Genomic DNA, 69,162 nt, shown 5'->3' on the forward strand with positions numbered 1-69,162 from the left:
CGCGCCGTGCCCGCGCGGCTCCGCGCCCGCCACTGCCGAGCCGCGCCGCCGGCGCGCAGCGACGGCTCTCGGGGAAAGGGGGACGGAGCCGGGGCAGCCTTCTGCATGAGAAACAGCCGCCCGCGGATGCTGCGAGTGCCTCATGCCCGCTCGAGCACGTCAGGTCTCTCCACCATCGTAGTGGCACCATTTTGGGGGCTGCAGAAGGAAGGCGGGAATTGCTGGGATTCACCGGGAACCTGCTGGGCTCCATCTCAGTCGTGGGGTGGGAGAGCTGGACACCTGGGTCTTTTGGCAGGAGTTAGAGAAAGGAGTGATGCCCTTCCCATGGCGGGATCCACAGTTCATCACAGACAACAAGTTTCTTTACAGAACAGGATGATGCAGAACCTGGCAAACCCCTTCCTCCGGCACCCTGTCGTGCCCCACTCCAGCACGCCACGGAGAAGTTGCCAGGCAAACGAGTGGTGGAAACGACCGCGCTTGGTAGCAGCAGATCCACATTAGGCCAAGCTTTGACTCTGGCTTCATCCACTAGCACAGTTTCGAAGTGCCAATACCCACTGCAGCGGAAGCGCAGAGCCCTGCACCGCAGGCAGTGCCACCGGCTCAGGAGGGATGGCTGGTGGTACCAGGATCTGCTTCTGAACATCAGGCGAGGGGGCGAGGAAATTAATTATTTGTCCATCTAAAGCAATTGCAAGTTGGCAAAAAAGTCTCTCCTTTTTGATGGTTATGAAAGTTGATTTGGAAGCAATTTCTTTTTCCTAGTTTTGGTTTCCTTCATGATCAGGTTCCAATTTTAATCCCTGCAGGCTGCAGGAGGCTCTGCTGTGCTCTTCTGCACTTGGCCTGCCATGGCAATTAGGGGGCCTGGAAAACGTTTTAGCAAGAACTATTACGTGTACCAGCGTAACTCACATTCGAAACACGTAGCTGGGATGCAGTCCATCTTTGGATTTGCCTGAAATCTGGGAAAGAGGAAAAGGCAGAGTGGAGAGAATATTTTTTTAAGTGCTTTACCTGAAATAAAGCACCTTCCTTTAGCAATAAGCAACTTGCTGTAAAATTTTTGCTTGGCTCATGGTGGTTGCAATGGGGAGGGGGCAATGCTGGCCTTGGGGCTGAGACAATAGATTCACATCTGGTAGATGGGAGCTTGGAGCATGAGGCTGCTTTGTTCTGCCTGCCTGACCATAACAGTCCTGGCTCTCCGTGCTTAATTTCCCCTGGGGAAAATTGGGATGCTGCTCACCCATTCAGTGTGCCCGAGCCATCCAGAGCTGACCGTGTGTGCTCACAGCTCACAGCACCGCCCTTGCTTGGGCTGGCTGCGCTGTTCCACAGAGCCATGGGTCCTCACCAGAATTTCAGGTTGAGCAGGGTTGGGATCTCCATGGGGTCAGCTCTCAGCTTCAGGAGGCAGGTGAGGCTTTACTAACCTTCCTCATCTTCTGCTCCCAGCCCCTGTGAATCTGGGAGCAGTTGAACAGCAGTGGATCATTTGTTTTGGTTTCCCTCCACCAGTGTTTGGCTACAGTACCTCGCACAGAAGCAGTGGGTGTGGGAGAGTCGTGGGGCTTGTGGGCTGCAGTGTCCCACTGGTCCCACCAGTATGTGGCCTTGCCACAGCATCTCCTGCTAGCTGCCATTAGGGATTTTGTATGGGTCAAATCTCCCATCTCCTCATCATCCAGGGATGCACCCAGCCCATGGGGTAGCCAAGGAGATGTAGCCAGAGGTGAAGGCTCAAGACAGAGCTGAGCTTGGCCTCTTGCTGGAGCTACCAGGTGTCTCGCAGTCCTTTGGGACACTCCATCATCTGCTCCTTCCTCTCTACCTGCCCATCCCTTGCTTGCCTGCAGCCTAGCATCCTTCTCCCACTTCTTTCCTCGCACTCCTCCCTGTCACTGTGCTGCCAGCCACCAGGGCAGGGATGTTCCCACCAGCCAATCTGGGCTGCTCATCTGGCAGTGGCATGCCAGACCCAGGGCTGGAAACACTGATTTTAACAGGGGCTTGGAAAGAGACTGTTGAAATCCTCTTCCTTCAGCAGGATTTGCAAGCTCATGGCTCTCTGCCTAGATAATAGCTTTTATGAGGAAGCTTTGGGATTTTCAAACTCATTCCTTTTCCCTTCTTTTTTTTTTCTATTTTACCCCTCAAAAGGGATGCTGGGCAGGGAAGGAAACAGCTCTAAGCTGAGGCAAGAGAAGGCTTTCTCAGCTTTTTGCCCTGCATGGCTGTGAGGAGGGAGCTGAGCAGGAATACCAGTGGGAAAGGCAGAATGGAAGGAGGACCCTGGTTTTGTTGCAGCCATGCTGGCCATACTCCTGCTCCCACCAGGGCCAAGTGCTCCAGGGCCGTTAGAAGAGTGAGCACCTGTCCCGTCCCAGCATCTTGCCACTGACTGTGGCAACCAGGACATAAATCTGGGCCATTTAGGCAGAGTAGCCCCAGTTTTGCAAAAGTTTTCCTGCTGACAGCTTTGTGTAAGCTGAATTTCCGCAGCAGGAGAAGGGCATGAACTCACGCAATGGGGAGAGTGAGATTCTCGGGCATCCCGGGGTTTTATGCCTCTGGTGCTCTGTGAGAAAGATTTTGCTGCCAGTGACTGCGGGAGTTCAGCATCCTTCTCAAGTGAGCTGCTGGCCGCATGTCTAGAGAAGTGAGAGTTCATCTTTAAACATTCGGCATCATACCTGCGATGAGGAAGGTTCCTTTGAGTTCCTAAGTGCCAGCAAAACCAAAGCTCCTAAACCCTAATCTCCTTCTAAGCTGGAGCCACCAGGCCAGGGCCAAGGACGGCGAAAAGCCCAATGAGCCATGTGGCTCTTCGCTGCCACTGCAGTGGGACGGAGGTGTGCCCACCCTGGTCAGCCTGCAGCCCACCCATGGGGCAGACTCCCCCTGAATTCAACAACTTCTGCGCCATCCTCTGAGACCGCACTGCGTTTACACCCGTCCTGCCCAAACCTGGGCGCTGCCGAGACAGAGGGGCCGAGCTCGGCCAGGAGGTGTTCGGGCTGGGCAAGTGAGCTGCAGGCGGGGCTCGGAGCCAGGCGGCCCAACCGGAGGGGCAGTGCCAAAGGACAGCCCGGCGGCCAGGGACGCACCGGGAGCACAAGAACGCGCATATTTTGTTGGTTTTTTTCCCCCGGGAGGCGTCCTCGCGGAAACCGGGAGGGTACTCCCGACAAAAGCCCCTCGCTGTCCAGGTCTCTCTCCCCGGCGGGTACCCGCGGGCTGCGGAGGGGTCGGCCTTCGGGGCCGCGCAGTCCCCGCGGAGCCCCCGCGCGTGGAGGGAAGACGCCGCGCGCGCTCCCTCCGCGCCGCTCCGCGCCCGCGGGGCTGACGTCACCCTGCCCCTGCGCCGCCCGCGCTGATTGGCTGCGGGTGACGTCAGCGCTGTCTTCCCCCCCCCCCCGCCCCCCCTCGTTCCCGAGGCATGACCTCATCGCCGGCGCATTCCCGGCGGCGCGCGGAGCAGCGCGGAGCAGCGCGGAGCGGCCCCCCCGCGCCATGCCGGCAGCGGACAGCCCGCCGAGCGGTGCGGCCGCCCGCGCCCGCCGCGCCGGGTCAGTGCAGCCCCGACAGCTCTGTACGCGCCGGGGATGTGCGTCCCACGCGGGGGGGGAGGGACGGGGGGGGGCTGGGGGTTGGGGGAGGCCGGCGAGGCGCAGCCCCCCGCATGTGCGCAGCGGAGCCGGCATCGCGCCCGGCGCCCGCGGACAGCGCGAAAACATATACCTAGATATGTGCGTCTATATGTGTATATATAGGGCTTGGGGGGGGGGGCTTAAGGGGGGGGATTGGAGTTATTTTGGTGCAAGGAAAATAATGGGGGGAGGGCTGGAGAGGGAGCAGCCCTGCAGCGGGCTGCACCGCGGGGATGGGGGGCGCCGGCGCTGCGCGGCCGCGCACGTCGGGGCCACTGCGCTTGTTTTCGCGGGTGGGGGGGGGATTGTGTTGCAAATCCCACCCTGCCTTGGCGCTGCGGATGTGCCTGCCGCTGCAGGTGAGATGGGCTTTAGGGGGCTGAGGGAACGGGCCAGGGGCCGCGATGGAGGGGTTTTCTCTTGGGGGGGAATGTTTGAGGAAGCGGTGTTAAGCGCGCTGTGGTTTTTTCTGATGATGCAGAGGTTGGAGTGTCGCCCGGTGTCCTTGGCGTTTAAACGGAGCCGGCATGTGTTCAGCAGCCGGGGGGTGGGTGGGTTCGGGCAACAGTCCTCTGCTGCGGCTCCAAAGGCGCTGCCAGCCATTAATGAGTTAAGCTGCCCCTTTAAAAATAGTCCCCCTCACCTCCTCTAATGTGCGAGGACCGATTGATCCCCCAACCCCGTATATTACACAGTGATAAACGTCGCTTTGAATGCCGAGCGTTGGTTGTTTTTAAAGATTCCTTGTTATTTCCCATATTGATAAATATGTTCCTTCTCCTTCCTGCTCCCCCCCTCCCTTTTCTCCTCCCCCAGAATTAAATTCCTGAGCAACAGCAAAAGCTGATGTCAGTGCTTCAGCTTGCATTGGGGGAGCTCCGTGCACAGGTCAGTAATTTGCGGTTTCGTGAGAAGGAAGGAAGGACGCGCTGCATTGCTGCTCTGTGAAGGATATTTGGGTTTTTCTGGGCACAGATGCGTTTCTGCTTTGATACTGCGGTAGTTGTCAACAGCTCCCTGGGGGGAGCTGGGTGCTGCGTAAGCATGGGTGAACGAGCTCGTCCCTGTCCCAAGCAGCCAGCGGTGGCAAATGTCTTGGCAATAGTTGCATAGTTGCCAGAGGTTTCAATCTCCCTCTGATGTGGGGTATAAAGGCAGACCCCCCCCCCCCCCCCCCACCAGGAGGCAGCTAGGAAATCCAAGAAGCCCTGAGCAGGTAGTGCTGAGGGCTGTGCCTGGCAGTCCAGGGGCCATGTTAACCTTGAAAGCAGCTTGCCCGTGGAGCAGCGTTTGACGTTGGCTTGCATTGTCTCATCCTCCTGTGCTGAAGCGAAGGGCTCCGGGCACGGCTGCCGGTGCACCCGCACACCGCTGCGGACAGCTTTGTTTTCAGAAGGACTCGGTGCCCAGGAATTGGCGCTGGTGGGTTTGGCCTCGTCTCTGTCTGACAGGGTTTGCTGGCCCTGACAGAGGGCGGCCGTGCCGGGAGGACTCTCTGCGGAAGAGGTTCGTTGGGCTTTGGGGTCTGGCTGGGGCTCCCTCCTCTTCCTTTGGTTTTACTTGTGTCTGTTCCCAAAATGAAATAAGCTGGAGGTATTTGGGATTTTTAAATGCCTGCAAGAGCTTTGCAGGTGTCTTGTTCCCAGTTTTGCCTGGCACAACCTTTCTGGCAGTGCCTGGCTGTGTAGGACCGTCCGAATGGCTGGGACCAGGGAGGACAGTTGGGCGCGTTGGCAGCAGATGGATGCCCAAATGCCTCTTTGCGATGGCAGTAGACAGAAATTCCTGTCCTCAGCCCATCAACAATACACTCGAGCAGCACAAACCTGGGGCTGGAGCATCTCCAAGCCAAGATGGCAGCATGTCACACCAAAAGGCTTTTAACTCAACAGATTTTACTTTCCCCACCCCCTGCTCCCCCCGTGGTTTTTGGTTGTCCCTGCATTGATGAAAGATAGAGAATAGAGAAGGAAAACCTGTATCTAGCATTGGTGCTTAAAAATCCAGCCTCAGCTATGCTTGGGAGAGCTGAGCAATGTGGCCAGTCCTTAGGAGCCTTCACTGGGAGCTCTGCGTGGAGGTTGTTGTTGAAAATACTGCACTGTGCTTGTCTGCAGAATGTGTTTTTTCTGGGTGCTAGGCACCTTGCTGAGAAAGCCACCAAGGTGCCTGCCTTTTGAGAGTTTAAATTCACCTAAAATTAAATTCAATGCCGCTATTACTACCAAAACACCTCCGAGGGCTGAGTAGGACTTTGCAGTGGTGTCTGTCCTATATTGCCAAATTGGATCTTGGGAGGTGGGAGAAAACCAGCTTCTCTTCCTGCAGCCAAGGACCCCCAGAATACTTCCTCAAGGACTGGAAAGTGATTGTGTCTTGGCATGTCTGAAATGACTTCTCTCAGTACGATTGTGAGCAAGTCCCCACTCCATGCATACCCCTTACCTCTGCACCAGTTGCCTTAACCTACCTAGGAGATGGGGAGTGTGTTAGAGGTGCTTTTCCTCTTTGGCTTTGCCTTTAAGCAAGGCTGTTCTGAGGGATCAGAGGTTAGTTTCTCAAGTGTGCAGCTCGGATCCCAAAGCCCTAGGCACAGGCAGGTGTGGAGCACATTAACTCTATCAGGGATGGAAGGAGGAAAAGGAGGTGCTCTGGTGCTTGGCAGACTTGATTTATGCTGCAGGCTCATAGGACGCTGCTATCATACTGAAACAGTTCTGGCAAGCTGAGTCTCATAGGGAAGGAGGTGATAAAGAGAAAGAGCTTGTAGATGCTGACTCCTCTCTGCCTGGTGGGATAGCTGGGAGGTTGCACTGGGACAGTTTGCAGACAATTTTTGCCCTCTGCTGTGCTTTTAATGACAATATTAAGGGGGAGATGGCTGCAGAACCCCTGGGCACTCCTGGCCCTCCAAGCGCAGCCGCTGTGTCTCTCCCTGATCCTTTCCATGCTGCTATGCAGAGAAACTCCTGCAGCCAGAGCAGCAATGCCATGCCGTCATCCTGTGGTGAAAGCTTCAGCGCATCCCCATGCCCTCTGGGGCTTTAAAACCTGTTTTTCAAGCTTTACGTTTCTTCTCTGAAGATACACCTGTCCTGCCTGATGCCCCAGTGGGAAGGAGGCACCTGACATAATTACAAGGCAGGCTTGGGGAAGGGAGGTGAGTGGCCTGGGTGCATTCATCAGATAAGAAGCTATAGGAGCTCTGCACATGAGATTTTCTCAGGCTTGCTCAGGAGACCTGGGTGTACTTTGTGTACAGGATTATAACACAGCCAGGGGAATGTTAGGAGGGTACAAATTTCCCATGGCAAGATACTTTGCACTGATGGCATCAGGGACTGCCCTCAAAGCCAGACAGAGCTTGTGGTGTGGATAGTGGCAGTGCAGGTTTCCATGGGGATGGAGGGTAGTGTACTGCACCTTGGCAGTGGCCTGATGGGTTTACCTGCTCTTCTGGTGGGGGGATGATGTTTGCAGACTTTTTACCACAGGTCTTTGAGTCAGTGCTGTCTGAGAGGCTCCTTTGGCTCTCAACCAAGAGAGAGTGAGAGTAAGGGAGGGCCATGCTGGGGGGCTCAGCCTGGCAGAGAGCCCTGCCCAGCCTACGCTACAGACTGCCATGGCTCCTATAGTATGACATGCTCCATCTCCCTGCTATTTGGCTCTTCCTTTGAGGTTTTCTAGACCCAGTTGGACAGGGTCAACAACCTAGATTGTTTTTGTGCAGTGGGTTTCCTCCTTTGCTTTGCCTAGAGCTTCTGTGGATTTTTTGCTGCTCTGAACCTCCAGTTTCCAAAAGCATTCTTGTCTGCGTGATGCCTTGGAAGCATGGTATTTCAGAAGACAGGTGCAGTGGGAGCCCAGGATGGGATCTGGGTCTGGTAATCCTTCCTTTGATTCCCTCTTTTCTTCCCACTCCTCTTAGGCCTTTTGCCATGTTGTTTGCTGTGTGAGGAAAGCCCTCACAGTTCCTGTTTGCCCAGCCTGCTGTGTATGTGCATGACTTGTCTGCCTTTGTTGTACCTTTCTAAAAACCAAGCTTTCATGTCTCTTGGGGCACAGACCTTGTGTCCTTCAGGCATTTCTCCAGAGCCCTTCAGGGTGCTCTAGCCATTTGCAAAAGAGGCTCTCTGTATAGCATTTCTGCATGCTAAGTGGTGGGGAACGTATTTTCTGATGACTTGGAACAAGTCATTTGGTGACCAGAAGGACCAGATGAGCTCCTGAGGTCCCTTTCAAGCCATGCCTGCTCCATGAATACCTACCATACTGCTTCTCCCAGCCTTTTTGTCAAATAACCTGTTATTAGGCAGCACTGGTGAGGGGCTGTGAAAAGAGGTAGGCCACTGCTTTGATACTGCATGGTGATTCCAGTGACAGCATGGCCCTGGCATCCTCCCCTCCAAGGTGTCCTCCAGCCCCACTAATGAGGTGGCACGTCCTGCCGCCCTGTGCTGCCCACATCCACTGCTTGCAGCTCGCCTTTTTGCCTCCTTTTTAATAGGGGATTTAGCTCTTTGAGGAGCACTACTGTCTAAAGCTAGCACATGGTAATTCAGCTGATGCAGCAGAAGCTCTGCTAGAAAATTCAATCCGGTTATTAGGTGATTGCAGGGTTTTTTTCGTCAAGCAACTCAAGCCCTTCCCACACGTTAAACCTGTGGCTGCTTAAATCACACATCTCCCACTGAAATCCAGCCCCTCCTGGGTAATGCCAGGCAATCTTTGCTCCAAACAAAGAGGATCCATCAGTCTTGGGGGCGTGCTGTTGAAAGAAAAGCAATGAAGAAGTATCTGCAGCATCCGATTGTGTTTGCATTGCCTCTAACAGCCCTCATTTCCAAGCTTGTGATGGCAACCTGGTGCTCCTTGAGCTGAGGCTTGAGTGGAGTTATTCATCCGTCTTCATCTGCCTTGGCCAGCAGCCCCGTGTGGGGAGTGGGCAGGCGCAGCCCGGACCTCACTTGGCACTCGGGGCTGGTGGAGCAGAGGGTTGGTGCAGAGAGGGTGCCAGCACTGCTGTCTTTTGAGCTATAGCTTGTGAAAATCCACATCAACTGCTTTGCTGCTGTAGGTGCAGAGACATCTCTGGCAACTTTGCTAGCTCAACAGGGCTGAGACCCAGCAGCCAAGCAAGCCTGGAGCTCTCCTCTACCTCCTGCTCCCCTCAGGTGCAAAGTCAGAAGGACATGGTGGGGCAGGAAGGTGACCTAGAGGGATGAGCCTCAAGCTGAACCTGAGTCGGGGCTCTCTGAATTTTCCTGTGGGGTGGTGAAGGGACAAAATGCTTCCCGCGCACCAAGGGAAGTTGACTGCTGCAAAAAACCCGAATGCAAATCTCTGACTGGGCAGAATCTCCCCAGACACATCCTTTTGTAAAGCACTTGCATTGTACCATTAAAAATAGATCGACGTGTTCTCCTCTTGCTTGCTGAATGCTGATGCCTGTAATTCTGTGTCATCCTCGCAATCCCTTCTGCTTTGAGCTTGGCTGCCTCTTTGTCTGGCACCTGAGCAAGGTTCATTCAGCAGTAACTGATACAAAGATAAGTGTGAGCTCTGTTGGAGTTCGGCAGGAGGGGCAGGAGGGTGAGGAGGACTGAATTGATCTTTGCTGAGGGTCAGCCGGTAACACTAAAGGGACAAGGCTTGGTGTGATTACCCATGCTTTCTGTTGTGTGGTCAGAAACAGGGATGAGCAAGACCTGCCGGAGTGGAAATGAGTTGGAGGGTGTTGAAGGCCTGGGTGGATGTCATGAAATAACTCTCTTTGATTTTGGTTGGTTGGTTGGTTTTTTTAACCTGGGTTTAAAATATGTATGTATATTGTGCTTCCACTTCTGCCTGGAATTGATGAGAGGACTTTTGCTGCTCATTTCTCTCAGTGAATGAGTTCGTCTAGTTTGCAACCCCCAACAGAAATGACTATATGGATTGAGAGAGAAGGCCCATGTTACAAAATGCTGCAATACGCAGCTCTCAGTAAGGAGGCTAGGTTTGCAGGATTTTGTACACCATGAGCTACAGCATCTGACCAGTGTGCCATGGCTCAGTGTGGTGGATGGGCACATGCTTCTCCTGGGTGGTGAGGATGTTAGACCTGCAAAACACTTTTTGACCCCTGTGTCACCTCAGATTCACAGAACAAAACCAGCTGGTAATGAATCATAGCTCCCAAGAGAAAAGGAGAGAGTGAGGCAGGAACATCAGCTTGGGTTTTGTCTGTTTCGTGTGTTTTTTCTAGATAAAGATAATCCTCTGAAACCTGGAGCTGGTGCCTCATTGCTGGGGCTGTGGTAGGAGGTAGAGCCTGAGCTGACAAGTGCTAATTTGAGCCAAATTTGTGAGCAGTTTGGCTATTGTGTGCTTATAGGAAATTCAGCTAGCCTTGAACCAGATCAGAAGAGTCTTACAAAATGTATTTGCTGCCCTGGGGAGTGACTCATCCTGTGGAAAACCAGCATAGCTCTCTGCATTTGAGTTGAATTCTGTGTCTTGTGAGGAGGGCCAGAGTTTCAGTGGGTGTAGCGAGGCCTAACTCTGGGTATTGGCCTCTGCCCACTGGAAACCTATGCTGGGATCTCCACCTGCACCTCAGCTTGTGCTGGTTATTGTCAGGAACTGCGTGAAATCAGGAAGCAGAACATGGTTGATCTTCAGTGAAGCCAGGGGTCTTTTTTGCCATTTAAGTATGGGAGGCTAGTGACACTGCGCTGGTCAGGAGCCAGGAGACTGGCCCTGTGTTTGCTATGGGCTCCCTTCACTAGCCATGGCCTCGCGCGTGGCTGTTCCTGGTGCTCTGTTGAGATGGACAAACCCATGTCACTTGGGATTATCCTTAAGAAGTGAAATGTTGGCATATTTATCTGCAACTTTGAAGAGCCACATCTTAATCCTCTGCTTTCTTTCTGTTAGTGTGCAGGTGTTATGGGAAAATAGCACACAGGTCCTGGAGACCCTTACTCCAGAAGACTGCAAATGCACCCAGCATGTATTTATAGTGTCTGAAGTCCTAGGACAAAAGAGCAAGACCAGCCCTGCAAAAATATCTAACTGCATACCTTTCTGGGCTGCCTGTATCTGTTCTCGTTGGAAAAAGGCAAACAAGCTACTGGAGATCCTCAGGATAAGCCTACTGGGATCATGAGGTCTTGCAGCAAATGATGGGGATATCAGGCAGTGGGCAGCAAAGGCTCTTGAAGCATCAGTAGGACTAGATTTCCCTTTTCCAGTGTGACACGTCCTCTGTGATGTGTGCCAAGCTGCTCAAAGCAGAAGATGCTTTCAGCTTTGAGATTAGAGCCTGGCCAGCTCTCAGTTTGGCAGGGTGAGGATGGAAATGGGGTAGTTTTCACATTAGCAGCATACTGGGGAGCTCATCCTCCACATGGGCAAAGGCAGGGCTTAAATGGCTGGCTTGACATGGATAACCTTTGATCTTGACTTTTGTAGGCTTTAAAATGAAGCTTGTGTTTATACTAAACGGGAAAACCATATAAGTCATGCTAAAAGCACAAGTTTGAGAGGAGACACTGGCCTTGTCATATAGATTCTGCCTAAATTCCCTTTCATGCTGTCTCCATTGGCTTTTCCTGACTGGATCTCCAGGCTGACCACCATGACTGCAGTCAGAAATTTGCCTGTGAATGGCCAGTCTGTAAATCCTTAAGTGTACCTAGGTCACTTTGGTGAAATCAGCCTAGAAGATTTGTAGCCACAGCCCATCCAAAGCTGCTGGCACAGCATGGAGGGGAGGAGAGGGTGAGGGACCCCGTTGCTTGGCTCAACTGCCACACAAAGAGCCAGTCTGCCTTGCAGGTTGAAGGCTACATTGGAATGACTCTGTTGCAGCTGGGTACGACTTGTCCCCTTTCCTTTCATCCTGATGTTCCTGTCTGCAGTGTGAGCAGCCCCTGAGCTGCCCCTTGCCACCAGCCACATCCCCAAGGCTGACCACTCCTGTGCCAGCGCTACCACGTGCCTCCATGCTGCGTCCCTTGGCCGATGTGAATGCACCATCTGGCTCTTTGCTCAAGGACATCCTGGTCCTCCAGCTATGTCCTGTGGTGGAAAACACCTGAACCAAGTGTTGCAGGTGAAGAGAGGAAATGGGAGGCACAGAGAGGCAAGCGGATGCTACTGGGGTGCATGCAGCTTCTTTGCACCATGCTGCTTCCAGCCTATGGGAATTGAGAGGAGAATGCTGCATAGAAAGGAGGAGGGGAAAAAAACCCTAAAAACATCATGAGATCAGCAAGCAGCTGGGCCTGAAACCCTAGCAAAGGTGTAGTGGCTGCCTCCCAGTGATGTGCTGTGGGAAGAACGGGAGGTTGCTCCTTGCCTCCTTCCTGAAGTCCTCCCAGCGTGGAGTGGGTGTGCAGAGGCTCCTGTCCCCATCCCAAGGGAGTATGCATGCATTAGAAGGAAGATAGGGATGTGAGATCAACATGGGGGATGCTGGGGGAGTCCTCTGTCTGTGGGTCTTGGGGATTGGAGCAGGGCAGTGGCCTACATTGCTGTCTCCCCAAAATCTTCATAGTGCTGGGGCATGGGAGATGTCCTTCCACCCCGTTCTTGAGATTCAGCAGGGAATGGGGGGGCACACAGACTTTGCATCTGAGCTAGTGGATGTAGTTAGTGGTGTTTCCCGGCCTCATTTTGAGGAGCAAAAGAAAAGAAAAACCACTCCATTTTCCCTGTAGTCAAGCAGAGAGATCTTTTGTGCTGCCTTTTAAAGGGACCGTGAGTAGCTGCTAAGAAATCATCAGTGGTTACATCACCTCCAAAGCGGCTACTGCCAGCACCTGACAGCTTTGTCCCACTGCCACCCTGGGGCATCCTTAGTGCTCTAAATCCCTTGCCCTTGGAGAAAGGTGCATCTCTCTCTGGGAGGGAGAAGCCACTGCATGGTTTCAGAGGCTGTGAAAGGCAGAAGGGGATCAATAGATGGGCCGAAGTTCACAGCAGATGGGGTGGAGTGAGGGAGACACATGCTGGATTTTTCTAACCCCATCCTGACTACTGAGCTGGGTCCATCAGCCCAGGCAGGACCTGAGCATCTTCCCAGGAGTGAGCCGAAGGCGCTGCAGTAGCATTGCCTCCAGCTGGAGACGCAATGGTTGCCTGGCAGCTGCGGGTTTCCAGGGAAACCAGAGGTGCTAACTTGTTAATGAGCCCCACGTCCCTGATTGCTGCTGCAAAATAATAATAATTAGTAATAGGCTGTGATTTAGGAATCCCTCAAACTGCAGTGAGCCTGCCGAGGGGAGTTCACTAACTGCTGAAGTACTTAAAAGAGATGAGGGAATGAGGAGGAAAAGAAGGGTGAAGAGCATGGTAAAAGTGCCACATTTTACATCTTAATAAATGTCTGGAGAGCTGGGGGCCAGTCGAGTCCTGCCAGCATCCCAGCAGCAAGCCTGGGGCTAGTGGCAAGGCTGACCAGGATGGATGGAGGAGGATGGATGGATGGATGGATGGACGGACGGGGGAGCCCCGGGCAGGCAGCATCTTTCTGCAGGGCTCAGAGGGCTCAGGTATTTCTCCAGGTGAGCTGCAGAGAGAAAAGCTAGATCACGTAGCTCGGTGCTGCTAGGTTCCCCATGGAGATGTCACTTCTTTAGGAATGGCTACCTTCATGAGGACAGACAAGCAGGCATTTCCCTGTGCTGTTCTTAGCCCTTGGTAAACTCAAGGTGGAGATGCCACCAGAAGAATGTGCTCCTGGTATGAACATCATAGGGAGTGTGCTGGAGATCCAGTCTCACATATGTGATGGAAACATGTTCATGGGGTCAGAGCTGCTTCCTGCAGCAAAGCTGGCCTACCTGAGGTAGCAAGGGAAACATCTCAACTGGACCACATGTGGACGGTAAAGCTCTCCAGTACACAACTACTAGCTTGGTGTAAAGAGCTGATGTGATAGTTTGTGAGGTTTATGGTTGCTGCAGACATGCTGGCTTTCCAGTTGATGTCTCTGGTACATGAGAAACCAGATCTGCATCCTTCCCAGACCACATCTCTCAGCTTGCCTTGTGCAAGATGAGAAACTGAAGGAAGTGGCCTCTTGGTCCTGTGTTGGGCTAGCACAGGGATGAGCTCCTGTGGTGTGTCATGCCACGCAGAGAGACTCATGCTGGGGCATGTTTCAGGTTTTATTCCTCTCTTGCCTGGTCTGACCAGAAGAGAGTCACAGCCAGGTTGAATACTCACCCTTAGCCCAGCTTGCCACGCTTGTAACTTGTGCACCCCTTGCCTGTCACACATGGCCAGGAGGTGACACTGGGGACAGAGTCCCCCTGAGCAGGCAGTGGGCCCAGCCTGTGTGCTGAGCTCTGCCTGTCTTTCTGTCCCTCAGCTGCAGCATGGCCTCTCCTGCTCGGCTGTCCCCTTTCAGCTAAGCCATGTGCCCATCTCCTCATTACAGGCACTCCAGGGAGAGGTGGGATTAAAAGATTATGGTAATGTTCTTCGGGAATACTCAAGAAGATTAAGATGGCTTTAATAAACTGATAAGAGAGGGACACAGTGACGTTTCTGAAACCCTAATTTAGGTTGCAGGTTAACCTCTCCCCTGGTCTCCTGTCACCATGGTGAGAAGATCTCTCACTTCAGCAGTGCTCTGTGGCTATGCCTGTTCCTCCAGATTTCCTTTTGACTCATCTGAGCAGAAGCAGAAAGACATCTTCCTTCCTTCTTTGGTAGTCTTCCCAAGTATGGAGGCGTTAGAGCTCCTTCTCAGAGACCATTGCACACGCAAAGGCTGTGAGGTACTGTGAAGGTCTTGTAGCCTCTGCTAGTACCTGGGGTACCTCTTAGCTGGGAATGAACCCACCACTTTCTCATTCTGGCCTCAAAATGTCCCATGGTTGCTGGCAAAGAAGTGTCTCATCTGTCTTTGACCTGATACTCTTAGAGAAGTCCCTGTGTCTTGGGTCTAGTGCCAAGGCTACAGTTTCCTACAACCATGCTCAATTGTTCATCTCCATCCCCAAGAAAGACTCACAGAAAGAGGGGCAAAGTGCTCCACCCTTGCCCTGCCTTCCTGGAGCTGGGAGTGGGACCTGGCTGATGTGTCACACGTGTCTGTCACCAGGTCCGCTTGGGTGTGCTGGAGGGGACACTGGGTTGTTCTGTGGGAGGCGAGCTATTAGCTAAGCTGGGAAACCTCCTCATCTGTCATTTCCAGTCTCTTCCACCCAAGCTCCCAGTCAACTGCCAGAACTCCCTGCATGGAATACCTCTTCCAAAGGGATTTCTCAGTTAGGTGATCAGGACTGTTATCTTTCCCAGGCTTTTCTCTTTGAGTCTGAGACCCCGAAAGTTTACCCCTTGCTCAGAACAGGTACTGCATTATCTTCAGAGGTCCTGGACATGTGTGTCCTCAATGTGCTCCTTCCTCCCACTTCAGCCTTTCCCTCTTATCCCTCTGCTGTGGCATTGTCCCCATCTTTTTTGTCTGTCGACTCTCTCCATTCCCTTTTTATTTCTCAGATGTTATTGAAAGAGCTGAGAAGAATTGGCAGCCTGGTGTCCTGATGGAGAAGGGAGGCAGAAAGTGATTTGGGGAGTGGGGTGTGAAAGGAAGACTAAGGGGAAAAGCTGGCTAATTTGCATCCTTTCTGAGTACCCTGGCTCTATAGCCAAGGTACAGCAGGGGGTCTTCTGGCAAGGCGGTAGCGACGTAATGAGGTGTGTCATATCCCAGCAGGAGCCAGCCGCGCTCCCCCTCAGACCCCCTAATTAGAACTGTTTCAATTTTTAAGTCCCCCCGGAGGAGTGCTGGGGGGAGGCGGGGGGAGCCCGGTTGCCGCGGTGGGGGGACCACCAGCCGCCCACCGAGGGGGCTGCTTTAATTGGAGTTGCCACGAGGAGCCGCCGAGCGATACGAACGGGCAGCGGGGCCGGGGGAGGGGGGGGGCGGCGGGGCCAGGGGCTGCCAAAATACTTTGTGCTGGGAGGGTCCATCACTACTGCAGCTTGCAGGGTTGTGGGATTTTTTTTTTTTCCTCCTAATTTGAATAAATGCACTGGCAAAGGCAGTGGGAGTGTGATGGGGATCAGGGGAGGAGTGCATATCCTATTATGGCCTCGTATTTGGAGCCTGGGACTACAGGATCTACCCCCTGCTTTATGGGGGAGCGGGTCTGGTAGTCCAGGGAATTTGGGGCTGTTAGTGCTGGAGTCATGAGTCAGAGCAAAGCTGGAACTCCCATCCTCCTATTCTGTGGCGTTCCATCCTTTTCTTGTGAGCTGTTTTGGTGACTGATAACTGTAGTCCCTGTTCATTTCACCCAGTAGAGTGTCCTACTCAAGCATCTCTTTTTGTTGTGGGTTACCACTGCAGTAGGTGCCCGCACTGCAGGGGCTTTGGATGTAGAAGCTAGCTTACATAGGGTGGCTTGTAAGCCTTCTCTAGTCATAGACCAAATCCTGGCCCTGTAGAAGTCAATGAAAATCTTTACACTGGCCTTTCCAGGCATGGTATTCATAGTCCTAATTCAGATGCATTAAAGCTTCCATGGAACAGCTTGTGTGTGCTCTCTGAAACACTGTCTGGCAGGAACAAGAGGAGCCTGGTAGTAGCCCAATCTTATTTTCTGAATGACTGCAGCAGCATTAAAACCTAACGCCGTTAAAACATGCCTGCAATGACGTGTGCCTTTAAAACCTAAGACAACACCCGGAGGTGAATGCCCCCCAGCCTGCCTATTGCTCTTGCAGACCCTGTGGACTGGGCATGGAGGAAGCTTGTTCTAGTAGCACTTCAGAGAGCACAGGCTTAACCCTTAGTTCCTAAGACAGAGACCAGATATGTACCCCTGTATACAAACCGGCTTTCAAACTCTGCAAGTTAGATGCTGGAAAGCCATAGCCACTTTGGAGTTATCTCAGTCCAAGCACAGCTTCACACGATCTCTGCCCTAATTCCTGGCCTGTTTCTTAAAGGCAGGAGTGAAGGGCAACTTGACTTCTTGGCTTTCAAGAGAGGTCATCTTCTCTTGACTTGCCAAGGGACAAGCTGGCACAATGTCCGTGAGCAGGCTCTGGTTAAGAGGCAGGTGAAATCCAGTGTGAAGTGCTGGACATGGGTGAGCAAACCTGATTTGGCAGCATGTCTGATGGGCCCTGAACGAGTTATTGTCGTGCAGCACCAAACCTTAGAGCTGAGCTAAGCTGCTTCTGTGAAACCATTAGCTCTGTGTTCGGCAGAAAAAGCAAATGGAGCGTGAGGAGCTATTGGGCTGGGAACGGGGAGGAGATATCTCGCCCCATGTATGCCTTGCTCTGAAACATGGCATGTTGGGGCTGGCCAGGGTGGCAGAAGATGTCTGTGCAACAAGTGGCCCTGTAGATGCTCTGACCTGAAAGACTCCTAAATGAGGTCTAAATGTGCTGAGATTTGTGGGAAAGGTGATAAGGGAATGGGCATACGTGGCCTTTTCCAAGTAGGAAGGGTCACCTGGAGCAGACATCAGTTAGCAAATTTGAAGCAAACCAGGGGAAGGACTTCAGTGTGGATGGCAAACTGTTCTGCTCCCTGACACTCGCCACCATGTCTGTTAAAAACTGATATAGCTTCAAAAAGCAATTAGACAAATACATGGAAGAAAGCTCTGCTGAGGGCTATTAAATACAAAGAGAAAACCTGTGGCTTGGGCAGCTCTGGAGCCACAGATGCCCGTAGGCTGGGAGGACACACCTAGAAAGTGTGGCTTGTTGCACTCTTATACTCTTCTGAAGGTATCTTTTGAAGGCCAAGCCCAAGGTGAATCCCATGTCCTGCACAGCTGACTGATGGTCTTCTCCTTTCTTCTCTTTCCAGGTTCAGCACAATGAGTTGGCATCCTGGGTGTTAGCAGCGTGAGGAGCCCAGGCCAGGTGCTGCCCTGCTCACCCCTTACCCCCTCGTTCGTTCCCCTTGGGGAGACGAGTGCTGGCATCCCTGCCCTGCCCTTCTGCCCCTTGCCTCCCACTCGCCATAGAGGGGACGGGCCCGTAATGGCTGGAGACAGGCTCCCACGCAAGGTGATGGACCCCAAGAAGCTGGCCAGCCTCCTGAGGAATGGAGCAGAGGGCACCCTGGTCATTGACAGCCGCTCCTTCGTGGAGTACAACTCCTGGCATGTCCTCAGCTCTGTCAACATCTGCTGCTCCAAGCTTGTCAAGAGGAGGCTCCAGCAGGACAAGGTCTCCATCACAGAGCTCATCCAACCTGCCTCCAAGATGAAGGTAGGGGATCTGGCCCTCACCTTTCCTGGTGGGTGCTCACACCCTCTTCCTCAGTAGAAAGGGGCAGATGGGGGTGGGATGTCTCCTAAGGGTATGTGTGTCCTCCTCCCCCATCCCTTGACCCTGCTATCTTCTGACATCTCCCTGGCACCCTTTGGAGAGTTGGAGCATGAGCTCATGTGGCCACAGGGCTGTCCTCTGGGACCTGTTTGTTGCCCTCATCCAAGTGACATGGCTCCCTGCTCCAAGAGCCCTCCCCAGGCAAGTTGAACAGGTATATCAACCTTAGGACTTGTCCTATGCCAGCACCCCCCCTGCCCCCAAAGCCGTCCTGGAGCTGTAATCTTAATCCGCTGCTAAAAACTCTTGCCCTCCCCTCTGTCATCTCTAACTCCATTCAGGGACATGTAATCCTCCTCCTCTGTGACGCCAGAAGCTCTTATCCGGTGTCATGGCATATTATCTCTCCCAGGCTCCTCTCTCTATCGCTCCTGGTTAAATAATGAGGTGGCTGCGAGCCACGGGGCTGGGCCGGAGCCGCGGCAGCCGAGCGCCCCGCGGAGCCGGGGCCCGGCCCTGCGCTGCGCCGAGGCGGTGCCGCCGGGGCCATCGCCTCCCGCCCTCCCGCCGGCTCGCGTTTACCGTTCCCCCTCTCCCGCTTTGTTAATTTGATGGCAAAGCGAGGGTAATTCAGGCGATTAATCAAATGCTGGGCCCAGCTGGAGCCATCTGCGACGTGTCCCGTCCCCCCCACCGCCACCCCGCGAAGCCGCCGCTGCCCGCATTGGCTGCCGGTGACATCACCCCGCCGGGATCAAGGGCACTGGCGGCGCGGGGGGGGGGGCTGGCCGCACGCCGATCTGCTGCGGGGATGCTCCAAGCTGGGCGATTCGGAGGGGATTGCAGAGACTGATTCCTGAACGGCTTTAGCTGCGCTTAAATGCCCGAGAGAATAAAGCAGAATAATCATTTTGTTGGCAGCCGGGAGGAGCGCGGTGCGGCCGCTGCGCTCGCGGCGAGGGTCACCTCTGCAGTGGCCACCGTCACGTGCGGCCGCAGCGGCAGCAGCGGTGATGCTGCAAGGGGGAGGAAGAACAGGAGGAGGATGGGGAAGGGGGAGCGTGGCAGAGTTAACGTCAGCTGATGCCGTCGCCTGCAGACCTGCAGCTCAGCAGCCGCAGAGGCGGCAGTGGCAGTGGTCGACTGGACCCAGCGGTCCGTGCGCTGTCCCCATAGGAGGGACAGTCGCCTCTTCCCTGCTCCGGGATCATTGCCTAGTGGTCAGGGTACCGGCTGGGGATGCGACTGTAACCAGGGATGCTGGGAGGGGAGGCGGAGGAGAGGCGTTGGCACCGTCTTTAGCTCACGGCTTTTTTAATTTCCTTTCATTTTGAGCACGGCTGGCTCCGGAGGCGCGGCGGGGCAGGAGGCAGTGCCCGCACGGGGCAGGAGGCAGTGCCCGCACGGGGCAGGAGGCAGTGCCCGTGTCGGGGCAGGAGGCAGTGCCCACACGGGGCAGGAGGCAGTGCCCGTGTCGGGGCAGGAGGCAGTGCCCACACGGGGCAGGAGGCAGTGCCCACACGGGGCAGGAGGCAGTGCCCGTGTCGGGGCAGGAGGCAGTGCCCGCACGGGGCAGGAGGCAGTGCCCGTGTCGGGGCAGGAGGCAGTGCCCGCACGGGGCAGGAGGCAGTGCCCACACGGGGCAGGAGGCAGTGCCCGTGTCGGGGCAGGAGGCAGTGCCCACACGGGGCAGGAGGCAGTGCCCGTGTCGGGGCAGGAGGCAGTGCCCACACGGGGCAGGAGGCAGTGCCCACACGGGGCAGGAGGCAGTGCCCGTGTCGGGGCAGGAGGCAGTGCCCGCACGGGGCAGGAGGCAGTGCCCGTGTCGGGGCAGGAGGCAGTGCCCACACGGGGCAGGAGGCAGTGCCTGTGTCGGGGCAGGAGGCAGTGCCCACGCGGGACAGGAGGCAGTGCTCGTGCGGGACAGGAGGCAGTGCCCATGCGGGACAGGAGGCAGTGCCCGTGTCGGGGCAGGAGGCAGTGCCCACGCGGGACAGGAGGCAGTGCTCGTGCGGGACAGGAGGCAGTGCTCGTGCGGGACAGGAGGCAGTGCCCATGCGGGACAGGAGGCAGTGCCCACGCGGGACAGGAGGCAGTGCCCACGCGGGACAGGAGGCAGTGCCCGTGCGGGGCAGGAGGCAGTGCCCACGCGGGACAGGAGGCAGTGCCCACATGGGGCAGGAGGCAGTGCCTGTGCGGGACAGGAGGCAGTGCCTGTGCGGGACAGGAGGCAGTGCCCACATGGGGCAGGAGGCAGTGCCCACGCGGGACAGGAGGCAGTGCCCGTGCGGGGCAGGAGGCAGTGCCCACGCGGGACAGGAGGCAGTGCCCGTGCGGGGCAGGAGGCAGTGCCCACACGGGGCAGGAGGCAGTGCCCACGCGGGACAGGAGGCAGTGCCTGTGCGGGACAGGAGGCAGTGCCCACATGGGGCAGGAGGCAGTGCCCACGCGGGACAGGAGGCAGTGCCTGTGCGGGGCAGGAGGCAGTGCCCACGCGGGACAGGAGGCAGTGCCCACATGGGGCAGGAGGCAGTGCCTGTGCGGGACAGGAGGCAGTGCCTGTGCGGGACAGGAGGCACGCTGGCCCTCCCAGGGCACGCAGCACAAGAATTCATTAAGCTTCAGGGTATCCTTGTGAGGTTAAGCCACTTGCCCTGATGGAGGGGGAGACCAGAGGGATCATGGCTGTATCCTCAAGTGGCATAAAGCAGGGGTGCCGGCCGTGGCTGCCCAAGCCTGTTCATGCGTGCACTCGCAAATTTGCGTTTTGGGGTGATGAACTCTCCTCTTCCCTTTTCCCTTTCCCCCATGTCTCTGATTTCAGCCACTTGGATTTTTGACATGTTTTGGGACCTCCAGAAATCAATATGGTCTGCTGCCTCGAGGTGCAGAGACTCTCAGAGGGGGATGCCAAAAGCTGATTTAGAAAGCTGGGTTACACCTGAATGGTCTCCCTCCTTCCACCTGCCATTGCTGGCCAACGTCCCCCAACCCTGCTCTGCCCCTGGCTCCCCGCACCAGGGCTTGGAGGGAGGGGTGGTGTTGGGATGAAGTGAGGAGTGGGGGATGAGGGGCATGGGTGGTGTTGGGAGCAGATGGCAGGAAGGGTGACATCAGTAGCATGATTGTCCGGCCCCATTATTCCTCCTGATGGGCCTCCCGCCCTCCTCCTGTTTCCTGCTCCAGGCTGGCTGGGGCTGCCAAGACAAAGGCGTCCGGCAGCGCTTGAGGGGCTGCTTGGGCAGGGAAGGGCAGCCCTGAGCCCCCAGCTCATCCTGCTCCTTGCCTGCCCAGTGCAGAGAGAGCGCAACCCGTGTATCTAGGCTGATCACCCTGAGTGTCCTGGGTGCTGATCGCCTTTTGAGGGAGGAGTCAGGGACTGATAGCGAGGCATTTGGGCAACTCCACTGTTTTTGGGCTCTTTCCTCTGCTCCAGGCAGCTGGGATGAAATCATTTGCCTAATTTGCTTTTCTCGGTGCTTGCACCCTTGTTTTCCACACCACTGTTAAGGAAAGGCACCATTAACAATGCTTCTGGATGCTGTGGTTCGGAGCAATGCTGTGGGATAACAGCAGCTCCTGGCCTTTTTTGGTGCAAGAAAAGGAAAGGGCCATTTGGTAGGAAAGAAAAAGGAGAAAATAAAAATGCCTTTCTTTTTTTTTTCCCCCCCATGAAATTTGCCTACAGTCATGGGCATAGCTAAGCTACCACTCCCCAAGACCCGTTATACACCATCTTCCCATGGTGCCAAAGCTGGACAAAACTGCAACAGCAATTAATCTCTCCATAGTCTCCCTCCACACCAAAATGATGCCAATATACTGCTCTGGATTTGAGTTTGAACCCTTCTCCCAATACTAACAATACTAAATTCTGCCAATAATAAATTCCAATAACCACTGGAATAATTCAGCTCCTTGGTGCAGTTTCGGGGCAGAGGTTGTGGGAAATTCCTGCCTGGGGTTTTCTCTAGCATTTCTTGAGGGAAATGTTGAAAGTTTCACTTCTTCAAGATCCCCCTGGAAAGTCTTTCCACCTCTCAACCCCTTCTCGCTTCCTGAAATGTGGTGATGTCCAGAGCAGCCAGAGCTGTGGTTTGAAACATGACAGGGTCTCTTTGGGCAGCGGGGATATTTATTTATTTGCATTAGGAACATGGCTCTGCAAGCAGCTGTTTTGCTTGAGGGAAAGCCGGGGCTTATTTTTGAGCCATGTGCCTGGCTGCTCTGTGTTGATGGAAGCCCTGTTATTTCAGTGGAGTGATTCACTGTGTTTTGAAACAATATGTGATGAGATGTTGGTACTAGGTAGTAATTGAGATAATAAGAATAGCTCACTCATATCTTAGCCTGGATCACCTGTATAACATTATCGTCCCAGTCTGGCAGCTAGGGAGAGGTGGAGCAGGGGCCTGGGCTGCATTGAACCACCCAGTATCCTGGACCAAATGTCCAAAAGAGAGTTACCTCCAGCCAGAGCCAGGGAGGATGATGGGGGAGCACTGGCCTGGGTGTGAAGACAATGGATGATTTCAGCTGGGGTTTTGTTAGAGCTGTTGGCTGGGTGGTCCCTGCTCCGGGCTGGCATCCACCCCCCCAGCCAAGATGCTGGCAGGGAGGAGGTTTGTCCCCAAGGAAGTGCTCTGGGACACCTCCAGCACAGGGGTGGGCCAGCAGCAATTCAAAGGCCTGCAGGGGTTGCAAGCCCCACTCAGCATCTACTCGGGATCAACAGACTTGCTGTACCTTGGCCCTGCTGTACATTACTGGCTGGATTTGGGGACCCTTTCTGGGGGTTTCATTACTTCAGCAGTTTTGAGGTGATGAGCAGCTCATGGAGGTGGTGCTCCATGAAGGTACTCCTCTGTTGTCAGCCATGCCCCTGCCCCATGCAGCACCTGGCAGACGAAGGAATCTGGCCCATAGCATCTCTTCAGCTTTATCTTCTTATTCTGCTCGGCTTTTAACATCCATACATTTAAGGCCAGAGATGGGACTATGTGTTGCCTTGACTGTGTATCAGGAGTGCATAAGGTTGATGGGAGACCTGTGGACCCGATGAAACGGGTTTCCCTTTGTGGTGAGGAGCTGGGATGCCGGTGCAGTCTCCTTGTGCCCTCCATGAGGGCTCCTCAGGACCACCCTTCAGGCTTCCTCGCCCCAGCAAGCTGGGTATTTATTTTCTGCAGCCAGGCCACGCGAGGCCAGCGCTTGTTTGGCATTTACATTGAGTGAAACCTTATAACTTTAATAAGATGTAAACCGTGTCACACATCTCTGCCGTCGCTCAGCAACCCTGCAGTAATGGCCCAAACAAAGCCTCCCCGTGCAGAGGGAACACTAAATCCTATTGTGGGATAATTCTGCTCTGCCAGAGCTGGTGTCTCCCCTGCAACCGCTCCAGCCTGGGCTGCACAGCCAGGACGAGTGCCTGCCCCACCTCACCGTGCCTTTGGGGGAGATGCTTTTGCTGGCATGGGGGGCTTTGGGATGTGCTAATGGTGTGCTAGGGAAGCTTGAAGGGATAGTGACCTTGTTAAGAATTGGCAGGTTCTTGGCTCAGAGCTGGCTCAGGACCCACTGTGTGAGGAAACAGCTATGCTTGCAATGGCCTGCCATGGAAGTCCCGCTTCAGGGATGGCCAAGGAAGTCATGCTGGGGTAGACCCTCAGCTGGCTTACCCTCAGGTAGTTTTGGGGGGGGGGGTGGGGGGAGTTGTGTCTTATTTTGAAAATCTTGCATCTTTTCCTCTTTCCTGTCATCCTACTTCTGCCTTTTCAAGCTTCCCACCATCCCGCCAACCTGTGGGGCTAGTTTTGCTCTCCAGAGCCTGGTGTTGGGCTGGGGCAAGACGGCTCTCTTCAGTCCCCCTTCCTGGTGCCCCAGTGCAGATGTCTGTGGTGCAGTACTGTCCTGCAGCGTGTGAGGAGTTCAGCTAAATCAGTGCATCCTGCAGATCAGGGAAGCACCTGCAGCAGCATGTGAAAACAACATTGATGTTGACAGCAACCCTGAGTGAGTCGCTCTGGTGGCAAGGCAGGACATGGCCGTGAGATAGCAAAAGAAGGAGAGTGTCTATGAGTGGATCCTAGTTAAAGTGGTCTCCTAAATAGATTTTGAACAGGGCCAGGCAGGGGGTGGGGATGGGCAGCTCCAACACACGCTGGAGGAGAGAGCAGCTCAAGGGCACAGACCCTCCTTCCGTGCCCACTGCCTGCCAGGCCAAGATGGATGGATGTCCTTCCACTGGGGCTGGGGGCAGGCGCTCACCAGGCAGGTGGCCACTCAGCAGATGCGCTGAGCCGTGCCTTGGCCAGAGGGTCTAGCTTAATGTGTAGACCTCCAGGTAGGGGTAGGAATGGCTGCCCCTTGAGTGCTCTCGCTGCAATTCAGCCCTCCCTGGCACAGGGGAAATCCTGCCCACAGCATTCCCCACCATCTCAACCAGCCTGTTCTTTCATTGCCTTTCTTTAACAATTGGACAGGATGTTCTTAAAGGTCTTTTCCAACTTAGATGATTCTATGATTCTCTTCTGTTTGTGGCATGTGAGAGCAGCCCAGGAGCTCTTCTCAGTGTGTCTCTGCAGCGTGCAAGCCCTGCCATGCATTACAAAAGGAAGAGTTAAAGATGAGGTTTTCTCTCTCCTTCAGCCCTCAGGGGTGATCTGCAGGTTTGGGTTGAACTTCCAAAGGGATAGTGTCTACAGATGTGTTACTGTGCTGGGCATGGTGTCTCCAGGGTGAGCTCTGAAGAGCTGCTGCTCTAGCTCTGCTGTTTCCAGCTGCAGCACAAGGGCTGTGCTGGGAGTGTCCCTGCCTTCAAAACTGTCCTCAAATCCCCACAACGGCACCAAGGCTGCAGAGAAGGATCTGAGGGTAGACGTTGGATGGGGAGGAGGTGGTGGAAGAAGTTGTGATAACTTTTGGGATGCAGTTAAGTATAGAATAAGAATAATTTTGGTTGGAAAAGATCTTTAAAATCATCGAGTCCAACCACTAACCTGATACTGCCAAGCTGACCCATGTCCCTCAGCACTTCAGCTACATGGCTTCTAAATATCTCCATGGGTATAAATATCTCCACCACCTCCCTGGGCAGCCTATGCCAGTGTCTTAACAACCCTCCAGTTATTCCTAAATTCCAATCTAAACCTCCCTGGGTGCAACCTGGGGCTATTTCCTCTTGTCCTATTACTCATTACTTAGGAGAAGAAACTGATCTCCACCTCACTAGAGCCTCCTTTCAGGTAGTTGCAGAGAGTGATAAGGTCTCCTCTCAGCCTCCTCTTCTCCAGACTAAACACCCCCAGCTCCCTCAGTGGCTTCTCATCAGACTTGTGCTCCAGACCCTTCCACAGCTTAGTTGCCCGTCTCTGGACATGCTCCAGCACCTTAGTGACCTTCCTCTAGTAAGGGCCCCAAAACCGAACATAGTATCTGAGGTATGGCCTCAGCAGTGCTGAGTAATGGCAGTCCCTGAGGGTGGGCGATGGGGAGGAGTGACCCTGTTTTGGTAAGACACTCCGAAGTGCTCACAGTTGGTGGGGCTGCTCCAACAGGCATCTGTACTGACACATTGGCTTGTAGCCATTGCAGCAGAGTCCCAGCCTGGCTGGAATCTTCATTTGGTGAGCAAAGCCAGCTTATGGGAATGGTGTTGAGCTGGGATGTCCTGCTTGTGTGATGGCTAAATTCAGCTTTGCTTCCCATGGTGGTGTGGGCAGCAGCGTCCTCAGTGCTCAGTCCATTTTTCTGACGCCATTTTTTCCCATGCAGGTGGAGGCAGAGGAGCACCAGGATGTGGTGGTCTATGACCAAAGCACACGGGACGTGACCGGCTTGGCCGCCGACAGCTTCCTCTCCATCCTCCTGGGCAAGCTGGACAGCTGTTTCCACAGTGTCTCCATCCTCACAGGTAGGAGCCCTGGATTACCACCTCACCTGGCCCTTGTGCCCTTAGTGTGAAGTTACAGAGATGAGACCACACATGTCCATCTCTGCCTGCTTTCCTGGCCAGCAGTGGCCGTGGTGACAGAGGGCAGTCCCTCATGAGGACCCAAGAGGCTTGATCCACACTGGCATAGCTGGTTCCTTCCCATGCATTTGTTCCTTTCACCATCCAGTCCTCTGCTATTGTGTCCACCACCCAGGGTGCATGACAGTGAGGGTATGGAGGGGTCACGGTGGGGTGGATCCAGCCACCCAAAACCTCTCCTGCATTCCCCCATCCCTGCACTGCTTCATCCCTGGTGCCAAGGGCTGGACCCGTTTCAGGGGCTCTGCTCCCTCTTGCTGCTGTTAAAGGGAAGGCAGGAAAGGAAAATCTGTGGCTGTGCTGGAAAGGGGAAGGAGAGCAGAGGCAGGTCATCACTGGGTGAGTCAGGGTCTGATGAAGATGATGCTCTCTGGGTGTGAGCATGCAGGCAAGAGGAGGCACGTGCTGCCCTGATGACAGCCCTTCTGCAGAGCAAAACGGGAGGCAGGCAACCGATGAATGAAGTGCTCTGACCCAGCAGAGGAGGAGAGAGAGTCAGTGAGCTACTGAAGGGAGAGTTAAAACTGCCTGTAATTCGCCATGGCTGGGATGGCCGGGCCTCTGACTGGCTGGCTGCCCACCTCCCAGCTTTCTGCCTGTGGAGGGCTGGGCAGGTGCTGCTCCAGACAGCCCCTTGGTCCTGCTGAGCTCAGCCAGGCTCCTAGATACTGCTGAAAGCACAGAGATGGGGATCATCCCTGTTCCCTAAGTCCATCCTCATCCTCATGCTTTGGAGCTGAGATGAAGGATACTGACCTCATTGTCCCTGGATCATTGCAGAGATGGAGGGAGCAGCTGGTCCCACAAACCCAGCAATGTGACAGGCTCTGGGAAGGGGTAGTTGTGATGGGGAAAGTGGCACAAGCAAGTGGCATCCAGCGACCCTTGCCTATGCAAGGCATGGGTATGAATGAGAGCAACTGGTGGGGAGAATAGAGCAGAGAAATAGTGGGAATAATCCCCCGTGTTTGAGGCTTCCAAAAGCAAGCAAGGACTATGCAAAACAGTGTTAAAACTAATTGATGTGGCCTGGGCTGCAGGAGTTCTGCTGAGGCCAGTGCTGGAAGATGCTGCCATGAGCTTGCTACAACAGCCCCCAGCCTACCCCAGCAGTTGTGCCTGTCCCCAGGCCGCTGCAGCATAAACAAGGGCACAGCTTGGGCATGTGGTGCAGGAGAAGGTAGATTCAGTCCCATCTGGGAAAGAACCTGCTTAGTCACTAGGATGGGTCAGAAAGCAGCTGTTGTAGCATGACCCTGGCATCCCCTAACCTGCAGCAGCTTTCCCAGGGCTGGGCCAGGGGCAGCTCTGTGCGTTGGCTGCAAACCCCCACCCCCCCAAGTCCTCTTGGACCAAAGACAGAGCTGGCTGAGGTTGTCCTGAAAGCTCTGGAGCCTTCTCCTTCCTGGGAAAGTCAGGGGAGGCTTGGGGGATCCCTGAACCCAGCCACATGCATGGCACGTCCCATGCTGGGTGAGCACTGGCGGCTGGCTACCTTCCTGGCCATCGGCATTGCCACCACCGAGTCCCTGTGAGCAAACCTGCACCCCTAGGCACTTCCATCCTTCTGGGCTGCAGGAGCCTAGACTCCCAAATAGGAACGTGGCTGTACTGGGGTTAAGCCAAGCTGAAACCAAGCTGTAATTGAAAGTGCTGCAGGGCTGCGGGCTGGTGTGGGACTAGGGCCATCAGCGGGTGGAAACAAGGGAACTGAAATGTCGAGCACTGGGTCATGGCAGTGGTGTTTTACAGGGAAATTGTGACTGTGGAGAGCGTGGCAGGAGGCTGGGCACAGGGCACAGGCTCCACAGCGTGTGGGAGGTCTGTGGAAGGATGGTCAGACTGGGCCTGATTCTGACCCCTCGGTGTGGCCGTGCTGGGTTCAGGTACCTTGTTCTGCCCCAACCCATCCTGTGTCCCAGAAGAGGTGCCTGGGGCCACCTCGGAGGTGGCTTGTGAGGAGTCAGGCTGGCAAGGGCTGCTGAAATCACAAGGTCCTGCACAATCCCAGACTACCCCTTAATGCTGGCACCCCAGGGAATCCCATCCTGAGGATCCCCAAGCATCAGTACACAGTCCCTCTGGGCTCCCCTGCCCCAGCAGATGTGAGACACCTCCATGCCTCAGTGTCCCCATCTTTTGCAATCACCATGCTTGTCCATTCTTGCTTGCTCATTGTCCTTCAGACCCTTGAATCAGCTGATGGAGGCTGATGGGCGAGGACAGGGGAGCTGGGGATGGCAGGACCTGTGGCAGGGACCACTCAAGGGTTAACAGCCCAGGAGCAGCAATTCCAGCGGGCTGGGAAGGAGGAATTTGAGTCAATTATTCCCAGTCTTGGAAATCATCGGCTTCTCTTCTTTTTTCCTTTTTTTTTTTTATTGTGTAAGTATAAATAGTGCTGCTTGCTGCCCTCCATCCGTGGGAGCAGAGAGCCTGTTGATTTATATGGTTTTCCTGACATCACATGAAGTGGTGGAAAACTGAATGGAGCCAACATTTTTCCTGCATTACGTAATTCCCCCTCTCCCTCCCTCCCTCCCAGCCCAGCTCTGCTATTCCTGCAGGAGCCTGACTGTTCTTTAACCATTGTTTACTTCAACACAAAACCTTGCTTTTTGCCTTTTTTAATGCTCTTTTTTGCCCCTCCCCCCCCCCCCTTTTTTTTTTTGGTTTGCTGTATTCCGCCCCCCCTCCCAATTCTTCTTCCCCTTTGCAAGCTCCCACTTGGTTTTTATTAACAGCCATTATCTGTTTATGAAGCAGCAGCAGCGGTCTGGCTCCATCGCTCCCTGATGGCTCCTGCCTGCCAGCTCTTGTATTGGAGCCTGGCCAGTGCTGCAGCATGGTGCTGAGCTGCTGGGTCCCGAGCTGGGTCCTGAGATTCACCACCTCCTCTTCCCTTATCCAGCTGCAGCAGAGGGTGAGCATATCTTCCTTTGCTCCCACTCAGTGCCTAAAAGCGACAGCTGAGGGCTTGGGATGCTCATCCAGCAGATGCTCAGGCACCCATCCTGTCCCTACTCCTGGTCCTCGGACTCCTCTCCTACACCTGGAGCCACACGTTAGCCGGAGGCCAGCCCAAGCTGACCACAGGGCCTGCGGTGGTGGTCCCCACAGGCCATCCCACTGGGCCTGGGACCCCCTCTCACACCAGAGGCTGTTCTCAATCGCAGCTCCGTGTGCTGGGGGAGCTTTATCGTTGCCATATTGTGCTCTGACCTGAAACAGGCCCCTCGCTTGCTTTCCGAACTTGAGTCATGAGCTTTTCATCTGGCTCTGGAGCGTGTGTGAGATCATCTTCAGCCCCCCCTCTTTTGTACCAATTCTTCAAGGAATGTTTAAATTTTCCAGTCCCGTTCTTTCTAAATTTGGAGTGTCTGTTTACTCCCAGGATTCGGAAAGAATGTAACAATATCATCAGCAAGAAATCCCTCCCAGCCCTCCACTTGCCATCCTCCTCCTCCCGGGCAAGTGGGCTGGCCTGGGCAGCACTGGCCGTGGCCCAGGGCCTCTCTGGCCCAGCAGTGCCACGGACAAGGGAGGCTTGTAGTTGCGTGGTGGTGGTGATCTGGAGGGGGCTGAGATCTAGGGGGTTTCAGGGGTATCTACTAAAAGCAGGTGACTTCAGAGAGGACAAAACAATGTAGTGAAAAAGGAAAGGGGGTTTCCATAGCAGGAGTTGGCCTGGGCTGTGCAGGTGGGAGCGGTTCAGCACTGGCTGGAATTATTTTAGAATCAAGAACTCGGGTTTGGATGATTTCACCAAAAAAAGAGAAAAGGTACTTAATTTCCTTTTTTTTTTTTTTTCTGTTGCTGGATAGGGACAATCCTAAAAGGAGGTTAAACACCAGGGCAGCTGAATATGACTTTTCTCATCTTTGGCTGAAAATACCGTGATGCTTTTGTGTGTCATGTCGGTGAGAAGCCACATGCCAGCATCACATCTCCCTTGCTGCCTGCTCCTCTAGAAGCATGTCAGGCTGGGACTGTTTTAATGGAAAAGAGAAGATGAATGAAAAAAGCTGAGCTTGGCAAGTGCCAAAGCAGAGCACAGGCAGGGCAGAACAGAGCGGGCTTGCTTATAGTCAAGAGTCCAGTGGCTGGAGATGGATGGCATGTGCATCCAAAAGGTGGCAAAAACACCAATGAATCTGCAAAGATTGTTGTGGCTGATGCTGAAGCTAAAAGCTTATCAGGAACCAGAACCAGGACTGAGGTGTCTTTACAAACCAAATGAAAAAAAAAAAATCTAAAACCTAAGAAGGAAAATACCCTGAACAATCTAGGGAATAGGGAAGCAGGACCCCACTGCAGCTGGTTATTTTATGGTCACCTTCTTCATCACCTGCTCTGGGCAGCATCAGATGATGTTGGAGTGAGTGTCTGTCTCCTGGAGACACAGCACGTGCAGGGTACAGTAGCTGGTGGACTTTGGCCTCTGATTCCAGCAGAGCCTCTGCTTGGTACCTGGGCCTGAAGATGCACACCTAGGTCAAGCATTAGGGTGACTATAGGTACCTTCAGACTGTGAGGTCTAAGAGCACTTGTGGACTTACTGGCATTATTTTCTTCTGAAGTCCAGTTACTGCCTCTGAACCTCCCAGAAGCACCTCTGCCCACTCATGTGTTGACCTCTCCATCTCTTAGCGTACTGTGATAAACCAAAATAAGTGGATCCTCAGTTGGCAGGAGAGTAGGTATGGATAAGGAGGGTGCAAGAGCAAGATGAGACGGGCAGGAGCCCTCAGGTGGGACGCTTGATTTCTTGCTTCTACTAGATTTGGGAGTTTTGAAGAATCAGTTTTGCAAATGAATGGGAATCATGGTTCTTGTTCATCTGTGAACTGTGATGCTCAGGAAAGGTAAGAAGTGCTGTGGAGTGGGTTATGCCCACAGTTTCTCGGGCCGTAGGTGGTGAGGCGCAGGGGATTGTCTGCCCTGATGCTTTTCTTTTGACTGTCTTGAGGGCTGGAGGTAGGGTGCCAGCTTAGTCAGAGAGGAGACTTTTGAAAATCAAGGTAACACCAAGGTTTGTTTTTATAGTCCTGAAGAAATGTTTAGAACTCTTCAGAGCTCTCTCCCTCTCACACAAACCATTGCTGGATCCGTGGCACTAGAGGAGTTGGTTTTTTTCCTGCAACAAAGCAATGTGTGACCACTTTGGCCAGGGCAGGACTGTGTTTTCTTGCCCTCCAGCCTCCATCCAGTGGGTACTGGCATCCAACTCCAGCCCTCCAGCTCAGCTGTGGCTCAGTCTCTGCAGCCTGAGGTGCAGTGTCAAGGTAAGGTGGCCCCTTCCCACCCTCTTCCATGGCCGGAAGATGCCTGGGAGGGTTTCGGCCCTGGCGAGACCAGCGGCTGCATCCCTGGGAGGGGTTAAGCCAGGTCGTGTATGTGCGAGCTGATTGTATTCCAGACCTATGCTCTAAACCTCTCTGTTTAGCAACGCTGTCGTCAGACAACTTGTTTTCCTGATTCTATAATTACCCATAGAAGCTTCCCCTCCCCCTCCAGCCACGGTTTTAACCATCAGACCCAGAAAAGGCGAGTGAAAGGACCAAAGGTGGAGAGGGACAGGGGAGAAGGGGCTTAGAGAAGAGCAGCCCTCTGATTGCCAAGACTTACAAAACCACTAAGTAATTTAGTCTCTCATTTCTGGAAAGCCAACTCGAGGAAAGCAACTCCCCTAGCAAGAGATCCTGATGGGCAGGAACTGCTGCCCAGTTATGGTTTCCTTCCTTTTGAGAAACCTGCCTCCCCTCATCCGCCTCCTCCTTTCCCTGGGCCCACACCACATGCTTGCCAAAGGTCGGTAGTGGGTGGAGAGAGGAACTGGTAGCCACTGCCCAGCTGGGCTCCTGCCAGGCTATAGGTGCTGGCAAGATGGGTTCGTAGGTGCTGAACAAGTCCTCGTTCAGCTCCCCGCTCTTGCAGGCAGGTTGCGTGAGTCTCTCTGCCCTGTTACAGTAGATGTTGTTCCAATGGGTGCTCTGGCAATGAGCGAAGTGGGGCTGGTGAGGCTGGGCACTGCCCTCCTAGCAATGCACCTCCCAAACAGGAGCTGGAGGCAAGATAGGCTACAGCCTGGCCAGGAGGATCTCCTGGGTAACGGGGATGAAGGGAAGCAGCTAATATGTGAGATGTGTTTCTGCATTATGGATGTTGCTTTTCAGCTCTCCACTTGCTGGCTCCCTCCTTACCCTCGCCCTTGTAAAGTAGTGAAGAAGATGAGAAGGAGGTGGCATCTCCATGTGACTGGGGGAAGGAGGTTGTTGACTACCTGTTCTCTCTTGGCTTTTGCTGAGGGTCAGAGGGACATGGGACACTGGTGAGGCTCCTGCATTGAGGGCTTCTTGGTGGTGTCATGCCCAGCTCCCCAGCTGGGGCTTCCAGCAGCCCTGAACTGAAAACTCAGTCCAAGCACTACCTGAGGGAACCTGCCAGTACCAAAACAACTAGTGCCAAAGGCTCTTGCAAACCTCAGGCAAGCAAAGGGCAGGGAGGGAAGGTAAATGTCTGCTTGTGCACTGCTTAGTCGGAGAAGGCTGATGATGGCACCCCACTAGTTCACCACATGCTTCCTGCAGCACCCCCCTCAGCCACTGCCCATGCCTGGCCCAGCTATGGTTTCCACCCCAGCAGAGCCCCAACCACAGCTGATAGAGTGGGTCCTCACCAGCGCGGGTAGAGGACTACTGGCATGGTAGATTGCCTACCAGTGTGGGTAGAGGACCACTGGCACGGTGGTGGGGGATGGAGGCATCGCCATTGCCCAGAGCCATTGGTACTGGCCACCAGCATCATGTGTGTCCTCCTTTTTAGGGATGGAGGTGGCAAATGTGGGGGACCACAGGGAGCAGCTGTGGGAGCCACTTCCTAAGCGTGGTTCTTGGGGAAAGGCTGCTCCTCTCTCTTCCAGCATTGTTGGTGCATGCTTTGAATTTTATCCAACCTCTGACCCACATCTGATAATAATCAAACCATATTTGTTACAACAACAGGGCTCGTTAGGAGGCTGGCTCCGAGCGGGTGGGGGGGAGGGGAGAGCACTTAGTTAATGCCAATGACCTCATCTCATGTGATGTCATTCAAAGGAAAAACACTGAAGTCACTCACATATGGCTCAGCCTGGGGTTTTTCAGCCTGTAAAGCCTCAGATTTTCAAAGGCACAATACATGCCCCCCCCCTCCCCCGCTCCTCCGCTTACTATAATCCTGAATGATTTTCTGAAGGCCTGGGCTTAGACCAATAAACTCGTAAGGAGCTGTGTGGAGATGTATTAAGGAGTCCTGTGGGTAGGATGGCAGGGAGGGAAGAGTAATTTTCTCCCCTAGGACAAATGCAAGAAAGACAACACATCAGCCCCCTGCCTGCTTCAAAAGCCGCTGCTGCTGGGTAGACCCCAGTGGCATTGGGAAAGCCCACTCCTACGCGTGCCCTCTTGTGCATGGGAAGGCTTTGGCAGAGGGTGCATTTCCCCCAGCCCACAGTCACACTCTCCTGAGGCCAGGCAGGTAACTCCATCAGCCATGGCCACACGCAGGTGCGAGCAGCCCAGCAGCAGCCCCTTTCCTCACCAGCTGTTGGGGCCTGAGCACATACAAGTGTTCCAAACCCCTTCACGGCGAGCATCCCTTCTGGGAGATGTCCAGGGGAAAGATGAGCTGGTGGTTAGGGACCTGGTGCCTGGTCCCCAGCTCTGCCTTGCAGCAGCGAACCCCTGAAGAAGTTATTTAATCCTTCGTGCCTCAGTTTCCTAGTAGGAGGTTGTAGCACTGTCCTTCCTGGGGATACAGGTTGGTCCTGCCAGGAGCAGCTGTGAGGAGGAGGCAGGACAGGGCACAGCCGTAGGGTGCCTGTCACCGGACAGGGACATGGCAGGGATGTAGAGCAGTGCCACACGGCAGTGCGGGGTTTGATCACACACCAGCGATGCTAAAACGAGGCGACTGGTGCTAAAACGAGTTCTGGGCATTAGCTTACCCCCTCTCAAGTCCCTGTCCCCAAATTAACTCTGCGTGGCCAAATCCGGCGTGGTGCAGCCGTTCCTCTCGCGCGAGAAAATCGCCGTGGCGCCTTTAAAGCTGGGAGCAGAGCGCGGCGTTCCCCCGCGTGTCTGTGTGCTGAGTAAGGAATGCGCCCGCATGCCTGACCCGCGCCCGGGAGCGCGCAGCCAGCGAGCATCCCGGGGAGCGGCGCGGCCGGCGCGTCGGAGCCTCGTCACTCGCGGCCAGCTCAGTCGAGCTGAGCTCCTTTCAGCCGAGCTCCTTTCAGCCGAGCTCCCAGGGTGGGCGCTCCCGGGCCGAGCTCGCTCGGACCGAGCACGCTCGCAGCAGCCGCGCACCAAGGGAGCTGGTGGGGAAGAAGCGCGGGGGTGTGCTCACGCGGGCACCCCCATCCATACACCACTTGGTCAATTTTTGAACGCTTTTATTTTTTTCCTCCCGAAGGCTGTAGCCGAGGGGAGGCTGGCGGTGCGCTGTCGCAGCGGGGAAGAGGAGTTTCGGGGTGTTTTTTCGCGTTTTGTTTGCCGGCCAGCTGTTGTTTTGCTGAGGCAAGAGGTGCCCCCGGCTGCTGCAGCCGCGGCTGCCTAGATGCCCGTGGATGTACCGCTCGCTCCCCCCGAGGACCAATTCTGGACAGAGATGCGCGAGGGGCAGATGAAGCTGAAAATAAGGGTGCGGAGGATGAAGGAGAGCAGGGACATGAGAGGTTTGTCAGCCGGCCGGCTCCTTTCCTGCTGATGGCGACGGAGAAGGGGAAAAAGGGAACTGCCCCGCCGTCAGCCCTGCTTTGCCCGGGGGGATGGAGATCGCCGAGGGGAGCGGAGCGCGGTGGCTGGCGGGGCAGAGAGCGCAGAGGGCTGGCGAGCGGGGAGAGGATAGAGGCGAGCGCGGAGGAGCGGAGGCGAGCCGGGAGACCGCGGAGAGGGAGCTAGTGCGGGGGCCGGAGGGGAAACGGCTCCGTGGTCCCCGGAACCCTTTCTTCATCCAGGCAACCTTGATGAAGTAGCACGGGAGGAGGGAAGGAGGAAGGCTGCAGGAGACGGGGCAGGTTCTGCCAACAGCATCTCGGCTCCCCTGGGTGCAGAGGGGTCCCCAAGCAAGGAGTGTGGGAGGAAAAGTAGGATCGAGGACTGGAAGAGTACCCAGGCAGCTGCCCGACAGAGCCATTTCGTTTAGCTAGTGTGCTTGTTGCCTGCCCTTCTCCTAGAGATTTATTTCAGAAAAGGGGGCTTGCAGTGTTTCCACCACCACTCCCCAGTGCCAGGGTGAAGGGCAAGGAGAGGAAGGGAATATTAGCTCGAGCAGCTTAAAAATATGACGAGTCTAGAATGACCTAGATTACCGAAGGGCTGGATCAAGAAACTTCCCCTCTATCACCACTTAAAATGGGAGCCTGCTAAAAATGCTTGACAGGTTTTTGTGGCATGAAGCACATAACCCAGTGATGGTGTCATTAGTAATAAGTCACTGCTGGAAATGGCACATTTTTCTTTACTTAGAACAAGTAAGGCTGGTCCAAAGCAGGCACAGTCACTGGAGGAAAATCAAGCCCAGCAGCTCGGGGAGCGTGCCCGTGGTTGTGTGGGTGGAGGGCTTCCTTTCTGCAGCTTTTCCATTTTTTTTGGGACGTTTTCCGCTCGTTTGAAACAACAGGAGGGGGGTCTGGGACCAGCCTGCGAGGATGGGAAGTGGGGGCTGGCAGGGGTTGAGGGGCAGAGGGTGATGAGGCAGCAGATGGGCAGAGGCTGTTCGGGGTGACTGGTGGGGAAACGGGGAATTCACATGAATCCATAACACGGCTGATTCATCGGCTTTCTCATCCCCTGCTTGGGAAAAAAAAAAAGGCAGCAGTGAGGTCATGAAATTTAGTGCAGAGTGAAGGAAGGGAAAAACTTGGGCTGCGGGAGAGCACAGAAGCTGGGCAGCAGAGGACAGGAGACTAGCAGAGCTCCAGACATCTCTTTCCAGTGCACTGAGGTGGGTGGAAGTAAAAGAGCATCAGCCAGGAGAGGACAAGTTGTCCAGGCTGCAGATCACTGGGTTTTCACCATGGAGGATGGGAAGAGCGTAGAAGCAAGTAGGCTGCCTGCCCTGAGCATTGCTGGTAGTGCTCGTGAAATAAACAACGGGGGCTGCAGTGCTGAGAGTGGAACGGCGAGGATGGAGGCAGGGGGAAGACTCAAACGAGCAGGCAGTGGGAAGCGCTGACAAAGCCGCGGTGCTTCCCGGAGCGCTGTGAGTAAGGAAGGGTGGCAGTCAGCGGTGTTGCATCACTCGTAGCTGCCGGCACCAGCAGCTCCCACCCAGTGCAGAGCCAGGGAGATGGCAAAGTGCTGCAAAGAGGGATTTTCCCAGCGGCTCTGGGGCGTGAGTGTGGCATGCCCAGCACCTCTGCCTTCCTTCCTTCAGCTCTACCTGCCGCAGAGATCATAGAATGGTTTGGTTGGAAAAGACTTTTAAGATCATCAAGTCCAACCACAAACCTCACACTGTAAAGCCCACCACTAACCCATGTTCCTCAGTACCTCAGCTACACAACTTTTAAATATCTCAAGGAATGGGGACTCCACCACCTCCCTGGGCAGCCTGGGCCAGTGTCTAACAACCCTCTCAGTGAAAGTGAAGTTCTTCCTAATATCCAGTCTGAGTCTCTCCTGGTACAACTTGAGATGCTCGGTTGAGCATGCAGGTTGCTGACCAGACAGGGCAGGTGATGGCTGGGGTTTTGCAAGTCCTCCTGCTTCTCATAATCTCTTGCCATGCCTCAGTTCAGCAAGCTGATGTAACACTTTGGGATGGATGTGTCATGGCACCCGGAGCAGCGTGTCCCCAGGCAGCTGGGGTGATGGGGAGGGGGCATCCAGGCAGCAGCCATCCTGGCCACTGAGCCGGCACAGCCATGGGGGAGCCATGCTGGCGTGTGCTTGCCTGCATGCCCTGCTGCCTCTCGACACGTGCCGCCCTGGCAGCAGCTCTCTGCCACCACAGGCATTTTAATGAGAGCTGGGCAGAGCTCAGCCCCTGGCACTGTTATGAGGGCAGAGTCTCCTGCACAAACACAGGCGCAAAGCCCACCAGTGGGGCTATGAGCTGCTGCAGAAATCTCCAGCAGCTGCATGGGGAACTGGTCTCTGAGTAGCTCTGGCTGCTGTTCTTTAACACTCATTGTAGGAGCACTGAGGGTGGGCTATAAACCACCTCTTGAATGCTCCCCAGAGGTCTCCTGCCAGCTCCTGCTGTGAGAGCTGGGAGTGAGGAGGGGGGGATGCAGGGACTACAGGCCCAGGGAGGGTTTGCAGCTCTGACTGTGCCCGCTCCCTTCGCTGCCATAGGCTTTGGGTTGGATGTGCTCTACCATGTATGTGGGAAGCTGGCAAACAGGACATGGCTCTGCTGCTTGGTGTGTCTCAGGGGGCATTTAGGCAGGGCTGGGGTGTTCAAAGGCACATGACTCTCCCCAAGAGCAGTTTTGGGGTGAGGCAGGTGTCCTGGGCAGCCCTTTTGCAGCTTCCTGCAATCAGCGGCCGGTATCGAGGCCACAGCTGTTGGGTTGTTCAAGGGATTCGGAAGGAGGTGAGCCCATGGGGCCGGAGATGAATGGGCAGTCTGCAGGCAGCAGAGCGAGAAGTGAGAGAGTGTTCAAGCCCCATTGTTTCCCTGTCTCCACTTTATGCCTCCAGCCTAGGAGGACAGCCCCTGTGCAGGAAGGGACAGGGAGCAGCAGGGAGCTGCACCACACCTCTCTCTTATCCCCAGCAGTATGTCCCCTAACATCCCATGCAGCTCGACAGATTGTAAATCCCCAAAGCTGGGGCTTACCACCAGGAGGAAAACAATGCCACACCATGTCCATGTCCCTAGACAGGACTTTGTCACTTTCTGTCTCGCCCTCCCTGTACCATCACTGCTGCCTTACCTTGGCAGAGAGAGGAGCAGGGCAATTTGCAGGTGATGAGTGATACCTGAGATGTTGTCAGTTTCCCAGCCATGAGCTGAATGTACCCAGAGACCACTTAAAGGAGACAGCCAAGGCAGCAGAGGGGTCTCTAGGTGTGGCAGGTCCCAGCTCAGCAGTCCAGCACCTCTCTCCTTCCACCTTCTGATCTCCTTCCATGCCCATCAGCCCAGTGCCAGCACTAAGGCTTTTTGTTCGTTTTGGTTGTAGCCATCTCAGTGTTTTGCAAAGAGAGACTGGCAAAGGTTCTCCACGCTGGGGAAAAGTCAAAGGGCTCCCCAACACTTGCAGCAGTGCTGGTACCATAGGGACTTATTCTAGGATGCTGCTGGCATCTCTCCCTGGGCTGATGGATGGGCTTGGCAAGGATTTCCAGGTAGGCCACCTTCCCTTTGCCTTATCTGTTTTCCGAACAAATCCAGTTTCGTCAGAAGGTTCTCATAGGTGTTCATCTGGAAAATGTGCAGAGGGGAGGGCCTGTTAAAGATGGGGGTGGGAAGCTGTGGGGATTTTTCGCCCTCATCTGTTCACTGACAGGACTGTGCAGAGCAGGGCTGGGGGCTGTCCCAGAGGGATGTCTGCAAGGCACAGCAGGTGGAAAGGTGTTCAGCACCCCATGAGCAAAGCCTGGGATGGGGGAAAGAAACACGGTTTTGATCTTTGCACTCTTCTGGCACTAAGTTTCTACAACACCCCATGCCTCAGTTTCTCTCCCCTGGAGCGGGATGGCGGCAGTCCCTCCCTCCCAAAAGCTGCATTTCTCTTCAGCTCTACCTTGAGCTGGGCACTGCTAAGGATTTTCATGTCTCTAGGGGCATTGCTGAAGGAACTTTCAAAGTTGAGGGGCAATTTCCACCCCATAGCACTCCCAGAGACCTGCCTGATGCTGGTTCTTGGCTCCTCCTTCCTCCATTTTCATCAGGAGCAGTGAAGATGTCCTCACTTCTGGCCTGGTTCTCTGTGCCAAGACATCCCTCCTCTTCACCCAGGTCCCACTTCTGCCTTGGGTAATTGCAGGAGGCAGAAGGACACTGGGCTTTTCAAGGTATGGCTTTGAGGGCCTTCAGGAGTACTGGAGCCATCAGCAGTGCGTGGGGCCCTGCTGCACAGGGACCAGTTCGTTTCCTTGTCAGGCTTGAGGGGAGCATCAAGAAGAAACCAGGGATCCTCAAGAACCTGCTCCACATCAGATACAAATCCTTCCTGACCTTAATTCCCATGTACCAAAGGGCTCCTGGCATCAGCACTGCCAATAAAAGAGGAAAGACTAGAAAGACCCAGCGCTGCCCTGGCTCCTCACCCTGTAGGGCTCTGCTACTCTGTCTCAGCAAAAGCTGAGATCTGTGGCCCAGGGTATGGAGGGGGGAAGGCCCAGGTATGTCCTGGAACCCTGCCAGGGACATTCACTGCCTTTGGGATTGTTTTGAAGAGCTGCTTTGCTTTCTAAAAATGAAAGGCATGCTAGAGCAGCCGGCACGGGGTGGGGTGAGCATTGCTTCCAGATTAGGCTGGAGCCAGGTACGAGGCCCCATCTCTAGGGTTTCCCCCAATTCTGGGCTGCCCTCAGCAGCTGCAACCATGAGGAAAATGAGGATAGGCAGGATAGGAGCATGCCCAGGCTCCCAGACACAGCGTTGAGGCTTTGCTGAGGACAGGCAGGATGAGCTACAGGCATCAGTTTGAGTACCAGCACTCTGCATTTGCTGGCAGTATGCCTGGTCAGGCAGCGCAGCCGAGGGTGCTGCTGCAGCCATCTCACCTGCTTTGCAGCCCACTGGGCCCCTGCCTGGGCTTCCCTGGGCTGAGCTGGCAGAGCATCTGCTGCTGGGGGAGTGCTGGCAAGGACAGGCAAGGGGCAGAGGGCCATGTGCCCCGATCTGCCTTTAGCTGTGAGATCACCCTGCACTCCTGAAGCTGTACCCAACCCCGGGTGGGCCTTGCTGGGTCTGAGTGAGTGGAAGAGTCTGGGACGTGGGGACCAGAGCAGGCACCGCTTCCTGGGGCTGCGCTGGCAGGCACCCTGCTCCCCAAAAATAGGCTGAGCCCCTTTAGAGAAATTCTCATGTTTTTTTGCAACAGTCCCAGGGTCAGATCTGCTCCCCACTTGCCCCCGTATGCTGCAGGCTTCCCTGGGCACAGCTGAAGGAAATCCTTCCAGCAGGTTCTCTGCTCGAGCATCCCCCAGGTACCAGTGGCACCATTGTGCTTGGGTGTGGGGCGAAGCAGGGAGGTGGGTCCACACAGGGCTCTGGCCAGTGATTTACACTCCTTGCCAGCAGGGATGCAGCACAGGGATGAGCAGTAACTGGAGCTGCACTGCACCTGCGCTGGGCCTCCTGCTTTTTTTCTGATTTAATGTCCCAGTTGAGAGATGATGTCATTTCAGAGGGAGCCAGAGGAAAGGAAGTGCTGGAAGAGATAAGATGCTTTAACTCTCCGTCTCCTGGCTTCACTGGGTTTTGAAGCTGGGAGCTGTTAGCTGCCAGCCAGGAAAACAGAAGAGAAGGGAGGAAAGAGGTTGAGTGGAGGACACCTTCCTGTTAGAGCAGCTGACACCGGGAGCTTGCTGAGATGTAGAGGAGTGGAGGACCTTGAATGTTCCTAGGTGGGGTCAGCACAATTTTGTGTGCTGCTCTGGCTTCTCCATCACCTTCACCTCCAAAACATGTTGGGTGGGTTATCTGCAGCACCTGAACAGAGCCTGAGTGCCACACCAGCAGCCAGGAAGGTGCTCCAGGAGGATCAGCAGAAATGCTGGCGAGGTGCTGGAGAAAGTAAATTGAGAATGTACCGAGGCTGCCCTGCTCGAAAGGGGAGAGACTGAATAGAAAGATCATTACCAAGGGCTGATTAAAAAGTCTTGTTTAGCTGTGGAGGTGGGCCAGGGATTCCCGCAGCGCTGAGTCCAGAGACTTGAACTTTCAGAAGGATCTCATGGTGGCATCCTGGTCCCTCTGATGGTCAAAGGTGGTCAAGCCCCAGAGGCACTGAGTGATGGCAAGATGCATCTGCTCATTTGTGTGACTGGGAACAGCTCAAGGGAGGCTGACTGGGCTGATACAACCCAAGGTCCTCCCTGCCAAGGTCCTGGCACCAAGCTGCCACCTGGATGTCCTCAGCTGGAGGGATATGAGTTTGGGCCACTGCTAGCCTGACCTGGCTGTACTGTGGAGAACGGGATCAGTGAGCAAGAGCAAATCAGGATTACCAGTGTCTGTAAGCAACTGCACTGGACATGTGACAGCACTGGGGATTTTCCAGCTCCCTGAGCTGCCCACCATGCTGGTAGGGCAACGCTTCCTACCCTGCTACAACTTCCTTCAAGTCGCTGCTCTTGCTGCTTGTGCTGGGAACTGTCTTTCAGGCACACTTGTTCACATTTAGACCGTGATTTTGACCATGACAGACACCATGGCAGTAGCTCTGGCTGTCAGATGCAACCCACCATGGCCTCAGATGAGGATTTTCTCTCAATATCGGGCTTTGAGATGCTTTGAGATGCGAAGCAGCTTGGTGCTGTACATTGGGTACTGCTTGCTGTCACAGTCAATAAGGTCAGAGTGTGAAAAGGGGCAATGGCCTGCAGGTACCAATGTGCCCTCTGGTCTGATGTGGTGAAATCATGGACTCGGTGGCGCTCAGCAGAGAGGGCATATCCTGGAACCTGCAATATGCAAGTGTATCCAGTGTGGCAAAGTTTGGGCTGACCTCCCAACCCAAGGAGCTTTGCACCTCAGTGGGCTTGTGTGTTGGTATCCCACCTTGGCAAGTTTTGCTATCTGAAAGTAACCTTGGTGAGCTCAGAGTAGTAGGCAGCCAAGAAAAGGGCTTTGTCTTCCTGTCGTTTGTCTGAATAAAGTTACAGAGAACCAGAGGAGGTGTGGGATGTCTCACGTGTGTTACTGCCCTGCTGTGTCAGGAAAAATCAGAGCTGGGGCTCTATTTCTTCCTCTATGTGTGTGGCACAGTCATCACAATTTGCCCGCACTGGTTAGTGATGTCTGGTGGCTTTTTGCTCCTCAAGGCTCTGCTCTTGGCCTTGTAGGGTTATCTCCAGCCTGGGTCTTGGACTACCAAGTACTAATTGTCTCAGCCTTGCTGCTACAAGCTCAATGTCCCCATTTTCTCTGCAGGAGGCTTTGCCACCTTCTCGTCCTGCTTCCCGGGGCTCTGCGAGGGGAAGCCAGCTGCCATCCTGCCGATGAGCATCTCCCAGCCGTGCTTGCCTGTGGCCAACGTCGGACCTACGCGCATCCTGCCCCATCTCTACCTGGGCTCCCAGAAAGATGTCCTGAACAAGGTATGGCCCTGCCGTCTGCCCTGTCCCACCTGGGACTCCTGCCACGCAGAGGGGTGAGAGCATTAAGGACTCCTCTCTTGCCCGGTGGGAGGACCACATGTGTTGGATCCGACCTTACTAGGAGACAGAAGGCAGAGAGTGTACAGGCAGAGACCATCAGAACTGGGGAGGCTGGTCACGGGATGAGCTCTGAGGTAATCAAACTCTTCCCAAGTGCTCATAGCAAACTCGGGGACAGAGGAGCACAGCTGGGAAAACACCTGGGCTTGGATGGGGAGTTACCACAGCTGGAGGGAGATGCGAGACAGGAGCCAGCTTTGCACCCATCAAAGCCAGGCTGCGGGATAGCACTAATTTCAGCAACTCTGTTGTCCCTTTGGGAGCAAGAGAGAGTAGGGGCAAGCTGGGGGATTTGGCTGTGGCAGTGTGGGAACAGGCAGCTCTGTCCAGGGGCTCTTGTTCAGGAGACCCAAACATGAACAGAGTTTTGCTGTGGGGAGAGAGGATAAAAGAAGGGTGGTTGCCCTTTTAAAGGTGCCGGAAGGGCTATGCTGTGATGTCATGCCAGGGAAAGAATTTTGTTTAAAGGAAAAAACACGTTGAGAAGAAGGAAAGAGGAATTGCAGTGAAAATGCCGTTGGGTGCCTGCCCACTGCGGGCAAGAGGGAGCCGGGCCGGCAGCCTCACCCAGAGCTGAGAGCGAGGAGAGGGACCACAGTGCTGAAGGGGGGCTGCAGACAGAAAGGAGTGAGAGAGAAATTACATACAGGGAGTAGAAGGAAATGAAGGAGAAAAATGCCAAGAATGTAAGCCTGGGAGCTGGGCTGGCTCCACAGAGCTGAGGCTGAGCCCTGCAGAGCCTGCCGGGGCGGGCAGGAGCCGGCCACAGGAAAGCCAGGGCTCAAATCCCAGTGTGGTCTCCTAAGGAGCCAATGTCAGGCAGGGAAATTCATGGTTTCCTTCCCTCCCTGCCTCCTTGAAGGGTTTGGTTCATCTTTTGATGCTGTGTTTTCTGCCATCCCCACTGTGTGGTCAGAAGATGCTCTATTCATAGGCAGCAGAGCGGGGTCAAGTGTGGAGGCCGTGCACAGGCAACACTTCTCCAGCACATTGCAAAGAAGACATCCCACATGGCAGCTCCATGCACTCTGACACATGGAAAGACTCTTTTATTGCCATGTTTCTTCCTCCCATTTAATTCTAGGTCTTCACTGGAATAGTGCAGTCTGGGCACTGAGACCCAGCAGCTGGCACAAATGTGCCCCATTTATGATAAGCAGCCTGGCCCCAGTTGTACAAGTGATACCTAATCTGATAGGAAGAGTAAAGAGACAGGAGTCAAATGAGCTGTAAATTTGGTGTCAGCACCCCGTATAGGTGAAGCTGGCTGTAGCCATGGGAGGGAAGGAGTAGAAGTCAGTGTGGATTCAGCAGGACACGCTCAGCAAGCCAGTTCCCCGATGGATGGCCCAAGGGTCAAATCTCACTTTTATCGTACTCTAAGGTCTCCCTTGTGCCACTGCACTTAACTGAGTCAGAAAGTGATGATGACCATTGAGGGACAAGAGCAGAAGAGTCACAAAAAACAAGTTCAGGTTCACTCCAGTGACAGAAAGAGGGAAGAGATGGTTCCAACACAAGAGTGCATGTTCACGGTGAACAACTAACAAACGTGTGAGAACTCCCGGTGTGTTTCTGAGGAGTGTGATAGTAAAGACATAGGTTTACTCTGGTTAACACAGGGTGCTACTAATGACTCTCCTCACTCTGCTGGTGAGATGCCTCCTCCTTTTCTCTCTCAGCTGATAACTTTCAAAGCTTTTCAGCCAGAGTTTTTCTTGATATTCTTTCTTACTTCTCCCTGTTCTCATACTGGAGTTCTTCAGTTTTCCCCTGCGGGACTCTGTCCAAGGTGCTTTTGGTGGTGTTTACTTTTACTGGGACCAGAGTAAAGATCTACTGAACCTCAAATGTGTTTCATCTAAATTGACACAACCTTCTTACCTGGTCTCTGCTAGGCTGAGGCAGCAGTGAAAGACCCACAGAAGAAAACATTGGGATGGAAAAAGGCAGGGAGTGCATGGCAAGACAGATCTTTAGCATTTGATGCTGGCTGAACTCAGGTGATCATTTGATGGCTTCTTTTCCACCAGGACTTGATGACGCAGAACGGGATAAGCTATGTCCTCAATGCCAGCAACTCCTGTCCCAAGCCAGACTTCATCTGTGATAGTCACTTCATGCGCATTCCTGTCAATGACAACTACTGTGAGAAGCTGCTTCCGTGGCTGGACAAATCCATTGAATTCATTGGTGAGCTTTTGTTACAATGGTTGCAGACCTTCCAGTTCTCAGCCTTCAAAATCTGAACTCTTCTGTCCTCTGTGGTTCTTACTCCCAGCAACCTTTGTCCTTTCACACAAAGGGGCTGACGACTGGGAACGGAGGCTACAGTAATTTTGCCCACCATCTCTGACCACATCAATGCTTTTCTGTTTCCTTCCAGACAAGGCCAAGGTGTCCAGCTGCCAGGTGATTGTGCACTGCTTGGCCGGGATATCACGGTCAGCCACCATTGCCATTGCCTACATCATGAAGACCATGGGTATGTCGTCAGATGATGCTTACAGGTGAGTTTTCTCTGGAGGACAGGGAGTAGTTACACCAGTATGCTTCACTCCAGGGAAGGAAAGCAGGATGAATCCAAAATGAGAGAGTGGGAGGTCCTTGAAGCTCTGTCTAGCCTTGTCTGAGTCCCAGTGAAACCAAATCAAATGTCCCTTCATAAAATGCACGTAACGAGGAATGGTTGGGAGTGGTAAAATGGAGTGGGGAAGCACTCCCAGCTCTACGCCTGAGGCATCCCAAGGCCTCATGGTTCTCCAGGAGCCCTTTCTTTGGAGAGTCTGGTCAGAAGGTCCTGGATGATGGTTCTTCTCCCAAAAGAGGTTGAGAGTAGGGGTGACCTGCTGTAGGACCAAGCACCAACTGGGGCTGTCTGTGCCTCTTGGCAGGTTCGTTAAGGACCGTCGCCCATCCATCTCACCCAACTTCAACTTCCTGGGCCAACTCCTGGAGTACGAGAGGAGCCTGAAGCTCCTGAAGGCCTTGAAGTCAAAGGGCGACCGGGGCGAGGGGGATGTCCAGCCAGACCCGGTGGAAGCGGCCGAGGGCAGCCGGAATCCCCCACCACCTACCTCAGAGAAGGCCGAGGAGGTGCCGAGAGGCGCGGGCTCGGCGTCCCCCCACAGCGACCCTGAGCGGCACGGCGGGACCCCCAAGGTGCTGTCGCCCACCGCCCTGCAGCAGGGGCTCAATGGCTTGCACCTCTCGTCTGAGCGCATCCAGGACACCAACCGCCTGAAACGCTCCTTCTCCCTGGACATCAAGTCTGCCTACTCGCCTGGCCTGCGGCAGGACCCTCCCAGCGCCCCCGGTCCCGGGGATGCCCCCAAGCTCTGCAAGCTGGACAGCCCCTCAGGCCCCAGCGGCCTCGGGCCCTTCTCCCCGGGAGCAGACAGCCCCGACTGGCCCAGCGGGCCCGACGTGCTGCTGGAGGCCAAGGTGAGGCAGCGACGCAAGCACCGGCACCCGGCAGGCTCGCCGGCCCACGGGCTCAGTCTCAACGTCGGCGGGGCTTGTGCCGCACGCAAGAGCCCCGGCGCTGAGGACGGGCTGCCACCGCGGCTCAGCCAGCCAGCCACCGCCACCACTGCCGCCGCGTCGGCCACCGCTGCCTGGAGTGGGGTGCACCTGGAGTCTCCCAGCACCCCCTCCAGCGAGGCCGGCTGGTACTTCGGCATGGACTCCGGCAGTGCCGGTGGGAGTGGCGGGAGCCTGTTTGGCAGCCCTGGCCCGTACCCAGCACCATTCGGCTGCGGTGGCGTGGCAGGCAGCTGCGAGATCAGACTGAGGGACAAGGCACGAGCTGAGCCGCGGGACGGGCGGCACAGCTGGCATGAGGAGGCTGGCGCCGAGAAGCAATTCAAGCGGAGGAGCTGTCAGATGGAATTTGAGGAGACCATGTCCGAGGGCAGGGCCCGGGAAGAGCTGGGGAAAATCAGCAAACAGTCCAGCTTCTCGGGCAGCATGGAGATCATTGAGGTGTCCTGACACCCACCTGGGGGGCCTGGAGAGCAGGGGCGGGGTGGGGGGATATTTAAGCTGGGGGGAGAACGGAGAGGGGTGGCGGGGTTTGGGGGGGAATATTTATACCCACGTGTGCATTTTCGGGAGCGCACGCACTGAAACTGAAACAAAGGCTTTCCAGAGTCTTTCCAGAGTCGGGAAACGTAAGGGCGTATGCTTAGTGACACACCTGCACTTGCCCCAGTCCTTCCTCCACCATCGCTGATCCCAGCCCTCAGAGACCCCTTGCTCAAAATTGGAGTGTACAATTTGAGCAGGAAGGGGCAGGGCTCGCAACTTTGGTTGCAGGGATGGGACACAGTGCCTGTGGGGGAGACCATGGCTGTCCCTTCACTGCACCCTGGTGCACTGAGCACGCTCCCCCATGTTTCTCTGGCTAAGAATCCTAAAAATGCTGCACTGGAGCAGCCCTATACATATATAAATATATATTATATATAATATAAAGAAAAAAAGCCACAAACGAAAACACACACACAAAGGAAAAGGTAAATGGTTTTACTGTGATTTTTATTGAGACGTAAATAATATTTCGATTCTTTTTGTTTTGTTTTTAATTTATTGAAGCTGTTCATTCTGGCAATGATTTGCAGACAATGTGGGGCGGTACTTTCAGCTCTATTTTTACTGTGTATGGTATTTAATTCTGAAACACGAGTTTCTAATCAATATATGAGGCCTGTGGCTCCTTCTATAGCTCATATCGACAAAGATTTCCCCCCCTTCCCTCCAGGCACAGCGACAAGGGGGCAGGAGACTCTTCTGGGCACTTTTTCTAGAAATGAACAAGTGAACGAGATAACCATAAAACCTTCTTACAACACAAACTGAGCCAGAAAACTCTGTTCTGGAAGCTGCTGCCGCTTCTTCAACCCTTGGTCTCTGCTTCTCATCCCTAACGTTGCCATCATCCCACCTCAGCCATTGCCCCCATCCTGGCCGTCACTCTATCCCAGCTGCGCCCCCCTCCCCTCCCCTGGGCTGCCCATCCTCAGTGGAGAGGCTGAGGAGGGAGTCACCCGAAGCAGAGGAAAAGGTGTCGGCTGTCACCTCCAGCTGTGCAGGGAAGGGGAAGGGAGGTTGACACAGAAGAGGCAGGGAAGGGAGGCTGATGGTAGTTGAGATTTTTTGTTGAGAGATGTCTTGCCTGCCTGGCCCAGCCCTTCTGCCAACCCTTGCCTCAGCCACCTTGCTTGGCAGGTATGGGGCACTGTTTTCTCTTTGGGAAAGATGTTTTTTCAGGCTTCCTGTGTCCTTCGCTTCACATCCAAGAAACTTGTGCGGAGCATATTTGGAGGTGCCAGGACTCCTCTGGCCCCGTTCCTCTCCAGGTTGGCACCTCTCCTGCCAGCAGGTGATAAGCCAACTGGACACAAATCTCTGCAAGCACACAGGGGCACAACCGACTTGTTTTCAAGCAGTGTTTGGCTGCTTCCCCCCATCCTGGTGGGCAGCCAAGCTCTTGCCCCCAAGCCCCAATGTCAGGCTTGCTGAGAAGCTGCTTTCTGGAGCTGTAGGCACTGAACTGCCTCTGCTGCAAAGCACATCTCTCCCTACAGCTGTCTTTCCTTTCTCCCTCGTCTAGCGCTAGTTTGCAGAGCTAATACCTCAGGGGTCTCGTTTGTGCATGTCTATGTCCTGTGTCATCCTTGGAGTGTTGGTTTTTTTCTTCTCTGGGTCCACATGGTTTCTATCCCTCTCCCTTGTTCCTCCTCTCGTTATTTGTTTCTATCTTTAAACCCAACCGCATGTGATAAAACAAAATTATCTCAGGTTTAAAACTGAATGCAAAGCAAAGGCATGAGGAGCTGCAATCATGAAAGGAGGGGCTGCTCACTCCAGCTGGTTGCTTCCCAACCACCTCCGTGTCCACAGTTGAGTCAGGTCTCCCTGGAGGCTTCCTTGCTCTCTTCATGCCGGCTTTAGTTTTTCTGGTTTTCCATGGGGCCATTTGGTGAGATGCTGGGGACTTCCACATGCTCCCACCTGGTTCCCTGAGGTGTGGCAGGGAGGGATGGGCGAGCCACCCGCCTCTCTCTTCACATTGCTTTTGGTGAGAGCGAGAAGTGCCACCATCATCCCTTGGCAGCCCACCACCACCCAGCATTGCCTCTAGCAACCTCCTCAAACCAGCTCAGTGTTGCTAGCCTGAACACTTCTCTCTTCTGACCATGGAAAGATGGGGACACTCTTTTCCAAGCTCCTTTTTGAGATTCCAGTAAGCCTTTGGGTCCACCCCATGAGCCAGGCAGGTATTTGGGAGCTGCACTCGCAGCAGAGTCAGTAAATGACCATTGATGTCAACTCCAAAGAGGGGAGAAAAAGGCTTTGGCCTCCCTCTGGTAAGCCCTTTCTGAGCCCAGGGTTAGTATCACCTGCCTCCTGCCCATGCAGGGCTGCTGGTGCCCCTTCTCCTCCTGTTGCCCGTGGTGATGGCATCTCTTCCCAGGCTTGCCAGGGGTCATTGCCCAGATCTCTGCTCTGTATTGCCCAGATCCTGCCCGTCCTGAGGTCCTCCAGGGTTGGTGCCATCATAGATCAACTGAGCTTGAGTCAGGCAACTTGCTGTCAGGAGCTGGTTAGGTGCAGCTTTGGGCAACTAGATGACTTCTCAAGGGATTTAAGAAAAAAAAGGACCACAGGTTGGCAGAGCCAGATGAGGACATGAGACAAGGTGCTGGTGACCTCTCCTATACTTCATCCCGTGAGCTGACGTGGTGCATTATGAAGGCAGGAAGGCATCTGGAGTAAGTCGGGAAGGAGAGGGCATGTGTTGTAAATGAGTCTTTCAATGTCTGCAAAGACACGTGCCCTGGATGCTCCTCAGCCATGTTTGAGGCTTTAGGCACTATGAACTCTCCTCCCTTCTGAAACCAAAGAGGAGTATATTTTAAGATCGGTAGATTATAACTGCCAAGGGACCCACCTCTGCAGCCTTCTTTCAATGCACTTTGCATTCATCCTTTCCCTTTCCCTTTGGGCACGTGCACTAGAAGCCTTTCATGTGTGATATTTTAAAGCTACATCCAGAAAATATGCCCTGATGGAGCAGCCCTGCCAGATTATCTCCTGCCAGTGCTGACCCAAAGCCATCAGGGTCACCGAATGATTTGCAGTTAACTTAGTGATTGTTTTTTTAAGTCGACTCTGTCTAATAGATCAACTGAGTTATCAGAAGGGCAGATGTGCTGGCTGGTAGCCCTCCCTGTCATCTGTCAGTCAAGTCTTTTTATGGGCTCACACAGCCAAATGATCCAACTCAAAGCCTCACTGGAACCAAAAGTCTCCTTTCCATGCTGACTTGATGAGGGTGCGTTGATTTGTAGGGCCCCACAGTGACAGGAGTGTCAGTAGAGGAGAGGAGAGGTCTCTCCTTTCAAGGGAGGAACCAACAAACCTGTTGAGTGCCCAGCAGTCAAATGGCTAAGCTTTGCACCAGACAACAAACAGAGCAAACACAGCTTTCCTTTAAGCTAAGAAGGGACACTGTACTCTTCCCTCCTGCCACCTTCTTCCCAGCCACCTTTTGGGAAGCTAGCAGGAGAGAAGCAGTTGTGTCAGCAACACTGAGCCAGAGGCTTGGGTGGGAGAGATTGGGTGGGTGCCTCAGTAGCAGCATCCCCAGCCCCTGCTGCCTTCCCGGCCTTTCTTTTTGTCTGCTTGTTTCTTTGGACGTCCATCCCTGTTACATCTACCCCTTAGGAGACAGTGGCCCACACAACCCCCTCCTGCTGTTCCCTTCTCCCTCCCATCCTTAATGCTAATGATAATAAGCTATCAGTGTTGTCATTGCAATCTATGAATGATAGATTTGAGTATTTATTATTATTATGGTTATGATTCTGTACTTTTTTGCTTCTTACTCTTTGTATGTTGCTCTTTGTTTCTCTGTTGTGAATAAACACAAGGCCCCATCACACCTTCTCTCTGCTCCCCGCAGCCTGGCTGTCCCAAGCCCAAGGAGGCAAACCCTCGTCAGAGGAGCTGGAGGGTGGTGCTTCCTGAGGGTATAAAGACACCCAAACCTGGGGCAAATCCATTCTCTTAACTCTTCCCTTCCTGCAGCTCCTCTCCCCTGTATAGGCACCTGGTCATGTTTGCAAGAGGCAGGAACCCACTGGCACCAGGAATAGAGGACTGTCAAAAGCTTAAAGCTTTACAGCCTAAAGGAGTGCTGGCCAGGCATCCAGCTCATGGAGTTGGCTCCCTCCAGGTTGTCCTCTCACCTTCTGCTGTGCCTCCAAGCTGCATCACCACCTGCAAGGGCTTCTTGCTCTGCCATCACAGCTGGTCTGCAAAGCTCCCCCTGCTCAGCCAATGCCCCATTTTAGCCAGATGCCCTGGGTTTTCTTGGATTGAGTGTCCTCCTTGTGCCAGCGAGCTCCCCCTGCCCAGGACAGCACAGCCCAGGGAGGACCCGTGGCCAGTATTAGAATGAGCTTGTTGGCAGAGGAGCAAGGAGAGATGTGAGTGGCCTCTGGTAACTGGAGGGATTCAGAGAGGGGCTGGGAATGGCTTCTGACATGGGACTGTACACAGCCTTTATCTACACTGAGAAACTGAGGTGCTGTAAGCGGGCAGAGCCTGGTGCTGTTTTTTTGCACTCATTGCCTGGACTCCTTGTGCAACCTGGAGATTTCCAGATGACTGTAAGGTGAAGGAGACATTAGGGGAAGGGAAGAGGAACCCCATCTGCACTGTGGTACGAAACACTCTCCATTCTGCTCCAGCCCCGTGAAGGGTCATTTTAATTTGTGAGGTTTAACATTGCCCTTCTGCAAGTGGCCTGAGCATGATCTCTTGTCTCTGTCATGACTTTGCTTCGCCATGGGTTGTGGTCCTTCTCATCATGCTGTGCTGAACTCATTGTGGAGGTTGCTCTGAGACCGCACCAGAGAGCAAAGAGCTCAGGTCCTGCCCCTCTCTTGGGGGACCCTGGCAGATACCCCCTTGGGGTCCCGGTCCGGCATCACCCTTCCTACCTCACCTGCCTTTGGGGCAGCTGTGGACAGGGAGGGAGCAGGCAGGTCCCAGCCACACTGGGGCTGAGCCTCATCGGCATCCACCCCCGTCCCTGCAGGATCAGGCCCTTCCTCGCAAGCACAACATGTGGTCTGCACCTACCCTGCCATACCTGGGGACCCCCAAGCAGGGAAGGGAGGCTCTGGCCACCAGCCCCACCATGCTCCCATCCTTGCTGCCCATTTGGCCAGTGCCAGCGTCAGACCTGGGGAGATGCCCTGCCCCTGCCTCGTCTTTATTTATTTATGACCAGAGGCTGTAAAGAGCAGTGCTTTTCTACCCTCTACTTTCTTTTCCTTTCTTTTGTATTTTGGAACAACGTGTTGTAATAAATACCCAAATAGGTGTTTTAACAGCTGGTGTCAGCCTTGGTTTTTGAGGGTCAGATGTTCTCAGGGTGAGGCTGGAGGGTTGTCTTTGGGGATTTGGGGAGGGCAATGGAACTTCAGCTGCATCAATGGGAGTAGAGCTGGTCGAGAACTGGACACACATCCAGACCTGGATGCACAGCCAGCCCCATGTCAATGTATAGGCCCCAGCAGCTGGAAGCTGCAGCTGGACTAAATCAAAGCAGAAATAAGACTTGTGTCTGAGGGAGCAGGGCGTTAAAAATTAATTGAGGCATTCACGGGACCACAGACTGCAAACAGCTGCTCTAGGGGTTTCTGATGGCCTGGGTTGTGATTCCTGTCTCTGAAGGTGTGGGCAGGCACTTGAGCAGCCCCTTTCTAGCGGAAAGGACCATCTAGGTCCTGCTCCAGATGGGTATCTACAAGTGTAGGGAATGGTACAGATTGCTGAGCTGAAGAGCACAAAGGCATGATGTGTTTGTATTGAAATGCATTCTATTACCTTTTAAATTATCATTTTTAAAACTTATTTTTACTGTTACTATACCTTTTCTGCCTCCCAGTTATGCTCTGCTCCTACCTTCCTCCAGGCAGTGTGCCTGGACCCCCTGACCTCACCACAGCCGACTGAGCCATCCCCTCTTCCCCTCAGCAGCACGTGCTGTGCTCGGGGTGAGGCAGCTGATGGGGGTTGGCCACAGCCCCGGTTTGGTGAGGCTGTGCTCAGGAGGAGGCTGGTGGAAGCATTTCTCCGCTCCTCCCTGCACCAGGTTTGCTTAGGAGGGAGGAGAAGGTGTGAGCAGTTAGGGCTCCAGAAAGCCACAGCACTTATTGACTTAAAAGCAGAAGGGCCATCCATCCCCACGGCTGTTTTCCACAGGCTGGGCTAAATCCGCTGGTCTTTTATAAATCCACTCCCTTCATTCAGCTGCAATTGCCAAGTCTTTTGTAAAGCCTCTTGAAATGACTGCCATCATCTGCTGCTGGGGTAGAAATCACACTGTGTGGCGTGAAGCTTTGGCTTCCTGTGTGGCTGACCCCTCCAGCAGGCTGTTTGCATGTCCTCCTCTCTCAACCACCCATTGCCATGTATGACGTGGAAAGGGAAAATTATTTGATACAGAAATGTGAGCATTGCTCCTGTCTCCCTCCCCATTTATCTGCTCTTGGGCTTGCTTTCCCAACCCCCGTGCCCTGAGGAAGAGGTTGTAGTGGAGTCCTCCCAGGGCTGATATCTCATGATAAACCCACTCATGCTTTAGTGAGAAATTCCCTCTGGGCCAGGGGATTGCTGTGCCTTTGGGTCACCACCTGGACCCATGCAATGCTGCAGGATATCTGCTCTTAGCTGGGGGTACAAGTATGCGGCGGCTGTGTCTCTTAGCAGAGGCACCCATGGGTGCACATGCAGCTCACCTTCCTCCCCCTGCACCGGTGCTGAGGCTGCCTCCCCTCTCGCTCCTTGTGGTTTGCACGGCAGAAACCATTACTGCAACGAGAAACCCAGGAACGTCCTTTTTCCAGCTCTCAGGCTTTTATTGACTCAGAATGGCTGCCAAGCCTATAAATAAATGTTCCTTGAGCTAAATATAGCAGCCACTGAAATAAGCTGCCAGCTATTTATTTAGCTTGTGGCTTCTTTGAAAGCTTGCCAGGCCGTACTGCCTTTACCTTCATGTTGTCCCACCCCAGGCTGCGACCACCCACCATGGGGGCATAGCTGAGTCAGCGGAGGGAGAAGGGGTCACAAAAAGTCATCCCCATCCCCACAGGGCTGGAGAGCCAGGGTGGTAGGGTTTGGCAACTGGAAGAACTTCAGCCCCCTGTACCTCTGCCCAGAGGAGGTCTGCAAGAGGGACATTGGTTGGAGTGGTTGGGCAGGGGCCAAGCCAACCATAACTTGTTTTCCTCCCCTGGGAGGACTCAGGACCTTTTTCCAGAACTGGAGCTTGGAAAAGAGAATTTATAATCTGCAGGCTTTCAGCATTAGGTGATGTGCATTGCCTGGACCTCAGGCAATGCTGCAGCCATATCCTCTGACACTCCTGGGGTGACCCCCCAGCTTGACCCCACTTCATTGTGTGCCTGAGTGATACTATTGCCATGTCAGTGAGAGGAAGCTGTATTCAGGCACTGCACTCTGAGCCCCTCCATGGGAATGTGTGTCCACCAGAGCCTTATTATACATCCATGAAGGAAGGGATGGGCTTCTCCAACACTGATGGAAAGCAAGGTGAGGACTACTCTAGTGCTGCAGACACTGCCTACACTCTGAGCATAACAGAAACAGGATGCTTCTTACTTCGGGCTGTGATGACATCGCTGCAGCTCTGTTCCAGTGAAGGGAAAAACCCCATCACTGCCTAGGAAGCCACCTTGGCTCCTGGAGCAATCCAAGACGTTAATAACATTTAGCACTTACAGGGAGTTTTGCTAAACATGAGCTAATCCTTACAACACCCATGGGAAGGAGAAAAGTAATTATTGTTATTAGGCTGGATTTTTCCTTTCCCATGTACCCCTGCAGATGGGGATCAGTTCTACCAAATACAGAGAGCTCTGGATCAGAGGAGAATCCCACTTGCCCCAACTTGCACAAATAGGAAACCTGGAGCAAAGATGACAGCTTATTTGCCAAAGGCCACCCAGGAAGGCAGAATTGGAGCTGAACTAGTGCATGAGGGCAGTCCTGGTCGCCAATCCTGCTCCTACACCACCAGGCTATCATTCCCCAATTAACAGGGTAATTCTGGTCTCCTTGTGGGTCCTCACCCGTGGCAAACCAGAGGGCCACGGATGCTTTGTATTGCTGCTTACCTTCCTCTCCACAATGCTATTTCTCATAGTGGTGAGACACTGCTGTCAGTCTGGTAGGTTCAGACAAGGTTCATGAGCATATTGGTTTGGAGTACTACTACAGAGAGTCCCACAATTCCCACCTGTGACCCCCATTCTGGAATCACAGCCCTGGATCCGTTGCCACATGTGGTTGACCTCCCCAGACCCTGGGCCAGCAGGTCCCATTGCTGTGGCCAGTGCAGCACTGGCAGGACAGGATGAAAGGAGACCATGGGCTAGTCTTTGGGCTTATCTCAGCCATGAAGCATTGGAGCAAGGCTGGCTTAGAGAGATGAGATGCTACAGGGGTCCCTCCTGAGTGCAGAATCCCTCTTTGGGAACAAAGGGTCTGGGTTGGGATGCCCTGGGTGAAAGCAGAGACAAAAATGAGGGTCAACTGCCTGCCTGGGTCCCTTACAAGAAGAAAGGACAGTTTCAGGAGGTTCGCTAAAATGAGCAATGCTTCTTGGCCACATTCTTCTCTTCAGTTGAAACCCATGCACTCAATGTCTGAGTGGAAATATCACCCATTGACAGTACCCAGATGATGTAATTTTGTTTTCCAGGCTTCTGGGCTGAGCCAGCTGCTCAATCCAGTATGACTGGAGATGCTTTATTTAGAAGGAGACAGAGTGCAACCAAGCCCTGTCCTTGCAGCACCCTCCTGCCATCTCCCTTTGCTGCTGATGCAACCTGGGCTGCAGCAGGGACGTCAGGCTGCATGGAGGAAGCCACTCTTGAGAAGCTCAAAGTGGGACCTTGCAGGGTGGGTGAGGAGGGGATGCGCTCAATCTGAGCTGCTGCTGTCCCCAGGACCCTCGAGGTCCCTCAGGGCAATGCACACATACAGGGAGCATCCAACTCCCCAGGTGCCTTTTCCTTCCCTTCAGCTCCCTGAGAGACTCATCTTGATCTCCTCAGCATGGCAGCAGCCACCCTCCTCATCTTTACCCTTGCCATCTCTAGTCTGGGTTACTGCAACTGAGCCTCAGGTTGGCTCTGGGGGCTTTTCAGTTGGAAAGCAAATGTTTTCCCCCACTGACATCCCTTAACTCACCTCCTCTCCCTCAGCAGCACCCCTGATGGGCAAGTGGCTAAGAATAGCCACCACGCACTGGCTCCAGGCTGCTGCTGTTTGCTCAGTGACTCAGAGCTGGACAAGCAGGCACTTACTCAAAGGGCCCCATTACTCATCTGTCTACATTGCCCCAAGGATGGGGTTTATGTCTCTCACTTGCTTCTCCTTTAAAGACGTTTTATTTCTTTCTTCTTAATAAAGCCACCCTCCACAATGAGACATAATTATCCTACTCTGGGTTCACCACTAAATATGTTTGCCCTGACCCAAAATGCTGTAACCTCCATAGATCACATAGGCAGCCCCTCTGTATTGCTCCTGCTCTCTTGCCCTGCCAGGAGAGAGTTCTATGGGTAGCAGTAGGGCATGAGGAAATGCCTCCCAAAATTGCATTTCATGGCACCAGGGTAAGCATGCAAACAAAAATCCTCCTCTCCAGAAACCATCTGCGTTGAATCCCAGTGTGGATCTGGCTGTGCCCAAATCCAACTGGCCCCTTGGATGCCCATGGCATGACCCAGCTGCTCCCATCTTGCCCACAGCCCACACTAATTGTAATCCTCCTTCCTCTCTGCAGAGCACAGCCCAGTGAGTGTTGCAGTGCTGCAAAACAGCTCTATGAATTAAAACAGGCCTCCAATAGAGCCAAGTGGCTCTATTTCCAAACAACAAAAAGGCAGCATCTTCCCCATCTGGTTTGCTCCCCTGAGGCACACTCTGAGTCACAGCCAGTCAGGCTGGGAATAGAGTTGCATCCTGACTGGAGCTGGGAACAGAATTTCACCCTGATTGGTGCACATCTGTGTCTGCCAGGCTCTGCCATGCCTGGACTGGTACATTTCTCTGACAAGGAAGGGCTGCAAGACCTGGGGCTGCTTAGGCTGGAGAAAACAGTGGGGAGACCTTATCAATTATTATAAATATCTAAAGGGTGGATGTCAAGAGGCTGGGACCAGTCTTTTTTCTGTAGCACTTGGTGACAGGACATGGGGTAACAGGCACAAGCTGGAACACAGGTAGTCCTATTTGAACGTGGGGAAAATCTGCTTTGCTCTAAGGGAGCCCTGGCACAAGCTGCCCAGGGAGCGTGTGGAGTCTCCTTCTCTGGAGGTTTTCAAACCCACCAGGACACATTCCTGTGTGACCTGGTTGAGGTGAACCTGCTTTAGCAGGTGATTGGACTGGATGATCTCTAGAGGTGGATGATCTTCTAACCCCTGCCATTCTGTGATGCTGTGCCAGCGTTGCCACTGCCAAGAGAGGATACAACCCCTCCACTTGCCCTGCTGCCACAGGATGGTCACTTGGGATGTGTCAGCTGCAGTGCTGACAGCAGAGCTGGTTGGAGGAGGTGTGTTGGGATGGCATTTGATTCTCCTGCTGCTGCTTCAGCCCTGTAATCACCTTCTTTTGCTGTTCTTCAGGCTCTTCTTTCAGTTCTTCTAACCCTGCTGCTTCATGGCATCACTCTTCAATCTTCCCATCATTAGGAGGTCTATTTCTCCACCTCAATATGCTTCACAAAGCCTCAGCAGCACCAGGAGGGCTACTGGAGAGCAGACATAGCCAGGCGTATACAGGGTACACCTGGGTACCTCATGCCGGGTCTGGTTTGTGCATCACAGAGACATGTGTTGGGTGCAGACAGACCCACCTCTCATGGAAGCAAGCAGCTGATCTGGATTTAGGCTGGGGCTGGTGCTTCTCCTCAACAGCCTGCCATGGGTCTCTGTAATGGATTCTAAGGGCCTGATCCTGCATTGCTAACACACAGGAAGCCTTTCCATCCATCTGGGATGAGCAGGCCCCCAGTGCTTCTCCACCAAGCTCTGGGGGCTCATGCCTTGGAGGAGATGGTGTTCCCAGTTCTGCAGTACCAAGCTCAGACAGGCTGATGGCAGCCAGGGATGCAGGATAGAGGGAAGCAGGAGTCTGGAGGCTGGAAGCCCCTGCCTGTCTTGATAAACACACATTTGTGTGCTCCCTCTATCTCAGTGACCTACCCTCAATGTCAGCCTATGTGGCCATGTGGTTGGGCATGATGCTGTAGGAGAGCAGGACCAACCTGTCAGTCTTGCTGCCATCTGACAGACCCCATTGCTGCTCCATGGCATCCATCATACCACCCAGGGCTGCTAAGTGGCTATTGGCACCTCCAGCAGCTGAGGGTACAGCAAAGCCAGGCTGTGCCAGAGGAGGTAATAGGGCACTGGTGAACCAGAGCTTTGTGGGACACCTTTTCCTTGCACTTCCCTCAGAGCCGGGCTCTGAGCAAGGCTGGAGGGAAGTCCCTGAGCTGGGTGTTGAGCAAAAGCCGTGGCCCGGCTCCGCAGGCAGCACGCAGCCCGCAGCGAGGCATGCGAGCAACCTCTAGTGGCAGCTCCTGCCGGCTCGGGAGCTCCTTAAACCACCGAAACATTTGTCAGCGCAATACTGGGCCATGGGAAAGGAAGTTTACTCTTATGTCCTTTGGGAGCGCTTGGAGTGATACTCGGTGCCAGACAAACCCCATTTTGCAAGCATGCTGAAGCATTGCTGCAGGCATTTGATAAGAGGAGGAGAACAAGGAGAAGGGATGAAGGCAAATGGCTGCTGAAACACCTTGTTGAACAGATGCAGGACAGAAGTCTGGAGGGTGAAAGCAATAGCCTGCAGTTGGACAGGAGCCCTCAGCTCTAAGGCTGCATGACACGAGGAAAGGCAGGTGCCCATCTTTGTGCTTCTGCTTTGAAATCTCTTGCACCCTATGCCTCACTCACATATGAGCAATGCCATGCTGTTTCTGTGTCTCTGCAAGCAACCGGTCCTCTTGCAACCTCTCTGGGAGTGACATGTCTGCTCTGGTGTCCATGGGCTCTGGCTCTCATCTCATCTCCAGCATAGCAGCCATTCATGGTACTGGGGAAGGGGAAGGCTCCACGTGCTCCTAAGAGCCCCATCTGACCTGGTTCATCCACCTGAGCTGTGTGGTTCATGTCTTTCACATCTCTAAAGCCACCAAGGACTGGGGTTGGGGCACTGGCAAACTTGAGGCACCAAATATTGAGCTGCTGACAGGTGGCTGTACAAGATGCTACAGTACTCTCCGCTTCTAGGAGACCCTGCTCTGCATCCCAAAACTCCCCTATTGACACCCCAACATGTCCTCTTTACCAGCAGAAGAGGTCACTGACAGGTCACCACCATGTTCCAGACTGTATTCCCCATCTGTTACCCATGTGTACAGTCCCCAGCACCAGGAGCTGAGAGCAACAATCCTCTCTGGCTCAGCCCACCATTCTGAAGTGTGCAGGAATTGCTGTTTCCTTCAACCTGGCTGCAAGGCTTGGCTCCAGCCTTGCCCTAGCATCCCAAGGGCACAGTGCAGTGATGAAGCATCTGCATTTGGGCCGCAGGAGCCTCCACGCAGCCGCTGCCCAGCAGACTTGGTGGTGCCCCAAGCAACGGCCAGACTGCTTCATCTCCAGCCAGGGAGCATTAACCTTCCCTCATCAGAGACGCTCCTCAGACCTTGCTGATGCCAAGTAAAAGTACATTAGAAAGTTGAAGCACTGCTGGGGCTGCCTCTCCCTGCCCTGCTTTCCCTGCTAATTGCTGCACGGGCCATCCATTAGGGACAATCGCCAGAAAGCACAGGAGCACTCCCCGCGAGCGCCTGGCAGGTCTGCTTCTCACTCCCTACACAGACTGTTGGGACAGACTGTTGCAGATGACCAGGACATTTTGGTTATGCAGCCCCTGAGAAAATGCCCAGGTACTCAGGGCTTTGTGCCACTTACCCTTGTTGCAGCATGAGCCTAGAGAGCTGTGAGTTCATCCCTGGATGCCACGTTGAGAGAAGGGAACAGAGGGCATGGACAAGTTGGAGATGGGAAAAGAGCAATTTCCATCACAGAAAGCACTAGGTGATTAAGAAGTGCCCATGGGGGCTGTAGCTGAGGCTGTAATGTCACCAGGTTGACACAGTATGATGCATTCGAATGACTGTGAACTTTCTGCCCCGTGGTTGGCCCCTCTGTGTCATGCAGGGTTCTTGAAACACTTTCAGCTCAGATGAGTTTGTTTAGTTGTGGGAACCTGAGGATAAGGAAGGAAAATTCAGTGCTCCTCTGCAAGTCCTATTGTCTGTGCTCCCATGGTTCCCTGTGCTGCTGCACTGGGTGCAAGGTTGGGCAGGGGAGGCAAACCCTGCCAGGCAAAGCAGGAGTTGCGGCTTTGGTGCTTCCTGTACCAGATCCCAGGCACAGACTCCTGATGGTAGTTGGTTTCACCCCAGTCCCATGAGCATGCTCATTGCACCCCTCCAAAGCCAAGTGATCAGGTGCCCATTAGAGCAGCAGTGGGCGGAGAGATCAGAGATCAGAGATCTCTCAGGAAGAGGAGTAACTTCCTCAGGCAGGGGAGTCATCCTTCTTTGGGGTATTTTCATATCAGAGTGGATTAAAGGGGACACAGCCAGCAAGATAACCCAGATGACTGCAGAGAGTCATCTAGCTCAGATAACCCCTGTGGTTTTATCAGCTCCACTGCACATTTGATAGCACCCAGCCAAAGACGGAGCCTTGATACTCCTCCTCACCAAGAAAGCAGCCCATGCACAATGAAAAAGGATCCTCCTGCTGCCTCCCGCACCAGGCAGTGCTGCCAACAGGGCCTGAGACAGTATCAAGCCTTTCTCGGCCGCAGCCTTGCTGCCCTTGGCTCTCACACCCACCAAAGCTATTAGCAATGAGCTCACCCGTCTATTATCGCTGATCCAGGGAGTCTGGAGGCTCTCGGAAGCACAGCTATTGATCTGTGTCTCTTACATGTACCTCTTGGGCCTTTGGTTTCAGGAAACCTCTTTGCCTCCTCTCTCCTTGCCTCTTCTCCACAGCCTGCAAGAATGCTTTTCTGAGGGACCTTGGAGCTGGGAGTTAAGAGAAAAGCAATGGGGTGATGAATTTAGCCTGGCCAGTCCTGCCTGTTTGCTTTGGCTGACTGTGTGCTTTATTCATCCTCTGTTCTTCCCCAGTGAAGAAAGGGAAGGACATCTTTCCTCAGGTGAAGTTTACAGGCCAAGGGAGGAAAAGCCTGGCGCCTTGCATAGGAACCCACTCCACGTGGTCTCTGCTCATCCACAACATGGACCTTCTAAAGAGCTGTGCCCACGGTAGTGTCCTCCCCTCCCTCTCCCATGCTTTCAGAGCTGGCAGCACGACTTGTGCCAAATGGTAAACAGGCACCTGCATTTCTGTGCAAACTCACCCTGGCAGAACAGGCAGATAAGCCTGTTAGTCTGCCAGGGGCCACTCAGTGATGGTAATGATCAACTCGGCAGCATCCTGCCACCCCTGAAGGACAGTCTTGCACCCATCAGGCTGCTTCTCCCATCTGTTCAGGCCCACCTTTCCTGAGCAACCACGTGGCAGGGTGAGAAACCACTTTGGGTTGCTGCAGCATCAAAGAAGACTGCTGAAATTACGCTCAGAAAACCACATTATTGGTTCAGGGCTTCTTTCCTAGTTATGACATAAACAACTGGCTGCCCAGCCCCTTGTAAAATGGACTCCCTGACTACCCCCCCGCCCCCCCCCATCCCCAGGAAGACTTTCAAGTGCCTGGGTGCACTTCATAAACAACTAATGAGCCATCGCCAACATCAGCCCTAGTGCTGGCTGCCAGAGGCAGATGGAGATGCTCCTTGCATCTCTCAGATCCACCCAGGAAGCAGACTTGCTTTTAACAACAGCCAGATGAAGCACCAAGCAGACAAACAACAGCCCAGGAGAGCTGAGGCTGGTAGCCTGTGGGAAGGACTGACCATCAGAAGAGGGAGGAAAACTGTCTTGCTACAGTTGCCCTCACAGAGCTCCTCCAGAGAGGAGGGTTTACTAATGGCTCTGTTCTCCTTTGGATTAGGGCTAGCAGTGAGAAGACTCTCATTTTTGTGTAGGTTTGTGGACAAGAGAGCCTGGGAGCCTGTGGATGACCTGAGGAAGCCTCCACAATCATTCAGAGCCCCAGCGTGCCCAGGGTTTTCGTTTCTTCCTTTAAAAGCTGCTTATGCAGCCCTAGTTTGCAGATGAGATGCACACCTTGGAGCATAGGCCTGAGCTCATGAGAGAACCAACAGATGCACTTCTTGACCCCCATGAGGATAATTCTGAGGAGTTTTTTCAGGCAGTTCTGTGTACACAAATGATGGTCCCATGGGAACAAACGATCACATCTATTTTAAATGATAACTTGGCCATGGCACTGTTGGGTCCCCAGAAATCTGAGGAAATTGCCTTGGGAAAAGCTTTCTTAGCTCTAACCCACCCCTCTTGGATTTCATGTAGTAGCACATTGTCATGCCAGAATTTAGCTGACTGCTTACACTTTTTGCCGCTGCAGTCATCAGAGTCAGAGGAGAAAGAAGACAGCTTACCTCCCATTGCCAAGGAAGGCATAGAACGAGCCTGACCTTCATTTACAGCGTTTGCTAGAAAAATCAACACTTCCTCTACACAGAAAAATCAATGAAATGTCACTTACTAAACAAATGCCCATTGAACCACTCTCATTAGTAGAGCCTCACATGGCCACCCCTGCACCCCAAATCCTCTCCAGTAGTCCAGCGAGAGCTCTGCCTCCTCCTCTACAGGCTGCTTTGGTAGGGTTTTTGCTTGTGCTAGCACAAAAATTCTGGCACTGTGCACTCTTCTCCAAGCTGGTTTTGGGGAGTCTCAGCAGCACACTACATTTTTGCTCTTTGTGCCCTGCAAGTTTTCTTGTCACTTTCCCCGTGTACCTACTGCAGAGGTGCTGCCTCTGTGTCGATGCTGGAGGAGCCAAGTGCAGACGTAGCATCCTCATCATGCAGGACAAAATATCCCACCTCTCAACCCTCCTGAGTCCTTCCCAAAGCCTTCTTTTCTCTCCAGAAAGACCGCTCACTCATCTATGCCTTGCTAGAAACTAGGTTACTGGATGGGAACAGCTTTCATCCGAGTCTTCTCTCCCAACTCCATCTCCAGGAGCAGCTTCTACTGCTTGCTTTTCCTACGGCCATCAGATGGTGCCATTGAGTCTTTCTGCGCAGTGAAGCGTCGAGGACAGCAGGCTGGCACCAGGGATCACATTGGCGCCTCACTCCTCACGGACGTGGCATAGAGCCTTATTGCCCACTTCCAAAAGTGGCAAAATAAAGACTTTTTTTTTTTTTTTTTCCTAGCACAGATATTGGAAAAGTAAAGCAGTGTGGGGTTTCTGCTGTTCCCAGACACATTAATAAGCATCTGTGTCCTTGTTTCATCTGGGTTTTTTTTGCACAAGTCTTGCAAGACTGGCTATCTTCTTGCAGCTGGACTTCAGAGATAACAGTGACAGCAGTATGGGGACACTCCAACTTCCGCCCCCCAAAAAGGTGTAATCGCTGCTGGAAAGAGAAGATGAACTGAGTTCTTGCAGGACGGACAGAAATGAGAGAGCAGCAGCATTAACACAAGTTCCCTTGCCCTCCAGGACAACCTTGTGGGACACAGGACTTACCCTCCTCAGACAGTCCTAAACAGCAAGCAGCAGGCTGCCGAGTATCTGGGGGTGACCATCTCCTGACCATCTCCTGCCACCTCTCCCTGCCTTCCCCCCCGCCCCCTTTTTTTTTTAGCACAGAGTGCACTGTGAGGACGAGAGGCTCGTGCATCAAGGCATGCTGCTTGTCATGGGCTCATCATATTGGACAGCCCCCCTCTGGGGGGGCCAGGACATCCAGAGCTCTGGTATTATTAATTCTCTCAGTGTTTTCTTGCAATGAGCGGAGCCTGGCACTGTCAGTGCTGCTGTCTGGCTGAGCCCTCTACCTGGCATTGCAAATATGCATGAATAACAATTGATTAGTACTTTTCTTGGGCTGGTTTTCTGTTCTAATTGTGCAAGATGAAAGAGGAGAAAAATGCTAGCTACTTGAAGAAGGAGGGAGAGGAGAAATAATTACAAATGCATTTGGTCAGTGATAAGAATGGCTGCTGAGCTGGGCTGGGTGATTTCCAAGCACTATGGAAGCCAGCTTCAATTTCACAGCATAGTATTTCCTGCACCCTTAAAATAACTTGTCCCTGCCCCCAGGGTGTCACAGGAGCTGAAGAGCAAAGTGTACTCCTTCTCTGTGCAGCCCCCCACTGCTCAATTATCATCCGTGGGCTGTTTTTGAGAGCAGTTGTGTCACACCTGTCACACTAAGGCACCAAGTCCCAGCTGAGAGGGCTGGAGCAGAAAGGAAAGGTTACTTCACAGACCCAAACCTGTGGCCTCCCAGGGAAGGCAGTAGGTTGGGGAGAGATAACTGTTTGAGCTCTCTTTCGTGATCAGTGAAGAGCAGCTTCCCCAAACCGTGTGGCAGAGATGGAACCTCTTTATTGTCGGGACTAATTGCTCATGTGAGACGTATTTACAGAAGCGACTGTTTGTGCAGAGAACTGCAGACAAACAGACTCCTGTTCTGCCAGGCACCCTTTGTAATCAGTGGGGGCTGGGAATGCTTCAATGCAGCCATCGGAGGCCTCATTTGTACCACATACACCAATCCTATGCTGGGCTGCACGGAGGCTGTGGGATGCTGAGCCCCTGTCCTGCTCCCCAACCTTAATAGGAGTGGAGGGGCAAAGGTGCTGGTGGGATCGAGCCCCCTGCTTGCTCTCACCCATGACGTGTGAGCAGGCTGAGGGCACACCGCTTGTTTTGAGCTTGGCATGTGGAATCCGCAAAGCAGAGCTCAAGCTCTTGAGTGCATGAGTCTCACCGTCATCCCATGGCTTGCAAATCCAGAGCTGTTTCCATATGGGCACGTGGCTGCAGGGGGCAAACTCTGCCCTGCATGAGAAATGGCCTGGGCATGTGCAGATGGGCTGCCCATCTCCTTGCTCTGCAGGAGCTGTGACATGAGCTCTGAGGTAACTTTGCAGATTACATGGTGAACTGCTGGATGTGTAGTTGTATCAAAGGGAAAGACACATCAACAAGTTGTTCTTTGCCTTTCCAAATAATGTCAATGACTGGTTAAAATCACCCAGGACTCTCAAAAACAGACTTACAGGCTCTTTGGTGCCCAATAGCTGTTTCTGAGGTGGAGGCCTAGGGGGAGTTATCTGGAAGGTAGATGCAGCATCAATAAAATAATGCAAACAATTTCCTGCACTGTCTCCACCTCCCTGCAAAACCAGTGGGAATAGGCAAGCCCTGGTTTCCAGTTACATGCAACACCTTTTGCTTCCAGGTAGCCTACAACCCAACCACAATGAGCAGAAATCCCTCTCCAAACTTAACCCTAAAGGTCCCACTTCTCATTATTTGCCCTTTTCTTCACCCTGACATGGGCAGTAGGTTAAGATACACTCAGGAAAGAGCTTATCAGTAAACAGAAGCAGCATCAACTACAATGCAGTTGATGTGTGTCTCCTTCTTCCCCTTTCCAGGGGTCATTCAAATTGTCTAGTGCTGGTCAGGTGAAATGGGAGTGTGGGCTTAGTTACAGCCTGGCCACAGTGCCATGGTATTGCCCACACTGAGACAACAGGGAATCCCCACTCACCTGGCTTACAGAGCTCTCTGACACGTGGGTCAGCTCAGGTATACTGATCCTACAGGTGGCCACCAACATTTCCTAAACTTCACAGCCAAAACTCAAACTCTCTTGGCTACTACTCAATTCACTTTAGTGTAATTTTTGTATTCCCCACTTGGAAGAACAGAGAAATCCACCTAATTTTGAGCAGCCCTGAGCAATGAAGGTTTCTGAGCATTTGCACATCACCTCTCACAAGACTTTTGATGCAGAAAGAAATGTTTCTTTCATTCTCCAGATGTAGAAATGGAGGTGTGAGGCAGGCATTGCTCAGTAATACCTAATCAGTAGGGAAAAAAGTAAAACCTAGTCACCACCGGACTTGTGCTTTAACGTCCATGCAGAAGTTGCTGTCTAAAAGAGGAAATGCCTAATACTTCTGTTCTTCTGTGACTGAGAGACTGAACTTTGGTCAGCATCCCTGGAAATGCTGACCCCTGAGGACAGATTTTTCATCCCTCCTCACTGAAGCTTCAGCCCTCTCTTGGACACCTGAATACAAGGCGTATTTCCTAGCTAGTTCAGAAATAGCTCCCCAACCACACCCCCCCCACCCCCAGTCCGGTCCTCGGCAGGATCAATTGTCTTGTTGCAAGACTATATCTAAAATGTCTTACTATTACTGGTAGCAATCAATATTTATAACCACTCACAGTGTTTATTTATAAAAAAATCAAATGTTCCAACCAAGAAGAAATGCTGTTATTAATATCCAGCATGATTAATAATCACATTCAGAGTTGCAGGCAGGCCCACGCTGTCAGACTCATGCACTTCGCTTTTTCTAATGGCTCTGCAGGAATTTGAACCATAGTATGTTTCACACACAGAGACAAAGACCTTTTGTCTCAGGGAAGGAGTATGTGGATGTTTTTGACTTAAAGAGCCAGTGCCATGTTCAGAGCCCCACAAATACACCGTTTTGATCCCAAATCTGCCACATCATCCCAGTGAGGGTGCATCTCCTCCTGCTGCTGAAGCTCCAGATCTGAGTAGAAGATTTGCAGCTCGCTGAAAAATATTACACCCCCTCCGTGTCAGGGCAGCCACCACCTGCTCTGCTTCTCTGCCACTCACTTGGAAGTCCCTCAGCCAGGGAAAGAGGTTCACCTCTCTCTGCCTGACGAGGCTTCTCAACTGCCCAGGGTAAGATAACCTTCATCGGAGTGATGTTGCCTGAAATCAAGACAAGGAAAACTCATACAGCAATGCTTTCATTCCTCCTTTGCCTATTCCTTCAGCAGTACCACAGCCATTTAGAGAAAGAAGAAGCTGTTGTCAAGGTATTGGATATGAGGCTGCTCAACCCCACACTGAATATTTGGTGGTGAAGGAGGGACAGGTGTTTTTGATGCAATAAGCCAGTAAGGGAGCAAAGTTCACTCCTGCTCCATAGCGCTCGGCTGTACAACGTGATGTTTGCCCACCTGTCCATCGCACTTTTCCTGCTGCAAGAGGTAACAGCAATAAAAACAGATGCAGTAAAGGGACAGAGTTGCAGAGAGACCGGTCTTGATTACTTCCTCATAGCTGCTTGTCCTCTGTGGCACCGCTTTATGACCAAATGGGAAAAGCAAGCTGACAGAAAAGGCAATACAAAAGTCAGCTATATATGACAGATGCTGTCTGTGGTGCTATTAAACGTCCTGTTTGGACAAATCTGGTCATGAGAACCACTGGAAGGAAAAATAAGGAAAGAAACCTTCAGGCTTGCTACTCCAAGGCAGCTCTCAGCCAGTGCTGAGCCAGTCGCAGGATGGCAGTATCTCTCTTCAGGGGTTATGGGACCTGGCAGAGCCCTCTGATGGATTGGGACAGTCCTCAGGTCCATGCCACCTTGTACTTTGGCTTTTATACTGAGCTCTGCAGAGCTTTACATGACTGCCAAATACTCATGTGAGAGACTTGTCTGCCTGCAACCCCTGTGGGCTGGTCTGCATGAGATCCCACCCCAGCATCCCATCAGTCCCCAAAAAGCTCTGGTGCTGATGAGGAACACCTGGGAACAAAGCTGCCTTATGCCTGGAGGCCAGGAGAAGCAAGACATGTACTTTTTTGGGGTCCTCTTGTGCCAGTCAAGCCAGGGGATGGGGTGACAGAGCAAGGAGGAGACAAGTGAATCAATGAAGGAACTGCAGTGTGAGTACAGTTCCTTGCACTCCAGACACAGACCAAAAGCCATACAGTCCAGTCCCCGTAAGCCCACAGGGCACACTGCAGCTGTTCTGCCCAGACTAGCTGTTGATAATCTTGCATTTTAAATCCTTTTAGACACAAGTAAGCTGTGGGACAGTAATCCAGGGAAGAGTCGGTGCAAAACTCTCCCGACGTCAAGCGTTATATACCTCCCTGATCCTCTGTGCTTCCTACCACATCTGTATGCCAAGAACCAAACAGTCTCTTGTTAAGCACCTTATATTCATGTCCTACAGTATCTTGCAAGCCTGTTGCCCTGAACAGAGACCACCCTTTATTTATGCATGTGCATAGGGCTTAGCACAAAAGAGCCCCGTGGCCTGCCAGGCTTGCTGTTGTCAAACAAACAATTGCTATGATGCATTTTTAGAGGGTTTAGAAACAGAAGGGAAGTTGCAGGACAAGCATTGGAGACTGCTCTTGGATTGGTGCATCCTTTGCTCTTTGGGTGATGAATGTGAAATACTTGGTCTGCCACAGGGACTTCTGGGGTTTCCAGTGGCTGACCTGAGAAAGGAAGAAGCAGTAGGTGTGATGCCAATTGACAATGGAAGAAAAATTATTTTATAATATTATAGATATTATAAAATAATCACCTTGGGTGAGACACAGATAAATACCTTGTGCCATTGGAAGGTACGATACACAAGATTAATGAAACTAATGCTCGTTGCGTGAGTTCCTGTCACACCAGTAATTCTCATAGTGCCAATTTCCATGTATTTTCCTTGACACAATAAGGAGGAAAACAGCTAATCTGACATGACAAACTCATTGTATCAGAAGTCATCTCTGCTTTAAAATGTGTGTCACATGACTAAATGTCCCACTCCTCGTACAATGCATCTCACAGTGAAATTGGATGGAGCTCATCCTCAAATGCTCAGCCAAAAATACTCCTAACAAAGGGCAACAAGAAAACATAATTCAAATGAGGGACATCTGCTCTCCAATGTTTGTAGATAGTGACTGGATCAAGTGTCTGCATAAAGGATAATTATTTTCCGCAGATGGTTTGATCTGATATTTTAAATGTAAAAAATCCTTGTCCTAGCCACTCAGTAAAGTATGCAGGGTTTTGCTGCAGGAGACCTCTTTCGTATCCTCTGCTACATTTTCTAAATGCAAAGACAACTACAACTATAAACAATTACAAGATAAAATGTGGGTGTTAACGAAAAATACTCAACTTGAACAGTATCAACATACATTGTCAAGTTCTGGTCTTCTGTTTCTTACAATATGCTGCTGGGACCCAAATAATTCTCAGGGTGAAGTTTTGTTTTAGAAGAATGGCAAAATAAAGCAGTAAAATGTTGTGCAAAGGGATCTCAAGCAGATTTCAGAGGCAAGTGCAGTTCCAAAAATGACAATACAGTGTTTATAACAAAAAATAGTTCTACCATCTTTCCTCAAGACGGAGGGATACAACACAACCATGACTAAGACAAAATCTTATTAAATCACCCCCATGACCTCCTTTGCAATGCATTTCTAGCCCTGAGATAATGTTGCTCTGTTGGAATTATCGTTTAAGCACGATAGTGTAATGGCTGCAGATCGACTCATCCTCCCTGGACACGTGGGTACCTGTGGGATGAAGGGCCCTGGGGACCCCCACACTCACAGCACTACAGGGCTGGGAGGGCCCTTTGTGCCCCCGGCACAGCGTGATGGAGGAAGCAGGAC

At 53.4% G+C, this 69,162-nt stretch overlaps 1 protein-coding gene across 5 annotated transcripts; it reads left to right on the top strand.

Annotated features, from left to right (window-relative positions):
* The first annotated feature begins 3,499 nt into the window (after positions 1-3,499).
* DUSP8 (dual specificity phosphatase 8) lies at positions 3,500-46,390 on the top strand. Of its 5 annotated transcripts, none has more exons than XM_061999672.1 (8): positions 3,544-3,578; positions 4,476-4,547; positions 17,488-17,894; positions 25,731-25,869; positions 42,088-42,254; positions 44,408-44,567; positions 44,761-44,884; positions 45,269-46,390. In XM_061999672.1, the coding sequence occupies exons 3-8, from the start codon at positions 17,664-17,666 to the stop codon at positions 46,365-46,367; spliced, it is 1,920 nt and encodes a 639-aa protein (XP_061855656.1). In that variant the 5' UTR covers positions 3,544-3,578; positions 4,476-4,547; positions 17,488-17,663; the 3' UTR covers positions 46,368-46,390. The 5 variants fall into 5 exon arrangements, with proteins under 5 accessions (XP_061855654.1, XP_061855655.1, XP_061855656.1 ...); XM_061999669.1 differs by having other exon boundaries at positions 3,557-3,601; XM_061999670.1 differs by lacking the exon at positions 4,476-4,547 and having other exon boundaries at positions 3,500-3,578.
* The last annotated feature ends 22,772 nt before the right edge of the window (positions 46,391-69,162 follow it).

The sequence above is a fragment of the Colius striatus genome, chromosome 7 (genome assembly GCF_028858725.1).
Source record: "Colius striatus isolate bColStr4 chromosome 7, bColStr4.1.hap1, whole genome shotgun sequence".
NCBI lineage: Eukaryota > Metazoa > Chordata > Aves > Coliiformes > Coliidae > Colius > Colius striatus.

Excerpts from the sequence above, each read along its gene's own strand:
- DUSP8 (XM_061999670.1), top strand. The coding sequence starts at position 17,664 with ATGGCTGGAGACAGGCTCCCACGCAAGGTGATGGACCCCAAGAAGCTG. Across the intron at positions 25,870-42,087 it reads CAGTGTCTCCATCCTCACAG|GAGGCTTTGCCACCTTCTCG; the intron begins GTAGGAGCCCTG and ends TTTTCTCTGCAG. Across the intron at positions 44,885-45,268 it reads TCGTCAGATGATGCTTACAG|GTTCGTTAAGGACCGTCGCC; the intron begins GTGAGTTTTCTC and ends GCCTCTTGGCAG.